Source organism: Sminthopsis crassicaudata, chromosome 4 (genome assembly GCF_048593235.1).
Source record: "Sminthopsis crassicaudata isolate SCR6 chromosome 4, ASM4859323v1, whole genome shotgun sequence".
Taxonomy (NCBI): domain Eukaryota; kingdom Metazoa; phylum Chordata; class Mammalia; order Dasyuromorphia; family Dasyuridae; genus Sminthopsis; species Sminthopsis crassicaudata.
The window spans coordinates 57,723,877-57,795,965 of record NC_133620.1 but is presented as its reverse complement, the minus strand read 5'-3'; the positions used below and the strand labels follow the sequence as shown (position 1 = coordinate 57,795,965).

General features: G+C 35.7%; 2 protein-coding genes across 7 annotated transcripts; both read left to right on the top strand.

The window, feature by feature from the left end:
- Positions 1 to 20,107: 20,107 nt before the first annotated feature.
- Positions 20,108 to 32,568, top strand: SELE (selectin E). Of its 3 annotated transcripts, none has more exons than XR_012489000.1 (15): positions 20,108 to 20,218; positions 20,812 to 20,898; positions 21,309 to 21,695; positions 22,570 to 22,677; positions 22,819 to 22,998; positions 23,776 to 23,961; positions 24,076 to 24,264; positions 24,672 to 24,860; positions 24,992 to 25,180; positions 25,815 to 26,003; positions 26,502 to 26,684; positions 27,538 to 27,648; positions 29,147 to 29,183; positions 29,253 to 29,359; positions 30,012 to 32,568. XR_012489000.1 is itself a non-coding variant. In XM_074308312.1 (15 exons), exons 2-14 carry the CDS (start codon positions 20,847 to 20,849, stop codon positions 29,342 to 29,344), a joined length of 2,043 nt encoding a protein of 680 aa, XP_074164413.1. In that variant the 5' UTR covers positions 20,108 to 20,218; positions 20,812 to 20,846; the 3' UTR covers positions 29,345 to 29,359; positions 30,012 to 32,568. The 3 variants fall into 3 exon arrangements, 2 of the variants coding, with proteins under 2 accessions (XP_074164413.1, XP_074164412.1); XM_074308312.1 differs by having other exon boundaries at positions 29,147 to 29,168; positions 29,287 to 29,359; XM_074308311.1 differs by lacking the exon at positions 29,147 to 29,183 and having other exon boundaries at positions 27,538 to 27,673; positions 29,287 to 29,359.
- A 2,333-nt stretch (positions 32,569 to 34,901) lies between these two features.
- Positions 34,902 to 69,574, top strand: SELL (selectin L). 4 transcript variants are annotated; one of them, XM_074308308.1, is made up of 10 exons: positions 34,902 to 35,024; positions 36,485 to 36,566; positions 42,006 to 42,392; positions 43,524 to 43,631; positions 44,825 to 45,010; positions 46,056 to 46,241; positions 51,473 to 51,658; positions 54,813 to 54,941; positions 65,637 to 65,655; positions 69,237 to 69,574. In XM_074308308.1, the coding sequence occupies exons 1-10, from the start codon at positions 35,022 to 35,024 to the stop codon at positions 69,250 to 69,252; spliced, it is 1,302 nt and encodes a 433-aa protein (XP_074164409.1). In that variant the 5' UTR covers positions 34,902 to 35,021; the 3' UTR covers positions 69,253 to 69,574. The 4 variants fall into 4 exon arrangements, with proteins under 4 accessions (XP_074164409.1, XP_074164408.1, XP_074164411.1 ...); XM_074308307.1 differs by lacking the exon at positions 65,637 to 65,655 and having other exon boundaries at positions 34,903 to 35,024; XM_074308310.1 differs by lacking the exon at positions 36,485 to 36,566 and having other exon boundaries at positions 34,912 to 35,024.
- Positions 69,575 to 72,089: the final 2,515 nt, after the last annotated feature.

Below are 72,089 nucleotides of genomic sequence, written 5' to 3'. Positions count from 1 at the left end.
CTGTTCCACAATTGCCCAGCAGATGGTAGTAGTTGCTAGCTCTCAGCAGGGGGTCTTGCAGCAACTTCCTAGAATTACATTGTGGCAAAGACTATTTCTACCCTGTTGAAACTTTTGGAGCTTCTGTTTAGTCATTTTCCAGTTGCCTTTGTGATCCAATTTGGGGTTTTCTTGGCAAAGATATTGGAGTGGTTTATTATTATTATTTTTATAACAGAGGAGAAACTGAGGCAAACAAAGTTAAGTGACTTGCCCAGGTTCTTGTGGCTAATAAATGTCTCAGGCTAGATTTGAACTCAGGAAGATGAGTTCTCCTGACTCCAGGTCTGGCACTCTGTCCACTGCACTACCCAGCTGTCTCTGGTGTTTGCAGATCAAGCAACTCTGCCCACAGAATAGCAAAGAATTTCATAGGTCACTTGCTCCAGCCTCTTCTTTTTATAGATGAGGAACCTCTGAGCTCCGTCAGATCAGCTATCATATAGTTTTTATTTTTTATAGTTTTTATTTACCAGATATTTGCATGGGTAATTTTACAGCATTGACAATTGCCAAACCTTTTGTTCTAATTTTTCCCCTCCTTCCCTCCCCCCCACCCCCGCAAGATGGCAGGTTGACCAATACATGTTAAATATGTTAAAGTATAAATTAAATACAATATATATATAATACATATCCGAACAGTTATCATATTTTTAATATTTCCCCCATTACATGTAAAACAATTCTTAACATTTGTTTTTAAAACTTTGAGTTCCAAATTGTCTCCCTTCTTCCCTCCCCATCCTCCTCATTGAGAAAGATGCACGTGAAGTTATGCAAAACATTTCCATAAAAGTCATGTTGTAAAAGAAAACATACATTCCCCTCCCAAAAAAAAACCTCAAGAAAAAGTTTAAAAAGTAAGCTATTATATTTTTCAAAGAACATCTGGATTTCAAGGAATATTCAAGGTGAAATTATACAAAGGCACTGAATGTTTGTGAACATGCACTAAGAACAAATGAAAAAGGGGCTTTTGTCCTCGTTTCCAAAAATACTCTCATCAGATGAAATAATTTTGCAGAATACTCTAAAAGTGAAATGGTATGCTGATCTTTGCAAAAATTCTGCCAACTTTATTAACAAAGTATCCATAATTTTGCAAAACAAACAAAAAAGGGGAACTAAGAGTATAATGTTTGCTTTGAACTTTTGATCAGTTATGTGAAAAAAATCAGTCAAAGTCAGCATCTAATGTACCAGGACAGATTGAACAGAATAATAGGAAACATCTGAAAACTGGACTGAGAATCAACAGATTTGGGTTCATATTCTTGATCTGCTACATCCTAGGCATGATATTGAGCAAATCACTTGGCCTTTCAAGGCCTCAGTTTTCTCATCTACAAAATGAGACAGTAAAAGTAGATCAATAGTTTTCAATGTTTCTTGTTCTATGAAGTCCTTTAAACAATAACATAAAAGATATATTGTGAATCTCCAACTATAATTACTCATAACATTATTTTAAATTTATTCATCAAGTTGCTATAACTATAATGATAACTTTTATTGAAAAAATCTCCCAATTAAAATTCACATTATGTAATTATATAAAATTTTATTCTACCTTTAATTATTAAAACTGACTATATACATTTATAAAAACATGACAAAGTAATTTTGAATATTTTATTATTTGCTTATATTTTACACTTATTATTTATTATTTACTAATATTTTATTGAATATGGGATATTCTGTAAGAATTAAAAATAATCCAAGACATCATATGCTTACTATTATTTATAAGTCATTTTAAACATCTTTATTTTATAAAATTTGTTGAATATAAACATTTTTAATGAAATAAGTTACAACTTAGAAGATGTTTTAATATAAAATAATAATTATATATAAACAACTTTTTAAAAAATCTCATTCACAGGCAGCTAGGTGGCACAGTAGATAGACCACCAGCCCTAAATTCAGGAGAACCGGAGTTCAAATCTGGTCTCAGATACTTAATAACTTCCTAGCTGTGTGATCCTGGGTAAGTCACTTAACCCCAAATGTCTTAGCAAAAAAAAAAAAAATCTCATTCATGCCTCAAACTTTGAAATCTTTCTTCCAACCTCGCCACTCAATTTGAGCAGATCTATCCAAAATTACCAATTATTTTAAATTGCTAAATATGATGGCATTTTCTCAGCCTCTCCTTGAAATCCCTACTGCATTTGACACCACTAACCACTCTCTCCTCCTGGATGATCTCTTTTAGCTGTATTCTCATGATATTCCTCTCTCCTAGCTTTGCTCCTATCTGTCTGGCCACTTTTTTATAGCATTATTTGCTGGCTTATCATTTCATCACACCCTCTAATTGTGGATAGGTGATCCCTAAGTCTCTGTCCTGGATATTTTTCTCTTTTCCCATAATATGCCCTTCCTCCTCTTCTTCTTCTCCCCCTTCTCCTCCTCCCCTTTTTCCTCCTTCCCCCTTCTCATCAGTTCCCATCAATTTAATTCTCATCATTTTAATTCTTATGCTTTTACAGATCCATGTATCTTTTTTTGAGTTTCAGTCTTGTGTCACCAACTGTTTATTAGATATTTTTAAACTAGATGTTCCAGACACCTAACTCAATATCTATCAATAGCACCCTTCATCTTTCCATCCCAAACCTCCTCTTCTTCCAAACTTCCTATTTCCTATTTATGTCAAAGACACAACTATTCTTCCAGTCTCCTAGGTTATTACCTCAATATTAACCTTGACTCAATTCTCTCGTCCCACATGTCCCATTGCTTGTCAAATCTTGCTATTTCTAGTTCGGCATCTCTTGTACTCAACACTACCTCATATCAAGATCTCATCATTGCTTGCCATTATTATAATGATCTCTTAACTTCTTTTCCTCAAGTCTCTTCCCTCTCCAATTAATTCTATGTAATTGAATTAATTACCAAAGTAATTTTCCTTAAGAGCTGATCTGATCATGTCACTCTGTTTTAACTTCTAGAAGTATATAAACTCATCTGTTTACCTTTGAAAGATCTTTGTAACTTGGTCTAAACCCATCTTTCTACATTTCCTAAACTCTACAATCCAGCCAAATTGTCATCTCTCTGCTCTTCAAAGATAGCCTGGAGCCATCTCTAGTCATCCTTATCTCTATCTGGCCACTGGACACAAATGGCTCTGGAGGGGAAAATGAGGCAGGTGACCTTGCACAGCCCTCTCTCAATTTAATCCAATTCACTTGCATGTCATGGTCCTCCTGATGTCATGGTCCTCTTGGAGAATGAAGGACAAACAACAACAATAGATAGCACTCTATTATCCCTGTGGTTTTTGCATTGATGTCCTCCTTCCCTTTCCTCCTCAATCCCATTTCCCTTTCTCTATCTTCACCTCTGCCTTCTAGAATTCCTTACTTCTTTCAAGAAACAGCACAAGAACAACCTCCTAAGAAGCCTTTCCTGATCATCTTAGTACTTGTTCTCCCTCCCTAACTGCCCTATATTTGTTTGTAACTATTCTTACTTTAGTGATTCTTTTCCCACCTGTATGTACTTGTGTCCTTTCTCATTAGCTTATGAATTCCTTTAGAATAGAAAATTTTCATTTCTTAGATTTGTATCCCCCAAATCTAAGTGGTATTAAGTGCTTGTTGATTGATTTGGTGCCCCATGATACAATGCTTCCTTGTCTGTAATATCAAAAGTAGGAAGTCAACTGAATGTGGCTGAGATCTTTCTTCTCTCTAAGATACCTGGTCCTCTTTTTTGCACATCTGAGTGACCCTATAGGACAGGACCCAGTAACAACTTTACTAATGTGAAGGTCAGTGAAGGAAGCCTGGCAGATACAGGTGCCATCTTTCCCTAGACCATTTTAGTCAATAAACATTTATTAAGTGGCTATTGTATTCCTGGCTTAAACCCTATAGATCCTAAGAAAGGCAAAAGATATGAGACCTCACATCTAGTGAGGGAAACAAAATGCGAACAACTATGTACAAACTATACAGAACAAATGGGAAATAATTAACCAAAGTAAGATACCAGAATTAAAAGGGGTTGAGGAACCCTTCTTGTGGAAGGTGGGATTTTAGCTGGGAGCTGATGAAAACCAGAAGGCAGGGATGAGGATGGGGACCATTCTAGGCACAGAGGACAATGAAAGTGCTCTTCTCTTGCTTTCTCTCTACAATTACTTAAAGACCAACTCTCTTATGGCCCAGGTCCTGCCCATTCTAGCCTCTTATGAAGTTATGGTTTAAATTATTTATGTCTTCCTCCCATACAATCCCCATTTTACTCCTCATGTTCTTGCTTATCTCAAGTTGTGTTATTGGCCTTGTCTTATAAATTAAAATACATTCACAATAAAAACCAATGCTGTTACAATTCATCCCTGCCCCAATTCTTCTGCGAAGATCCTTCAGTTCATTGGATCAGAAAAGGGTCTCATTTGACTCTCTTTTAGAACCTCTTCTAAATTCTCTTAGCTCCTTTGTCACAGTATAGTCTAAACAGTAACCTAGAAAATTAGTCTTTTTTTTTAGCAAATTTATAAGAGCCAACTAAGATTCTGAATATGGGAAAGACTGGTATGCTCATTAAGGCTATCTGGGTCAGCTGCTATCTTCCTCTACCACAGAACTGCCTTGTTTTCTTAATTATAGTCAGCATTACATCCATTTAAATACCTATTCTGGAAGGAGAAAAGATTTCAAACCAATAGGGAACCAACTAATGTCATATTGGGATGGTTTTGGTCCATTTATTTGTCTTATAGTCATTGAGGCTACATAATATGTAAATGATTCTCTATTAAATATTCTCTGCTTTAAGTCTTCTTCCTAATCAATCTTTGAAAGACAGACCTGTAACTGAGATGAGACACCTGGAGCTTTGCCCCAAAGCACCAAAGTTAGATGGTGCCAAACCTAGAGGATATCTTTCAGCAACATGGAGACAACAGATCTTGACATCAAGTCAGCAACTCTTTAAAGTAGGCTTCTGCCAAATAACAGGATAAGATGATTTCCATAATATATATATATATATATATATATATATATATATTTATATATGTAGTGTGTGTGTGTGTGTGTGTGTGTGTGTGTGTGTGTGTGTGTGAAGACAGGAGTATTTTTGCCCCTCCTTTTTTTTTTTTTTTGATCCTTAGAATTTAGCAGTACTTGAAACAAAGAATTTAATAATACTTGTTGACTACTTTTTCACTGAATTATTCCCTATCAGTCAGATCAGAAAAATGGGTTCCTGTTATTTCTGTCCTCCCATCAAGGTTCTCCCTTCAGATGTTACAATTTGTTTTTATTGCCTTCCTTTCTCTTGAATGTCCTACCTCATCTCACCCTGGGCTTTGAGTCTTCCTGTCTTATATTTAACTGAAGTCTCATTTCAGTTAAGGTTCCCTGAATTTCAGGTTTCAAGATGTGGCTAGGTAAGAAAGCAAGAGAAGGGCATTTTCATTGTCATCCTGTGGCTAATTGGTTCTTTAATTTCTTGTTCAAATTTTAAAAATAATTCTACCAGAATCAACTGTTTCCAGCTCCAATTGCGTTAGTTCAGATGGTAGAATGTATTTATGCTAATCATGAAAGAGCATAATCTCCTTAAAATGGGGCTATCCCCAAATGGCCAGGAATGCTTCCTATAATTGTTGATTAGCAAATGGTTGCTCTATTGCATCAGAAGAGCTGTCCAATGCAGGGAACCTTTTTGATGCCAGTCTCTCTCCAATTGATGGTCATCCTTGGAAGTTTTGTTCAGAAACCTTTTGTCTGCTCTTAAAGCCTTCTCACAGTGACTTAGAAAGGCCAGTGTCTATTCTGTTGATGCCATTATTAAAATCACCTGGATGTGATATTCTTTTTAACTATTAACCACTCTGCAGTTCCTATAGCTGTTGACCCAGCCTACATATCAATCCTAGCAGACCCTCTGTCTAGCGTTACAGTGAATTTATCTCTTTTTTAAAATTACAATTGAATTATAATTGGCTTCTATTGTAATCCTATTTAGTTTATTTTATGCATTTAAAAAACCTTCCCGAGAAGTGGTCATGTGTGTTTTAATTAGCCTGCTAAAGAAATCTATGACAATAAAAGGTGAAGAATCTCTGGCAAAGTCCACTGTATAGGGCTTTCATCAAGCATACACCAGTACAAAACCTTCTCCCACTTTCCCCTCCCTCTCTCCCACAATGGGACGTATAATAACCAGATTTTTCAATACTTCATAGCATTACTGTCGTAAAGCACATTCATCTGACTTTCTTATTTTTTCTTCTCAACATAAATCAATTCCTCAGATACAATATGATGAGCCAACTGAAAGTCAGAATCCCAGTTTTTCCCTGTTTTGATGATTTGCTATCTCTCAGCAGTGGGAAAGAGGTGGTTGCCCTAGAAGCATAGTTATTGCTTGTAGACTTCATGTACTGTCTATATTTCCTGATTATGATAGCAGTTATTAAACACTGGTTTACTCCCCCTGAAAGATCAGGTACAGAGCAAAAGGAAGTTTACATCAAGAAAAATAATTTACTGGTGTCTACCACAGCCAAAATGGAGCAGTGAGAGAATATCTGGATAATTTAAATCAGAACCTTTTCTTTTGAGTTATCTGGATATTTCAAGGGAGAAAGTGATATATTTGGCCTGAATTATTTAGATATTTGCTTCAGTTCTCCCTTTTAACATATGTATAGGAGTGGTCTCAGATTAGAGAAAGCATTTCTTTTTTCATGATTTAACCTGAGATCACTTAAATGATTAAAAAAAAAAAAAGTATTCCAGACAGTGGAACCAGAGATAAAAGATAGCCTGAGCTTTCTCATCTAGACAGACTGACTGGAGCTTCTCTCTATGTTTAGAGATAAACTCTGGGTTTTTTTTAAAAGGTATTATTCACCTCTTCCTTTCTCTTTATCTAATATAATAAGTGATGAGACTCCACTCATTTTATAACAATTCTCCCAGTATTCCTGTAATATTCACTGGGGAAACTTGTAAGATTTTAAAACTGGGCTCTCACTCAAAAATAACGTTCTTTAATAGCTGAGGGAATCACTAAAGGTCAAATGTTAAGCCAACACCCATAAAGCAAGGAAATTCTATCTTGAAATGAGAGTTGGAAATTTCCTTCCGCTATCCATTGTCCAACACACACACACACACACACACACACACACACGCACAAACACACACACACACACACATAAAGTATACTCAAAATTTTGAGAGCTAAACAGTACCTTTAAAGTGATTCATTCCTTATTTTTACAGATGAGGAAATGTAGACATAGAGTCTTGTATAAAATCACAGTTCTACTCAGGGGACCAAATCCTGCAAGGACAGTATTTATAGTTATTTGGGAGTACTAATACTTCATGGAAGTCTATAGATCTGAGAGTTTCAGGGATAAAGTTTTGTTGGTGTTGAAAAAGGGGAGGAAAAGAGACAAGGCATAGAAATAATCAAGAAAAGATGCAGCTCTTTTTATAGCTGTCTGAAATTGTTAATTACCTTTCCAAAGCTGTCAAAATGTTCTTTTGATGCTCATGATATCATATGGAATGATAATAACCCCTCAGTGGATTTGTGAGAGAGTCATATTGGCTTCATTGAGGAAAGAATGAGAGAGCAAATAGAAAAGGGGGCAAAAGAGAGATCAGGACAAGGAGAACGAGGAAAGAAAGGGAAGACTGAAAAGGGTAATGAAATTGTAGAAGATCTAAGTTAATAAAAAGGACACTTATTTATCCATAGCAGAAGAATATTCAACAAGAATATTCAGTGAGGAAATCACATTGATTCAACTAAGCACAGTTTACCAGTGCTGGTCATGATGTTGGTCCCTGCCCAAAGTCTCAGGACTATATCTTCTCAGGGCCTTTCGTATGAAGGTAATTGAAAACCACATAAATAACCCAAGCATCATTTTCATGATCTAATCAAATTTCAAGACCATTTTCAAAACTTTTTAAGGAAAAGAATTATACTTATCTGCATAGTCTAGGTTGTCAGGAAAAGCTATCTCAGACTATGTAGTAAGACTTTAGGAAATTTTGTCCTCATTATACTGTCTAAATGCACCCCCCCAACTTCTCTATTGCTATAGAGGGTGTCACCACGTTATCACACAAGTTCAAAGATTCAACCAGCCTCAACCCAACTAATATAATTATGGGCTCAACTGGATGAATCATCTAGGACAACATGTACATTGGGTATGAGTAAGACCTGAAATCATTTTGAGAGGATTATTCTTGTAACTAGCTTAGAAGATTGTCGCACTTCTTGTTGTATAAATTACAAACTCACATTAAACAAACAGTTTAATGGAAGAACAGTTGCACTTAGAGGATTCCATTTGGAAAGTTGGAATCAAATCATTAAGAGGTAATTGCCCTTGTAATGAAAGAAAAATATTATACAAAAACACAGACAGAGAGACAGACAAAGACAGGAGACAGAGAGGGAGAGAGAGAGACATAGAGACACAGACAGAAACAGAGAGGAAGTGAGTGACAGAAACAGATACATACACATACACAGAGACAGACAGAAAAATAGAGAGACAGATGTGTGTGTATTTATCAGAGTATGCGCTGGACATTTGAGGAGAATGTTGTTGTGCTCTTCCTATACCACATTAGCAAAGATATTTTTGCTAAAAAGCTGTTTGGCAGATTGTTAGTTGGAGGCACACTGGTAGGACTCACAGTACTAGAAATCCAACCCTTCAATATTGCCCTTAAAACACTGATAGTATTAGTCAGCTGCTCCTTAGCCAGCCTACCATTGAAAGTGGAAGATCGGGAAATATTCATGGAGGAGGTATCATACTTGGCTTTCCCTCTCTATCACTGTTCTCTTCCCCACTATTCAGCCAATTGCCAGCTCCTATTATTTTTGTCTTCACATCTTTCACATTCATTCTCTTATCTCCTTCCACATGCCTATCATCCTAATTCAGTCACCTATGATCTCTAATCTATAATAACTTCCTAATAGAAATGTCTATCTCCATTGTTTTCCTTCCCTTATTCTTAGTCCACTAATTGCCAAAATAAACCTCCCAATATACAGGTCTGATAAGACCAATACTCTGCTCAAAAAGCTTTAGTGGTTTTTCATTCCTTCCAAGATAAAATATATATTTAGCGTAGCATTCAAAGATGCAATTTATCTCTTTTGCTTTATTTCATATTACTCCACCTCATATAAGTTATGTTTCAACTAAACTGTAAGGTTTGGTCCCTCCATTAATTATTTAATTTCTACCTTCATTCATTTGTGCCACCCTGAAATTCATTCTTTCATCTGCCTCTCAAGGATCAATCTTTCCTACAAATTCTTCTCTTATTCCCTGGTTGATAATATTCTTTCCTTCTTCAAATGACTTGCTATTATATATATCTATATATGTGTTGAATATGAACTTCTTTGAGCATTGATACCTTAAGTTTTTTTTAATGAACTAAATGCAAAGTAAGAAAAAACAGAATAGAAAAAGAAAGACAGAACAGAGAAAGAAAAACAAAACAAAAAAACCCCCTAAAATTAAAAAAACCCAAAAAAATTGTCATGTGCCCAGGAGACGATCAGGGAGGATTCAAAATCTATAACAATAAATTTCTATTTTAAGAAAGCAAATATAATAATAGAAGCAATTATATTCATGAGTGTCCATCTTTGCTTCATTGTAGGTTATTATTTTGTTCTCTGCTGTGTACTTTTTACTTTCTTCTCCTTCTTCTCCTCCTCCTCCTCCTCCTCCTCCTCCTCCTCCTCCTCTTCCTTCTTCTTCTTCTTCTTCTTCTTCTTCTTCTTCTTCTTCTTCTTCTTCTTCTTCTTCTTCTTCTTCTTCTTCTTCTTCTTCTTCTTCTTCTTCTTCTTCTTCTTCTTCTTCTTCTTCTTCTTCTTCTTCTTCTTCTTCTTTCTTTTTTTGAGAATGGGGCCTTTTTTGTTTTTGTTTGTAGGTCCCTAGCACCTAGCACCTTGTACATAGAAGGTATCCCCAAAAAGATTTGTTGAATGAAATTGAATTAATCTTTACAGTGAGATCAGAAGTTCTGATTTCTAGAGATTCATTTATTTTGAAAACCTTAATATATGTGTTAGATATAAGGAAGAGTTTTTCTTATCTATTAGGACTTGCTTAGCCTAGCTATCTCAATATAGTTTTCTTTTGGGATAGGGGATATGATCTTTGTATGTGGGGTGATTTAAGGCATCTTACCATATAGCTTATGCATTTCCTGTTCTCTCCCACTTTATTGTCTCCTTTACAACAGGAGGAATGGGAGAGTTGGTAATAATCAGATTTTGGTAGGAACAATCTGAGAATTGATCTAAGATGACCCCCAAGGGGCATCTCAGTGAAATCAGTTTATTCATTCATAATTCAGGAAATCTTAGATGACTCAGATGAGAGGAATCCTTTCCCTTAATTAGAATAGATTTTCCCCCATCACTTTTTCTGGTGGTTTGGATATTACTTTAAAATCTTATACACAGACAAGAGCCCCATAAAATTGAAAACCAAAGCACGTTTTTCCTATCTCATGTTCAGTTTAAAAGAGAGGAATTATATTTGCCTATCTATTCTCCTTGAAATCACTGAATGTCAAAGTCTTTAAGCCCATCTATTCTAATGCCTTTATTTTTATGAAAATGCATGAAAGGCTTAGAAAAGGTGAATGACCCACTCAATATCACACAAATCACACTTGGCTCCAAAGTGAAGTCCTTTCTCCTCTCTAGCCAATCTTTCCTTCAACACCCATAATTTTTGTCAAGAGAGTCAACAAAATTCAGTAGAAAGTGCATGAGTGTGTAGGAATCTGGTCCTGTTGTGCTAATAACTAAGCAAGTCACAGTCTTGGGGGCTTCTATTTATTCATCCAAATATAAATAAGAGACTTTGATCAAATAATATCTAAAAGTCCTTTTCAACTTTTTGATGGCATAGGTAGAAATGGCATCAATTTGGACTAACAGCAAAGGGAAATTAAATTTACATTTATTACTTTAAGACACTGTATACCCTAATAGGCATGGTAGGCAGCTGCCTCAGGGTGCTACACCAACAGTTCCTTATCAGGGCAAGAATGAGTCAAGTCAGGTCAACAAATATTTATTAATCATCTATCATGTATAAGGTACTATGTAAGTGCCGGGAATAGCCCAAAGAAGGAACAAAAGAAGCCCATTCTCTTAAATAGCTCGGTATAATGAGAGAGACAAAAATGGAAACAGCTACATAAAAACAAGAAATATATTGGATAAATTGGCATTAATCTCAGAACACTGAAGGAGAGTGGGAAAAGCTTTTTTATGTAAAGGGGGATTTTAGCAGAAACTTAAAGGAAGCCAGGGTAGACAGGACATAGAAAGGTAGATATTGAGGACAGCCAGTGAAAATGTACAGAGTCGGGAGATAGAGAGAGTGAGTGTCTTATATGAGAAATAGCAAGAAAGCTGTTATCACCAGATTGACAACTATGTGGAAGGGAGTAGGATTTAAGATTAGAAAGATGGTAGGATTCCAGATTGACAGAGAACTTTAAGTTTGTTCTTGATGATATTAAGAAGCCACCAAAGTGTATTGGATAAGGGGTTGACACAGATAGACCTGTTCTTTGGAAAGATCAATTTGGCAGTTGAATAGGGAAAAGACATTTAGGAAGAGCAAGCTATCATTCTCTCTTCCTCACCTCTTCAGTTAGTTTTTAGGTTTGGTTTTTCCTTTTGTGGCATCTGCAATGATTTAGATATGGGGTGCTAAGGTCCTACACAAGAGTAATGACATTGTTAGAGGACAAAAGGTGGACAAAAGGTGAGAGATGTTAAAAAGATAAAATCAATAGGATATGGATGGGTGAGGAGATGAGAGAGAGTGTGGAGTTGAAAACTACATCTAGATTTCTAGCCTGGGTGGCTGGGAGCATGAAAGAGAGGAGGGCTGGAAGTATGGAGAGGAGATAAGTTCAGTTTTGGACATAAACTCAGTGGTATCTACAGGATGTCTGTTTGAGATGTCCAATAGATAGATGGAGATGTGGGGCAGGAGATCAGGAAAGAATCTGTAAAATCTGTGATAGCTGATAAAATCACCAAGTGAAATAGTATAGAGGGAGAAGAGAAGAGGATCCAGAACAGAATCTTGGGGAAAAAAGACATCTGTAATTAGTTGACAGACATGAATTTAGTTCTAGTAAAGGAGACTAAAGAACAGGTGGAAGGAGATCAGGAGAAAGTAGTGTCCCAAAACCCTTGAGAGAAAAGGGAATTGTATGGGAAAAAATGATCAATGGTATTAAAGACTATAAAGAGAACAGGGATGGGGAACAAAAAAAAAGGGAACAAAGTTTTTTGGCTCAGATTCTCTAGTGGAAAATAGAAGATCAATATTCAAATGGAGGAAGGATTGGGCAATCTTTCCGGCTTTTTGAGGGCACTTTAATGCTTTCAACTCAGCTCTACTTTCAGGTTTATATGGACTAGGCTAACAAAGCATGTGGCCTCTTAGTTGTTCAGTCACGTTCAATTCTTTGTGACTCCATGGACCATGTACCAGGTCCTTCTCGTCTACAATCTAGAAGTCTATTCAAGTTCATGTTCATTGTTTCCATAACACTATGTATGTATCTCATCTTCTGCTGTATTTAGGGACTTTGATTGAAACAACATCTGAAAGGAAAAATAATCAACATTGCATATTTAATCTTCTCCTTCCTTTCCCAGACCCCAAAGGACTAATAATGGCTATATGAGCTAAAAACGCATGGGAATAATATTGAGAGAAGAAATACTGAGAGGATTGTTCCATCCCAAGAGATGGGAGCAGCCAGAGCAATGGTAGGAATTTTTGAAAAAGCATATTGCAGAAGTCAACACATGCTTAGCGTGAATAATATTACTGGTACTAGGGAAGGTTTCAGGAAATAGATATAGGACACTAATAGAAAAATCTCAAGGGAATCAGAGAATGGAGGAAAAGAATTCAATCTGAACTTTATGGTAGAATATAGGTAAACAAAGAAGAGAATAATGAACACATGGGTGAAGTCTTAAAGGGGAAAACTTTCAGAGGAGTGAGAAAAGAATACTAATAAACTTAACTTTTATATAGTACTTTTTATTTTGAAAAGTGCTTCTTCTTTTATTTATTTTTATTTTCTTTTATTTTTTTTAATACATTAGCCCATTTTATAATGATCCTCCTGACAATCTATGAACACATTACTACAGGTATTAAAGTGACTTTGACTGATTGGTTGTCCTTCATCAGAGAGGAGGAATCAGAAGTTTCTAGAGGTTAAAGACTGCATTTCTTGTCTACAAATGTAAGACTCTATTCACTATATCTTATTGCCTCATTATTCTGCCCATGCTAGAGATAAATGAATACTCCAAAGCTTTGTTAAGCCACTAAATCTCATAAGGGTTTCTCTATGTAATTTGTGTCTAGACATTTACTTGCAATGTAGTTATTATAAGTAGGGGTGTTGGGAGAGGGAGTATCCATTGTACAGGGTTGGGTCTTACTTTTAAAACCAGTGAAAACTCCTGGAAATAAGCTCTTGGTTAATATACTTAATTGCTTTACTAGAAAGAAAATGCACCAGTTAGGAGTGGTCAAGTGTTCAACCTAATAGCTTGTGACTCTAGGCAAATCACTTAATCTCTGTTTGCCCTAATTTCCACATCTATGAAATGTAGATAATGCACCTACATTGTAAGGTTGTTGAGTATCAAATAAAATAATAATTGTAAAATGTTTAGCACGATGCCTAATATATGGTAATTGCTATGTAAATACTAGCTATTATTATATATTTGCATAATTTTATATTTATTTATATATATTTATATTTATCAGAAGAGATGTGATATAGTTGATCCAACTTAAAAGGACAGTCATAGACTTGTAGAATGTTGGAGCTGAAAGGATTAGAGAGGGCATCAAATTCAACCAACTCATTTTATACAAATGAGTAAACTGAAACTCAGCAAGATGATGATATTTGCTTAAGATAACACAATAAATTTTCAGTGGAACAGTTCTGTTACACCATGCTGACCCTAACAAATAAGTGAGCTCAGACATTTGGGGATAAAACTTTCATTATTTTCATGACTAGGATCGTGATTCAATTCAACTATATACTCATTTCTTTTTTTCTTTTTCTTTTTTTGCTGAGGTAATTGGGGTTAAGTGACTTGCCCAGGGTCACACAGTTAGGAAGTGTTAAGTGTCCAAAGTCACATTTGAACTCAGGTCCTCCTGACTTCAGGGCTGGTGCTCTATCCACTGCACCACCTAGCTGCCCCTAAATGCTCATTTATTAATTGCCTACTATGTAACTGATTGGCATAGTGGAAAGAGTGTTGGGCTGAAGTGAAGAAACACTGAGTTTGAATCGTATTTCAGACAGTTCATAGTTGTGTGATCCAAGTAAGTCATTTCATATCAGCTTCAATTTCATGGAGATAATGACAGCACGTGCCTCACCGTGTTGTTGTGAGAATCAACATATAAAATGATACAACCCTTTGCAAGGCTTAAAGTGTTATATAATAGTTAGCTTTTATATAAATGATAGCTGTTCAAAGCACTGAAAGAGATACAAAGACAAAACGAAATAATTGTTGCCTTCAAGAAGTCAGCATCATTATTCTTTTGGAAGCCTGCATTCTACTGGAGAGATATAACATGGACCTGAATAAATGAAAATGAAGTCTAGAAAAAAACAATATAAAGTGTTTTCAAGAGGGAGAAAAAAACTGATAATACAGGAAAAGTTCTAGTAGGAGACAGCATCTGAGTTCTGTCTAAAAGGAAACTAAGATTTTTGGTAGGTACAGGTGATGAGAGCACATTCTGAAGCTGGAGGATCATTTGTGCAAAGGCATGGAAGTGGGAAATGGAATTGTGGGAACAACTCATAGAGTGGTTTGCCTGGAAGGGAGACTTATGTGAAGATGAGTGATATGAAATAAGTTTGGAAAGGAGGATGGGAGGGTTGTAGATGGTTTCAAATATTTTGCTGAGAAGTTTGTCTTTTATACTAGAGACAAAAGAGAATCAATGAAAAATGTTGAGGGCTGACATGGTTGATTTTGTATTTTAAGAGTATTAATTTGGCAAACTGTGGAGGATGGATTGGAGAAGGGAGAGAATAGAGGTATTGAAAAGTCGGGTGAGGAGTGTTGAAGTCCTGAATTAGAATAGAAGTTTATGGGATCAAAAAGAAGGAAATAGTCAAGATAACTATAATCATCATTATGATTTATATTAAGGCCTTCAGAAGTTGACTTCTGTAAGACCATTATCACTTATAGAATAGCTACCTTCTTTCTTTAGCAGATTCTTTAATTTACTTGTTTTCTTTGTGATTAATTAAAAACACAGTATGATTACAAGTAATTTAACAGGAAAGATTTTTTTTTTCTCATGCAATATCTAGAATGGAGACAATAGTAGACCAGGAGGAGACACACTCTGGCCTGGAAAACAAGCAGCAAAAACAGCCAAGAAAAACAAACAGAAGATTATATTCAGCCACTGGATTTTTTCCCCCTTCAAAGACGACAGTCTGGAAGCATGCAGGAAAAGCCCTGTAAATTCACCAGCTTTCTTTATATGGAAGCATCTTCCGTTACGGGAATTTGCTGGGGCAGCTCCTGTGCTATAGAGGTGTCCATCACTTTGTACACTCCAGTAGAGCCTCAAGGAAGAAGTCTCAAGATAAGAGCCTGCCAAGAAGAAAGAAGGGAAGATCATTAAAATTATGAGACTGAAAATTATAGGAAACTTAAAAAAAAAGATTATTGGAGGGAAATTCCAGAGTTTTACAGAGAAGAAATGAAGAGAGTTTACATGGCACATGCTAAACTCAGTTCAGATTTTTTGTGTTATTTTCTTAGTGATTTTCTTTCTTTATGAAGATTCAAAGTACTGACTTTCTCTAAAAGACAGTGAGCCATGCTTTCACCCACAGCAAGAGGTGATGAATACAAACTACCAATTTATCACCATTTGCAGAAATATGGTTAGAGAAGGTACCTAGCATTACCACATTCATTCATTCACTCACTCATTCATTTATTTATTTATTCATTCCTTTAATAATCAATCAACAGACATTTAAGCACCTACTGTGTGGCAAGCACTATATTAGATACTGGAGCTACAGAGTGAAAAATGAAGCAATCTATCATCACGGACTTTTATTCTATTAGAGGAAACAGCATGTACATGTTTGTAATAAGGGTCTGTATAATAGGAGCCCAATGCTTTGAGAATATGTTGTATGGTCTGTCTGGTATCAACCTACATAGGATAGAGGGCTGCATCCTTACTGAATAATCTTCCCTTTCAACACACACGTGTGTGTGCATGTGCACATACATGTATATGTATGTATTTACATATTTCACAGGAAGCTCATTGGCCCACTGGTTAAAATGCTGATCCTGGAGACATCATCATTGAGGACTGATCAAATTTACATATTTCACACATAAATAAAAAATTAGGTTGACATAATGTTCAGCACCTCAAAATCAAAAAGACCTGAATCCAAGTTCTACCTATGAAATATTCTGGCTGTAACATCCTAGGTAGGACATTTACCTTCTAGATACTTCAGGACTATATAGGTTGTGGAGAAGGTGCTGAACTGCATTGACAGAAGTTTTCTCAAGTGGGTGAATGAAATTGCAAGTCCAATTTTTACCTCTATGTAAACAAATATTTATAGTTTACCGCTTATATAAGGAAACTTTCTTCTCTTTCATTTCTTCTCTGAGCTAGAGACAAAATGAAAAACAGTTTTTGCCCTTGGGGAGTTTACATTGCACTGAGGAATAAAATATTTAAGTAGAAAAATAAATCTAAAACTTCTTCTAAGAAGTAACATGGGTTGAGGCTTGAAGAAAGCCAAATATCCCTATTAACAGAAAAGTGGGCTCATTTTCACCTTTTTCTCTCAAAGCAAAGAGTAGAAATCCCTAAACAATTGGGAGTTAAAGTTAAATTGAACCGTCAAAGGGAACTATTTGTTTTGTTGCAGATTTTCTACTAATTCAAGCTAGGCAACACATAGGTAATGTGTTGACCCAAGGTGACAGACTGGTTCCAGGAACTCTTCTGACCTTAGATTTTGGTTAAACTTAATGATCAAAGTTTTATTCTTGATTAAACATAAGCTTTGTTTCTCTTTTTTTAAAATAGTATTTTATTTTTCCAACTAGTTTTTGACATTCATCTTTGCAAAACCTTGAAACCTAAGCTTTGAATAAATGATTTTTGGGTTCAAGCAGCATCTACCATGGCAAATAGAGCAACAACATCTTATTAAACCCGTCTATATATGTTATCCCTGAATCATTCAAGATCTGTTTGTATAGAATATTCTATCCTCAAAATTCCCTTTTCTTTTAACTTCCTCCCTTCCCCCCCACCACAAAAGTTACTTTCTATCCCCTATAACCCATGCTATCCTATGGTACCCTCTGTTGTAGTCTAGTGGCTAATGCAGCTGATACCTTACATTCCCCTCTTCTACTTCTTTTTCTTCAACATGCTCAAGCATGAGCAGACTTTGTCCATCCAGAAAAAAATAAGATAAAGAGTTAAAGCACATCCCATATATTTTTCTTGGGGGAAAGAAGGGATAAGATAGGAATTTCATTGGAAGAGAAGTCAGAGGTTTAAGGGCAGGTATTTAAGATTGAATAATCCCAATTGTTTTTCAATACTAATTACACTTAGGAGAATATTTAGTCCACTTTTTCTACTTGCACAAAAAGAGTAGCAATTTTAGAATGAAAGAAAAATTTCTTTAGATGTCCTCAGAATTTTCCTTGTCTCTGAAAAAGACTAAATTAAAACAATTTTCTAATTTTGGTCTTCACTTCATTACAAGAAATTCCAAAGGATCTTTCATGGGTTTGCAGCTGGAAAAGAGCTCAAAGGCTAGCTGGTCTCATTTCCTGAGATTACAGATGAGAACAATAGGACTAGAGAAGCTAATGATTTCTTCAAGGTCACATAGGTTCATAGGATCATAGATTAAGGTCTACAAGAGACTACAGTGGGTATCTTGTTCAGCCCCTTTAGTTTTACAGATAAGGAAACTGAGGCTCAGAGATATTAAGTAATTTGCTAAAGGTTACATAGGTAGTCACTCCATATCCATTGCTTTTTTTTTTAGGGTCACCTAGACCAGAGATCAGGAAAGACACTTAAGATCTTGACAAACAATTCCTGATTTAATCAATGAGCTCTGAACATAACCCTCTCAGACTTCCCAACCCCTGTATTGTCTAGATTAGAGATTCCACAAAGGGAAAAGAATAGACATCTACCCATAAGAAAGATAGAAAATGTTTGTGGTGGGAAAGAACTGGAAATACAGGTATACTCCTCAATTGGGAAATGGTTGCACAAGTTAAATAAGAAATGGTAAATAATTGTGGGGGAATACTATAGTGCTATAAGACAATTTGAATGAAGAACAAAATAAGCAGAACCAAGAGAATGTTATATACAGTACCAGCAGCATTGTTTTAAGAAAAAGTTATTTTTTACTATAAATACCCCAAAGATCTACAAAATACATATGAAAAAAATACTCTGCATCTAGAGAAGAACTGATAAATAAAAATAGGTATAGAATAATTTTATACATGCATATGTGTATATGTGTTTGTGTGTCTATATATGTATATTTATATATGTATATTCCCATATATACACACATACATATATTTGTATTTAAGGGTAACCATCTCTATAGTGGAGGATGAGGAAAGAAATTTATATAACAATTTTGTTATGTATTTTGTTATGTGCATAGCAGATTTGAGGTTTCAAATATAATCATCTTTATTGTAATATGTTATGGAAGTGGTTTTTTTTATTCCATAAAATGAAAATAAAACTTAAAAAAAGGAAGATAAGTAGGATAGTAAAATTAACCTAGGACCTGGAACTAGTAGGGACCTGGATTTGAATCCCACTTCCAGTATTTATTTTTTATTTTGCATTTTATTTGTTTACATATTTTTATTTTTTTTTAAGAAAAAACAATAAAAAAAAAAGAAAAAGAAAAGGAAAAACAAAACAAATCATTGTCATCTTCTCAGAAGAACATCAGGGAGGATTCAAAATATAGAACAATACATTTCCATTTCAATAAAGCAAATATTATAATAGAAGAAATTGTATTCACAAGGATCCATCTTTTCTTACAAACATTTAGAAGTGTGTGATCATGAACAAGCCATCTCTCTCTCTCTCTCTCTCTCTAGCCTCAGTTTCCTTATCTGTAAGATAAGATAATAGCTGTGGTAACAACCTTACTGGGTTTCATGAGGATTCAGTGGAAGTTCTTTGTAAGCATAAAGAGTGGAGTAAATGCCACCTGTTACAATGTGTCAATATGTTGAAAACCAAGAGTCAGAAATGGAGAGTACCTATAGGTATGTTTAGATGTATAATACCTGTAAAAGTTTGTATCTTTTGATGTTCACTTTTGTTTCATATTTTTTGTACTTGACTTTATTATAAACATGTCATAAAAGAGAGTATTATTTTTAATTATCCACTTCAGAACTTGTCTGTGGATGTATCCACTAGACAGACATCTGTTAGAGTTCTCAGAAAGATACTGCTCCTTAAAAAACAATTGAATTGATGAGATAGACAAAAAAATTGGATTATGTTAGCAAAGTAGAGATAGAAGCTGATTTTAAAATTTCAACTGGTCAGTTCCAAACTGGTCAATATTAGCCTGTGTTGGAAAGAGTGGCTGTGTGTTATTTCTAATCCTAGAACTTACTTATTAGGCTTTAGGAAATCATAGAATATATAAGATATATCAAAGGGACAGTAGAATGATAGAGGGGTGGCAGACTTTGGGGAAAAGATTTATAACACTGTGGATATTCCCAGGAATCTTTCCTTCTCGGGAAATTCCCCACTTTCTAACTTGGCGACATCCTTCTATTATTCAGTCATTATGTCATCAAATTCCATAGGAAGTTCCCTCTTTAAAAGGACTCGTATACCCAGGGTTTGCTGCAGTTCTTGGCAGACACTACTACCAGAGTGTGAGAGAGCGCAGTACATCGAAACTGTAGTTGACGAAATCAGGAGAGCAGAATACCAGATTGTGGAACTGTAAGTACAATTGACTATTGATTGACTAAACCATGATCAGAATTCATTATAGAACTGAGATTCCAGACCTTGTGGAGAAGACATTCTGTCAATATTACCCAGGTGGATTTGTATAATTTTTAGACTGGCTAAAAGTCCAACTTTCTCTCTGATGCTAGACACAAATCCAGAATCTATCTTTTGCTAACTTGTTGGAGTCTTTAAGGCTTTGCTTTTGAAGAATATTTTACAATATAGTGTTTATCAAGCTTATGATTTAACATTTCTTTAAAGTCATCATCTTATAATATTTTCAAGAAGCATAATTATTTTATAATATTAAGGATAATGAGATAGATAGTGGATGGATTTCTGAGTTTGGAGTCGTGCTGAGTTTGAACACTGCTCAAGATATTTATCATCTGTATCTCTGGACAAGCCTCCAGGAACCTCAGTTTCCTCATCCATAAATACCTATGGGAATAAAATTTATCTTTAAAGCATTGCTGTGAAAAGCAAATGGGATTATATATGTAAATCACCTTAGATATCTTAAAGTTATTTTTGAATGTCAATTTCATTTTAAAAATAAATTCTGTCCTTTCCCCCCTCAGAAAACTATTTCAACACTAATACTGTGAGGAAAATAATGGTTTCCAAAATGATGACTGTCTTGTCATTTCTTCCTGGATTCATTTTTGGTAAGATCATATTTGTTTGAGAAAACTGGGATCACTAATTAATAGGGGATCAAAAAATTCCTTTTGCATAGGTATACCTTATATAATATTACTTGGTTATGGAAAAATGTGATTTTAAAGCAAATGATATTAAAACGGGAAGCTGAGAAAACTGCTTGGAATCAAAGCACTGAGCTTTGTGTGACCATAATGAGGGGTCTTTGTTAATCTCTTTCCAACTCCTAGAAGGGTGACAAAAATACAGCCCTTCTCAAGTTCCCCAGGAAAATTTCATATTGATTCTGAACTTGTCCAACTATATGGGTATTATTTCAAGGGCAAAACCTCCCAACAAATCCATAAAACTAGAACAAGGATATGTCAGAAGAACAGTTTACTTATGGCATAAAATTGTACTCTTCCTTTTCTAGCATTTCTTCTGTTTGAAAGGAGTGATGCTTGGTTATATGCATCTTCTGAAGTGAATATGACGTATGAACAGGCCAGGAACTATTGTCAGGAGAGGTACACAGACCTGGTTGCCATTCAAAACAAGAATGAAATCGAGTACCTAAATAGAACACTAAGATTCTCCCCAAGTTACTACTGGATTGGAATTAGAAAAATCAATGGTGTCTGGACCTGGGTAGGAACACAGAAGCCACTGACCAAAGAGGCCATGAACTGGGCTCCTAATGAACCCAACAATAAGCAAAATAATGAGGACTGTGTGGAGATCTATATCAAGCGGAAAAAAGATTCAGGCATGTGGAATGATGAGAGATGCACCAAAGAGAAGCTGGCCTTGTGTTATACAGGTATGGTACATGATGAATTAGTAGGAAGTGATGATGGTAGGATGGTGGAGAGTGATACTTGAATAATAGCTATCAAAAATAGATTTAAATTGCTTTAAATATTGCAAAGTGCTTTATATGTGTATATATATATATATATATCATTCTATTTGATTCTGAAGTACCTACCTTATAAGTTTCCAATGTTGAAAGAATGAGATATGTATGCAAATCTACTTGTGACTTTTAAGTCAATATAGTTAATTATTCATAGCCAGGTGGTGCATGGATGGAGTGCTGGACCTAGTATCAAGAAGACCTGAGTTCAAATATTGCTTCAGGCATTTCTTTGTTATGTAACTCTAGACAAGTCACTTCTCTCATCTTTCATTTCTTCATCTGAAAAATGGGGATGATAATAGTACCTACAATAATAGCATCTTTTGGGTTTGGAAAAATGAGATGAGATTTAATCTTTGCAAACCTTAAAGTACTATATGAAAGCAAGCCATTGCTTATAATCATAACTGTTATTGCAATTATTATTACAATCAAAATGAATGTGTATGTGTATGTGTTTGTAGTTACAAGTCACTAAGGCTGAGATGTGTGTATGTTTGGAGTGTTGGGTACCAATGTTCAGAGACAATGAGGAAATATGGTCCCCACAGTTTGCAAAATAGTCCTATGATTATAAAAGTAAATACCACCTGATATGATTTCAGTCTGAAATATATTAAAAATGATATTTGAAAAAGATGAATCTGAAAAATATAGGCCTGTCCTTTTGACAGGCCCTTAAGCTGAAGTCAGACCCATAAAGTCCTTTAGCAAGCATCTTATGATTCATGTGAAGGTGTAATAGCAGCATCAGTGACAGTCCTTTTGGTTTCAGCCTCCTGTACCAGCAACTCCTGCAATGGCCATGGGGAGTGTGTGGAGACCATCAACAATTTTACTTGCCAGTGCTATCCAGGGTTCACTGGTTCCCAGTGTGAGCACGGTAAGATCTATTCTGCCTAATCCACTTGCTCTATTATTTTAACCTCACCTCATCCTCTTCCATGTCTTTGGAGTGGAGTCTTCATCAAACCACTTTCCCTCATACATTAGTGAGTAAGGCTGTTTTTGTTTTCTATCATAGTTGTGACCTGTGAATCTCAGGCCAATCCTGAGCATGGTGTCCTGATGTGCAGCCATCCAGTGGGGTATTTCAATTCTTCTTGCTCTGTCAGTTGTGAGGAAGGCTACATCCCAACCAGTGCTAACGCAGTGCAATGTACTTCTTCTGGAAAATGGAGTGGACCGAGCCCTACCTGTAAAGGTATTTTACTTTTCTACAAGATAGAAAGTTTTGGAACTCATCCCAGAATGTTTGTTTTATCCCTTTTATAGTAAGTTATTTTAGAACATGATTGATTCTGTCTTCCAATATCTATAGTCAACTCAAGAACTGAACTAATAGACAGAAACAACTATGAGGATAATTCAAAATGGCAGCCATTCAAAACATGATAGATCTTTGGCTTTGAAGACTGTATTTTATTCTGTTTGAATAGGAATGATCCCTGTTATGAGTACTTAGAATACTTGAGACCACAACATAAATTAAACAATGCTTCTTTTTTAGTCATCTCCTTTCTTTCCTATCCATCTTATTCCTCCATACTGGGAATAGACTATTTCACCTTTATTTAAACTGACATAAAACTTTAGCTTAAAAGCAAAGCCAGTATTTCCACCCATTTGTTGGTTTGTACCAGGGAGAATTTTAATTTAAATTATAATATGATATATTATAATTATATTATATCATTATAATTAATTAGTTTAATTAATTTCCTTTTCTTATAGTTTCTTTTGGGCTTGATAAAATCAAGATTCACTTAATGTTAGCAAAGTACAGAAATTTTTAATAGATAATTCTCAATGTAGGTAATCAAAAGTTGCTTTTCTCTGTTAAACTGGAAGTCACATATGAAAGGTTTAATGTACACTCCTCAAGTGTCTTAATTTTAGGGACTTGTAGGACAGTCTCAGTCCTATACAGAAGAACTATGCTGTTGTCTGTCAAATTCATGGTCCCATTTCTAATTTCTAGTGGTAGAGTGTGATGCACTAACAAGTCCTGCTCATGGATCCACAAATTGCTCCCAAAGCCTTGGAATCTTTCCATGGAATACAACCTGTGTGTTTGACTGCGACTCTGGATTTGAGCTCACAGGTTCCAAGAGGCTTCATTGTAACTCATCTGGGAAGTGGGACATGGAGAAACCAATGTGTCAAGGTAGGATGTTTTAATATCAAGAGACAATTTAAAAGGGAGTTTTCTTGTAATGTATTAGTAAAGGAGTCAAACAGATGGCTAACAGGAATGTGTATGCTTTTCTGTGTACTTCAGCCATGAAATGTAATGCTCCCAGCCAGCTCCCCAATGGCTCTGTGAAGTGTGCCCATTCCCCCACTGGAGACTTCACCTACCAGTCCATCTGTAGTTTCAGTTGTGAGGAAGGCTTTAAGCTTCAAGGATCACCCCAGCTTGAGTGCACAGCTCAGGGGCAGTGGACACAGCAATTCCCAACCTGTGAAGGTAAGACCAAATGTTTATCTTTTAACATTATAACATAATAGGCTCAGCAGCTTTCTCTTCCCTGAATGGAGATGCCATTTCTTAAAAATCATGTTTTGAAATGAAGCCAGGTGCCTTCTTGGACTTTTGAGATCAGATTCAGGGGGCAATATGGACCCCATTCATATGTTTAAAGCATTTAATTGCCTCTAGTTGTAAGGCTGATCTAGCCAATTTCCCCTCAAGTAGGCAAAGAGTATTGAATATTGAATTAGACTGGGCTATCTCCTAAGTGATTCACGACCTAGAATTAGCTGCTTCTTCACTTTTGTCATTCACAAAATGGATCTCAGTTCACGCATCAAACTGCAAGTGCTTCCATATTGTTCTGCAATCTTGACACTGAGTTTTTCATTTGTGTTCATTAGCTATACAGTGTAAAGTACCTTCCAGACCAGAGAGAGGCTACATGGATTGCCTTTCTAGTCTTTCTGGAAGTTTTCAAAGTGGCTCCAGTTGTGAGTTCTCTTGTGAGGAAGGATTTATGTTGAAAGGACCCAAGAGACTCCAGTGTGACTTAACAGGACAATGGGACAAGGAGGAGCCCATGTGTGAAGGTAGTTTTATTTGTAAATCCAAACTTTTTTTTGACATATGGCTTTATTTCTTGAGCAGTCAGTCTATCACTGAATTAATCAAGCAAACTGCTAATGATAATGGTGTTTTTGTGCACTTGTTTGTATTACAGTCATGAAATGTGATGCTGTGAGACAGCCCCAGAATGGCTTTATGAAATGTGCGCATTCCTCTACTGGAGACTTCACTTTCCAGTCAGTCTGTAGCTTCAGCTGTGAGGAAGGTTTTGAATTGCAAGGATCACCCCAACTTGAGTGCTCAGCTCAGGGGCAGTGGACACAACAAATGCCAACCTGTATAGGTAGGACGAAATTTCATTCCTTTCACATGCAGATGGCTCAGTTTGTTGGGAGATGCTAAAAGCTTAAAACTCATGGCATGAAAAGAGATGGCCATTTGAACTAATGAGTCAAATTTGATGTGCTACATGAAAACCTGTATTTGAATCCTTCATCATACACTAATAATCTGTATAAGTAGCAGTGTCAAGAGTGAGAGACTTGGAGTTAGAAAGTTCTGAGTTCAAATCCAGACTTACCAATTCTGTGATCAACTCAAATAACATGTTTGCTTTAGTTTCCTCAGCTATAAAATGGGGATAATAAAAGTTCGTACTTCACATGATCTTTGTGAATATAGAAGAGATAGTATTTGTGAAGTGCTTAGGTCAGTGCCTACCACATAGTAGTGCCTTATTCCTCCTGTGAAATCCTGAACAAGAAACTTAGCTTCTTCTTATTCTTCTATTAGTGAGAATTTGGGTTCAAATATTCCCTGTGCTACTTATTATATGTGTCAATTTGGACAAATCATTAGGCAAGTGAGTTGGATGGGTGAAACAATATCTGCCTCATCTTCCATCTTTAGCTCTTATGATGTTACCCAGAAAAAATGCTGATATAAAAAGATCATGTATCTATTTGTGTTTGTTACAGCCATGAAATGTGATGCTATGAGCCAGCCCCAGAATGGCTTTATGAAATGTGCTCATTCTCCTACTGGAGACTACACTTACCAGTCAATCTGTAGCTTCAGCTGTGAGGAAGGTTTTGCATTGCAAGGATCACCCCAACTTGAGTGTACAGCCCAGGGGCAATGGACACAACAAATGCCAACCTGTGAAGGTAGGACTGAGCTTAGGTTTTGTTTTTTTCAAAAATATTTCTTTTTATTTGTGAAAGTGAAATTGAGATAATTTATTTCAAAGAAATAAAAATGTATAACTTTGATGACTAAAACATAAACCAAACTTTTAATTAAAAATTAACTTAGGTTCTTAGGTGGGCCAATCAGCTCTTGGGGGCCATTTAACACCTAGGTAATTAAAACCTCAATCTTGATTCTTTTATGCTGAAAACATCAATTTAAATGTTTTTGGCCTTTAATTCAAACCAGGTAAATTTTAAGATTAGAGGGATCACTCATAATCATATACTACCTTTCATATTATAGGTTACTTTACTCAGATGATTTGTGAATAATCTTAGAGAAATATGACAGCTAGCCTAGAAACAGAGAAATTTTGGAGGGAAATTCATGTGCACATATTTTAACTAGCCTGAATATTTCCCGATAGACTTTCCTTAACCTCATGCATCTCTTTCTTTGAATGTCATTTCTAGTGGTACAATGCCCTATCCTGAAAGCCCCTAAGGAGATCAACATGACCTGTCATGGAGATGGGAATTTCCTCTATGGCACAAGATGTGTTTTTGAATGCCCTGAGGGATGGAAACTCAATGGCTCAGATTCCTTGGCTTGCAAAGCCACAGGAAGTTGGTCTGGGATGCTACCTTCCTGTGAAGGTAAGGAAGCAGGGTCAGTTCACTAAGAGAGTGTGGGTTAAAGTATAAAATCTGGCGATCTGGCTGTTTGGGGAAAGTTATAAGGGACTACAATTGTCCATCTTTCTCATGCATTTATTCATTTACCTAATAAGTTATTAAGGGTCTGTCAAAAAAAAAAAAGGAATGCTACTGGGCACAGAAGATTAAAAAGAGTCTTTGATATCAAAGATGTTACATTCTTTATCCAGAGAGATTGTATAAATTAACAAACTCCATGGGGATAGAGAAAAATAGGACAAAATATATTTTTTATTTAGAGGATGGGTCAGCAAACCATGGCCAAATCTGGCCCTTGACTTATTTTGGTATGGCTGTGAGTTAAGAATTGTTTTAAACCCCAGCTGTACAGAAACAGATGGTGGAGCAGATTAGGCCTGCTGAGAGTTCAGGAATTTTGTTAAGAAGATTAAATCTATTTTGAATAACTTTTAACTAAAATTTAGCATAGCCCTTAATTATGGAAAAATATTCTGAGAAAGGGCTTCTAGATTTCATCAGTCATAGCTTCTGCTCTGGAAATGGGACACTCTTTCCTCACTTAACAAACCTCTTACTCAGGGATACTATCCATCTAAGCAGTAGCATTTGAACAACACCTTTCAATAGTAACCTTTGAACAAAATCCATTGTTTGTCAAGTCTTTAATGAATGACTTCTTCCCCTTACATTACTTGAAACAAAAATGCCAAGTGTAGTAAATCATCTCATTAACAGGAGAAAAGACCAAGAAGAGGGGACTTTAAATCTGCTTACAAGAATCTTTTTTCATTTGAATATCAATTATTAAGTCTTTTCCTTCTCATTCCCATAGCTCCTGAGGAGTCAAACACTTCCATGGTCGTTGGTCTGGCTACCAGTGGAACCTTCCTCTTGACGACATCATCATTTCTTCTCTGGCTTATAAAACGTCTTCGAAACAAAGGTGAGTACACTTTCTGCATCTCTTTGTAAATACTCTCCAAATAAACTTGTGGAAATAATTTTCACAAAAGAATAGGTGAATGAAGGAAGAGACCATAATACCTTTTATAAAGGGTTTTGATAACTAAAGGAAGTTCTAACAGGATGGATGATACAGGACTTTTCCAGCCAGTGGGAATGTCAAGATGGGAACACCTTGGGGAATAATAGTCCAACTTAACAGTAACAGATTCAGTGTTAAGAGGCAGTGTTAAGAGGCAATATGGCAGAAGGGTCGCCCTTCAAATTACCAACCCTAGGATTCAGGTCCTAGCCCAGTAAAAACTAGCTGCATAAACCTGAGCAAATAATCTCTTTTGGTGATACAGAAGTGTTCCCAAAAAGTTTCTGAGATGTATCACTGGAGAAAATTTCCATACCAAGTTTTTTTTTTTTTTTTTTTTTTTTTACTACAATGAAAATTACAGATGTATATCAAAAGAAGTTAACATTACAGAAAAGAAGGGTCAAAAATAATGCTTCCAAAGTATATTTCTTGAAAGTCCCAGGTTTAAATGTGATCTGAGGAAATTATAGGATAATAGATTCAGAACTTGATGTAATTCAGAATCATTTTAGTCTCACTTCCTCCCTTTACAAGGAAACTGTCTTTACTAAGGTTGTATAGTTACTAAGTGGCAAAAATGAAATTCAAACTTAGGATTTCTATTTTCAAATCCAGTGTTTTTTTCCTTTTGCTGAGGCAATTGGGGTTAAGTTACTTGCCCGGCGTCACACAGATAGGAAGTATTAAGTGTCTGAGGCCACATTTGAACTCAGATCCTCCTGACTTTAGGACTGGTGGTCTATCCATTGTACCATCTAGCTGACCCTCAAGACTTTTTTTTTTTTTTAAATGGGAAAAGCATTCTGCTAGTGAATTATTTGGTCTGCATTTGAGAGAGGAGGAATGAATACCTGACTCATGAAGTTGTGAAAAAAAGTGTTGTTAACCTTAAAACACTGGACAAATGTGAATTATTATTATTAATTGTTATTTTATCAAGAGGCAATATGGTGGATAGAGAGTTGACTTTGAAGTCAGGGAGACCTAGGTGAAAGCCCCACCTTTGACATGTACTGATCATGTGATCACAAGCAATTCACTTAATCTCTCAGTGCTCCAGGTAGCTTCCTAAAATACAAAGAAGATGCTGACCTGTTTGCTTAGATGATGACTTTGCACTTCTTATTTGCATTCCTTATACTAGTAAAATCGTAGGTCCAGTACCTATCTCTATTATTAGTATTATTACCTAAAACAAGGTAATTCAAATCTTACCAATAACTGATCTTTCAAAACAATATAAAATTTATAAGAGTCAAACAAAATTAAATTTATTAAAAGGGCTGGGAGCTCAATTGTCAGAAAGGATAAATGAATAACTAGGGAAAAAGGCAAATAATTAAAAATGAGTTTATTTCATGACACTAATGATTTTTTTTTCTTTCCCTTGCAGCAAAGAAATTTAATCCTGCTAGGTAAGTTTTATTCTTGTAAATATATAAAATATATCAGCTAATATTTTACACAAATATTTTCCTCCCTTTTCTATTGGAGAACAGTGGTTTACCTTGTCTTGTCTTGTGTGTTTTGCAGTAGCTGCCAAACTCTTGATTTAGATGGAGTATACCAAGCATCTTCTGAGTTAGTTTAAGTCCAACAGGATCAGGTAAGGTATCTACCTTTATTAAAAATCCATTTGGTATTAGTGTTATCATCCTTTATTTATATGGCATTAGTTCTATTGAAGCAGAATTTCCTTAGATTTTGAGGATAATTGTCATACCTTATTTGTAATAAACAAATAGAATCATAGAAAGGGAGCCAGTACTACAGCAACCTAATAAACCATTTAATTCTTTTATTCATTCAACAGAAATTTAATGTTTAACATCTATGTTTAACAGGACATTACAAACACTTTGGACAAGGCAACTTAGCTATTGGTGCCCAAATACTCCCTTTTCAATGAGAATAGGTATAGGGATATTCTAAAGATTTGGTGAATTGGATTTACCAATGCACAATTTTATTCCAATTCAGTTAATATCCCACTGTGTACAAAAAGCCTTGTATTGGGTATGGGGGAGATATAAACTTTACTAAGACATGGTCCCCTTCTTCACTGCTCTTTACCATCAAAGCATTTTGTGTTCACAAATGGTTGCACCTATAGATATTTTATTAGAAAGCATTTGGTTTGGCTGGGTGGGGAAAAATGCACATGTAAATTATGACGTTGGTGGTTAGAACCAGATATTAAGAACAGAAAAATTCAGAACTTGTTCATGTTCTGAATGGATTTACTTTTGTCTTTGCAGAAACTGAAAATGCTTCTACCGATATGTCATAGGAAACTAGGCTTCTCAGCCATGTGCCTAGCCAGTGGACACTTCTCAAGAAGAAAATCTTCCTTGGATCACTGGTTTTTCCAAGTCTAAAATCATTACCCTGGCATCCATAAGGATTCTCTATTGACCAGGTCTAGGTGACTAGGGCTATCTCCTGTCTTTCTAGTGGGAAGAGTCAGCTTCCATTTAGTATATGCTAATATACCTTTCAAAATAAGAAGATGGGTGGTCTTATAATAGATTGACCAACCCCTGAGCCATTGATAAGCCCTTATAAAAAACAGGACCTGTTGCATTGGAATTACATTCCTAGCCATCTCCATGCATGAGCTCAGTGGAGACCCAACTTTGAAGTTCTTTGGTTCTTCACAAATGGTGTATGCCCTAATAGTTTCTAACACTTGCAGACTATAGGTGAACAGGTGAGGTAATGATATTTAAATTGTAAGGTATCATGTAAATAGGAATAAGTGTTATACCTTGTCAAATGTTTGGAAGACCTTTCCCATCCCATAGAGAGAAATTCTGATAATTAAATAGTGAAAATAAATTTTGTAATTTCAAATGCTCCAAGTGAGACAACCTTGACATGAGCTTTAAAAAGTGAGAACCATATTCATTCCAATTGACTAGTCTGTATTGGGATGGAGGTTCCTTATCTGAGACAATTTTATTACTTAGCAAAATATGCTTAGAGATTTTTGGGTGGTTTTTTTTTAATATTTGAGATCAACTATATGGAATGTTCTGTGATTCACAGAACATTAAAACAATCTCAATAGTGCTTTTTTGGGACAGCTAGGTAGCACAGTGGATAGAGTGCCAGATAGGAAGTCAGGAATTATACTAAATTAAAATCTGGCCTCACATACTTATAATTGTCACTTAATCCTGTTTGCTTCAGTTTTTTCATCTGTAAAATGAGCTGGAGAAATGACAAGTCGCTCCTCAAGTATCTTTCCAAAAAAACCAAACCAAAACAGCAAAAAACCCAAAAGGAGTTATGAAGTTGGACATGACTTAAATGATTGAACAACAACAATAATTCTGCTTACAAAACAACCCCCCCAAATAAGTTTTAAAAATCTGCATAGCACTCCCAGCAAGGTGATGAGTGATATAACTTATCTTCCTGGTATTAGCTATATCCCTACAGAACTTTCAGTCCTTGTTTTTCCCCAGCAGAAGTCTAAGCTAGTGCCATCTATGAACTTTTCATTTCTCCAGAATGTTGATGAAGGGTACCTTCTATAATTGTGCTCTCTTTTCATATTCTTTCCAATATGAAGAATCAAAACAGCTCTCACTGTATACATGGTATATATGATTTTGTATCTCTTTTTTCCCCCAGAAACTTGTATATCTTTTGCTTTGTTATTTCTTCAGAGATGTTAAGTAATAAGCAGTTTTAGCATTTTCATGTAGGGAAAAAATACGGTTCCAGGATGTTGAATGTTTGACATTGAAAAACAAATAGAGGTACAATTTTAAGGATAATTAAATGATAATTTTGGGTGTGTTCTATTTTATGTCAAAGATGAATGTGATTTGCAATTGCCTTTTTTAATAGGATCTTTGTAATTGAATTGTATTTTATGTGCAAAAGGCTATCAATGTCTAATATATATTGCAATAGAATATACAGCAAAGTGAAACTGCCTTATGAAAGATGCTCATTCCTCAACTTTCTGTTTTGTAAATTGGGAATCTGTCCACGGACATATGAAAATGTTTGTCATATGCAGAGAAAATTTCCCAATTGCTGATTCCCTATTGATGGCCAGAAAACCTGAAACAGAGACCACTACCTTAGTTTCTGTAATGATTGCCTTAGAACTTCTTTGTGAGAGATGAGGTTTTCTGTGTTTCTAAACTTTCACCATAATATTGTGGATATTGGAGCATAATATGCTAGGGAAATGGGGCAATTTGCAAGTAGTTGGGCCAAAAGTCAATTTGGTATGAAGTTGGGAGTCTGCAGAACAAAGTAAAAGCACACAGAAGGTTGTTCCAACCAATATAATTTTATGATAACATCTTATGAACAAGCGTCACTGTAAAGCTGTAAAACTTGCCTTTAACAATAGTGTTTTGTAAACATTAAAGTGTTATATAAATACTAACTATTTTTATTAGTAACAGCCTTTGGCTGACTGACCATATCATTCCTATGGAATGAATTGTCATTGGTAATGTAATTGTCTAACATGGAGTTTTTGTAGAATCCATTCATGGTATTAGGTAGATTATGCCTAAACCTTTTTTTTGGTAGATAGGAGAAGGAGAATTTATAGTGTTCATGTTGTAGTATGAATGATTATGTCTCTTAACATTTTAAAATTTTATTCATAAATAATATAAGTATGTATGTGTGCAAAATACTTGTATTGAATAATGTGTATGAGCTTTTTGGATTTTGTGGAGATTTTGTAATATGACTTTTAACAATAAATGTTTTAAATATTTATTTATATATGTATCTATTTTATACTGCAAGTCAGTTGAATAATAAAGAGTTTTATAACAATCTTTGTGTATGGGTTTTACATTTGTACAGAACACAAGTATTCTGGGTGAAGTCTCATGTGCAGGGAAGAAGAGAGCGTTAGGGGGTCTATATAAGGCAAGGCTTGAGAGAAAAGACTTGAAAATAGGCAGAAATAGACATCCCTAGCTTCTTTTCTTCCCATCATTTTCCAAGGGAAAATTTCATTCCTGCCAGGAGGGGAAATAGGAAATTGGTGCTGGAGACCACTCTGCTCTCCTCAGAAAAAAGGAGATACCAGATTAGAGACATTATTTATTATTTCCTTAAAATTATTTTTTTAAGGGAACATAACAAGATTCCATATAACTTCTGATCATATGTAGAACTTTAATTTCTATCCTGACCCCTGATCTGGAATCACAACAAATGCCTACTGGACATTTCAAATTTAACATGTCCAAAACAGAAGTCATCTTTTCCTCCAAACTCACCTCTTCTTAGAGCTTCCCTATTACTTTTAAGGGTATCATTATCTTCCCAGTTATCCAGGTTTGCAAATGATGTAATTCTTAACTACTATTCACCCCACATATTCCATCAATGGCCAAATCTTGCCATTTCTGCCTCTATAAAAGCTTTTTTAATGTCTTCTTTCCTCAAAGCCCCTACCATGGTTCAACTCCTTATTACTTTTCCCTGGGACTATTCCAATAGCCTCCTAATCGATGTCCCTGCCTCAGCTCTCTTTATTCTTATTCTCACTCTTGACCATCATCCCAGAGTTGTTAAAGTGATTTTCCTAAAGCATGTCATTTCTCTACTCAATAAACTTCAAAAGAGAAGGAACACTTTATTTATCTATCTATCTATCTATCTATCTATCTATCTATCTATCTATCTATTTATTTATTTATTTATTTGAGGCTGGGATTAAGTGACTTGCCCAGGGTCACACAGCTAGGAAGTGTTAAGTGTCTGAGACCAGATTTTTGAACTCAGGTCCTCTTGAATTTAAAGCTGCTGCTCTATCCACTTCGCCACCTAGCTGCCCCAACACTTTATTTTTTGACAAATCACTTCATTTTTGAGGTTTATTTTTACTAAAGTTTGAAAGTTTTTATTATGGGTATGTATACTCTAAAAAGTATAAAGACTGATATTATTAGCAAGAAATATTTAATATATTTTTGTTAATTTAAATAACCTAAATCTGTGGTTTTCTATTTATGTAGCCTTCAAATTATTTGGCCATAAGAAAAAACCAAAAAAATCAAAAAGCTTATCATCCTAAATTACTTAATGTGATTAAATTATGCATGTTCTATTTTATTGATTATGTATTGTATTGATTAATGTGATAAATGAATAATAATTTGTAGTTTTATTGTGATAAAAAGTTTAGAAAATGCTTTCCTTATATCAGCTCTGTGAGGCATTTTTTTTTTCTTAATGGCATCAAAACTATTTTATTCTATGATATATATGTATGGAAATATACATTTATATATTTGTAATATATATATGTGTGTGTATGTATATATATATATATATATATATAGAGAGAGAGAGAGAGAGAGAGAGAGAGAGAGAGAGAGAGAGAGAGAGACAGAGACAGAGACAGAGACAGAGAGAGAGAGAGAGAGAGACAGAGAGACAGAGACAGAGACAGAGACAGAGAGAAGAAGAGAGGAAGAGAGGTAGAGGAAAGGAGGAAGGAAGAGGAGGAGGGAGGGAGGGAGAAAGGGAGAAGAGGAGAGTGAAGGAGAGAGAAGGAAGAGGAAGAGATGAAGGGAGAAAGAGAGGAGAGGGAAACAGAGAGAGGGAGACAGACAGAGAGAGAGTGAGAGAGATAGAGGAGAGAGAGAGGGGAAGGAAGGAAAGGAGGGAAAGAGAGAAAGAGGGAAAAAGAGAGGGAAGGAGGGAAGGGGGGAGAGAGAGGGAGAACCATCTATGTTACAATGTTACCTAGGACCAGTACTGACTTTCTCTTGTTCATCCCACCTTTTGGCCATGTCACCATAGAATATATCCACTAGAGGGTGACTAAGGGAAGAGAAAGAAGAGAACATTCTAAATACTCAACCTACCTTTCCATTGTTTTTTTTTTTTTTTTTTCCTGTAAGATTTGGTGAGGCACAAAGGAGATTATGACATTTGTCTAAAATACATTTTTTTATACTGTGTGTATTTTTACTATCTAGTATTTTCTGTTCCCTTACTATTATAGATAGTAAAGTGATGTGTCCTGTCAAAAAAAAATAATCAAGCTGCTCATCTCTCCTGTGGGGAGGCTTTCAAGGACAGATGGAAGACAGGATGTGGGGTAGGGTTGGGCTGCCACAATAAGGGAACTAAGTGTCTTGTGAGGCACTCGGTGCACTCTTGGGGCATCAGAACAGCACTCGGATGAGGGACAGAAGCCTGGGTGATTGACACTGAGCTTGAAGGCTGAGCTGCCACAGAGGGAACTAGAGAAGAGCTAAGAAATCACCATGGTGAGCTTCTTCATAGTCATATCAGGAGATGGATGCCAAGGTGGAAGGGGTTGGTAAATGGACAAAGAACCATTCATGCAGATTTCCTCTTGAGATGAAAATATGGGTGTTGAATAAGACATAGTTAGGACAAGGTATAGAGGTTGAAAGAAATGACAATAGGCTTTTAATCATCTTTCTAAGTGCCCTTGGACAGGAACCTTGGTTGGAAAGAGAGGCTATCACAACTAAAAATCATTAAGAAATAAGTATTTTAACAATAAATATTATGACCAAGTAATGTAAAATGACTGAGATAATACAAAAAGTATTGGAGTTTGATTTCTCTTGAAACTATGAGCTTATTATATGAGTAAAAATTATTTTCCTGTGGCTGAACTTTACAATTGGATTTCTCTTATTTCTAGCAATTGGCCCATCCCCATTTTCTAGAGATGGCAGCATTGTGAGAGCCTAACCTGACATTTTAGTGCATATATATACTGGAAACCCTTAAATCACAGCACAGGACAGTGGAAAGAGCATTAGTTCAGGAACACCTGAGTTCAAAGCCTTTCTCTGTCATTTACTAATTGCATGACCTTGGGACACTTATCTCTGTGTGCCCTAGCTCCCTCATCTATAAAATGAGGGAGGTTGGACTAAATGGATTCCGAGTACCCTTCCAATTTTAGATGCTGTGATTTTTTTTAATGATAGCCTTACTTTGAATTATAAGATCTTGTAGCTAGATTGGCAAGGCCATGTAATTCATCACACTGCCATTTTACAGATGTGGAAACTGAGGCTCATGTATTTTAAATGGTCTGTTGAAGTCCATAAGAAGCACTGTATGTGTGTGTGTGTGTATGTGTGTGTGTGTGTAAAAATCTAAACTTCTTACCTCAATAATGCAAGGATCTGTAATTTTTTTGGTGTGAGAACTCTCTTTATTGACTCAGTTTGAAGTCCTTCTGGATGGGCAAGTGGTTCCTGAGAGTTGCCATTAATAAAATCATCTTTAGCTTACAGACTACTACTAAATTAGGATGGTACTTGAAAATAAATATATGGCCCAGTCTCTTGAGCCATACTTTCTAAGTCTATTCATTTTAAGAAATTTGGTCAGAACCTGCGTTCTACTGGACCACCATTCAGGATCCAAGGGTCATCCAAAGCTGAGGCATTGCAGAGGGCTTCACAGAGAGAGGAGAATGAAGGGTCTAAGATCATGTCATTTGAAATAACTAGCACAGAAACACTATAACAACATTGCAAAATGTACCAAATCAACAGAGATAGTAATTAGAGAATAAAGCACATGCACAGATTTCTTTTTGGGGGAAGACATCAGCTTTGGAGAACTCATCTTATCTCTGAAAACACCTCTGAGAACCTGCCTGTGCTTTTGTCCAGGAAATCCCTCCATACCAGTGTCTAATAAGTGATACAAACCTGTCTTTATTCTTATTATTTTGCAGAAACTTTTCTGGAAATATCAGACCTGCCTTAGGGGCTGGAGGAGAGTTCTCAAGCTGTGTGTTCTAATAGTGCTTTATTATGGTAAGATAGATAATCAGTTTGCTTTGCAATTTTTTTTTTTTTTTTTTGGTTCTGACTAATCTTTTAGCTTTATCCACCTCTGGTATGTGTCTTTTTCTACTCTTTTGGTTTTACACTTTGCTTGCTCCTTCTTCCTCTTCTCTTTCTCTGTAGATAATTTTCCTGTCTGACTCTTGCTAAAATGATAGCTGATAAAGTTTGAAAAGAGGCATTATGGGGTGGTGGAAAGAATGTTGGATCTGGAGTAAGAGGATCTGGATTTAAACAGTGCTTCTGCTATCTACTAGAGCAATTATGTGGTGCCATCATGCACAGAGGACCAAGCCTGGAGTTCAAATCTGGCCTAATAATTACTAGCTATATGACCTTGGGCAAGTCACTTATCCTGTTTGCTTCAGTTTCCCTAACTATAAAATGAGCTGGAGAAGGAAATGATAAACTACTATAGCATTTTTGCCAAGAAAATCCCAAATGGGGTTATGAAGAGCCATACTTGACTGAAAAAGATTGGATAACCACAAATCTATCATTTAATATTTGTATGGCCTTAAGTAAGTCACGATATCTTTCATTTGTCATTTCCTCTGTAAAATGAGGAAGTCAGATTCTAAAATCTTAAAGACTTATTCATTTAGTTTCAAATTTGCCAAATTAGTCTCAGAACTATATTTTAATATTGCTCTTTTCAAGATTTAAAAAATCATTGCTGCTCAAAAGATGAAACTATTATATAACTTCTAATATAAATTTCATAACTGATAAATTTTATATAAGATATTATCTGATGTGTAATAGATAAAACACAATGTAGTTCTTGGAATCAGAAAGGTCTGAGTTCAAATCTTTTTGTTGCTGTTCAGAAGTTAAGTGACTTACCCAGGATCATACAATTGGTATCTGAGGTCAGATTTGAACTCATGAAAATGAATTATACTAACTCTAGGTCCAGTGCTCTATGTACTATGGTACCCCCTAGCTGCTCTTGGGTTCAAGTTCTACTTCTCTCTATATACTAGCTATAAATACATACATATATATATATATACATATATATATATACCCACGCAATACATATACATATACATATACATATACATGTACATATACATATACATATACATATACATATACATATACATATACATATACATATACATATACATATATATATATATACCCACACACACTACTTATATATTATACTATGGGCAAGTCGTCTTTCATTTTCTCAGTTTATCCCCTAACACTATAAATGGTAGATGTCTTGCTGATTTATATAGCAAGGAGGATTTTCCACACTGGGAGTTCCATATATTGATGAAATTGCTGGTCAGCTCCTTCCTACCCTCTCCCTTGCTCTCCCTCAGCATACTAGTCAAGTCATGTCAATGAACATTTATTAAATGCCTACTATATTCCAGGCACTGTGCAAAGAACTAAGGATAGATTCTCAAGGAACTCACAATTAGGACACAATATGCCAAAAACTATGTACCTACGAGATTTATGTTGGAAATAATCTGGATATAATCAATAGAGGGAAGACATTAACATGAAGGGGGACAGAGAAAGTTTCTTATAGAAATTGGGATTTTAGCTGGGACTTTACAGAAGCTAAGGAATCTCAGTAGCAGAAATGGAGAGGGAAAACTTCTAGGCATGGGGACAACAGGTGAAAATGCAGAGTTGGGAGAGAGAGTATTGTTTTGGATTTTTGTTGTTGTTTTGGGAGGTGATTGGGGCTAAGTGATTTCCCCCAGGGTCACACAGCTAAGTAAGTGTGTGAGAGTAGATTTGAACTCAGATCTTTCTGCTTTATCCATTTCACCACATAGCCCTCCCTATTTTTATTTTTCTGTGAGAAACAGCAAGGAAGAAGGTATCCCTGAATATTAAAGCATGAGGAGGAAAGTAAGTTGAAGAGGATTAGAAAAATAAGAAAAATCCAGATTTTGAAGGGCTTTAGATGCCAAACATATTTGTGATGTTAGAGGTAATAGGGAGCCCCTTCTACCTGTCGACATCTTATCTGGAAAGAGCTAATACGATGTAGCAACTAGAGAGACATCTTTTGGGGGTAGAAAGATCCCAATCTGGCACCTACTGACCAGGGCTTTGTGACTTTGGATAACACATTTAATCTTTAAGTACTTTAGACCAACTACTAATCCATACATAAGGAACCCTCTTGGCCACACATTCGTTTACAAAACCACATGTTAACATTATCTATACCCTATTGGGGTTTTTTCCTGTGGGGAAGCAGCTAGGTGGATAAAATGCAGGGTCTGAAGTCAGAAAAACTCATCCTTCTGAGTTCAGATCTGGCCTGAGACACTTCCTAGCTGTGTGATCCTGGTCAAGTCACTCAACTCTGCCTCAATTTCATCATTTAGTGAAATGGCTGGAGAAGAAGACAGTCAATCATTCCATTGTCTTTGCCAAGAAAACTCCAAACGGGGTCACAAATGTCATACAAATCTAAACAATGACCAAAAAACTTGCATTTTTATTTATTTTGTTAATATTTCCTGGATTGTTTGACTCATGTGCTAGGCAAGCCTCTGAGGCTAGTTAAAGAGAGGGGATTGACTTATATTGGTGGAAGGAGTTTCCTCCTCAGAAAACTTTTTATGTCAGTAAAATCAGAAGTCATCACCTCATAAAGCCTACTTAGGTACCATTTCCTTCCACAGCATCTTCTTTCCTTCTAATCATCTGACTATATGTTGAACAATTCTACTTAGCTGTAATAGCTATAATAGCTTACATTTCTATAATGCTTTGATCTTCACAACAATTATGGGAGGTGGGTGCTATTATGGTCCTCTTTTTATAGATCAGGAAACTCAAAGATTAATTAACACAGCTAGTAAGGGTTTGAGGTCAGATTTGAATTCAGATCTTCCTCAAGAACCTTGCCTCTAGATTCAGAACTCTATTCACTGTTCCACCTAGCTGCCTCTGCATTTAATTTGAATTTGCTCACTATTTTTTCTTTGTCCATATTGCTTTAGTCAATCAAGCAATAAATTTTTTTTCATTAAGCACCAGTAGGTACTAGGTATTGTGCTAGGTACTGGGAGTACAAACACAAAGAATGAAACAATTTCTATTCGTAAAAAGTTCATCTTATTTGTGTGTACTAATAAAGTTAATACTTTACACATACGTATTTGTTTCTTCTAGTTGGTTGCAAACTCTACAAAGTTAGGTGCCATATTAACTATTTAGTTGAGTCTGATATTGTCTAGTGCTACTTTATATACTCTGAGAATTGAATGAACCTTGATTATGCTGATTTGGCAACATTATTATATAGCTACAAATGTTCAACATGGATCACAAGCAGAGAGCTAATATGTATCATTGTGTATAATTGTATAGTCATTATAATTTCCATTTGTTACTGATTCTTCTAAAGACTCCCATTTAAAGGACATCACTAGCCTTCTCTGACTCATTTCACCACCATAGTGCATAGAGTGCTGGGCTTGGAATTAGGAAGACTTGAATTAAAATTCAGCTTTAGATACTTAGTAATTGTGCAACTTTAGGCTTCTGTTACCTTCTATTTGCCTCTCTTTTCTCATGTGCATAATGGGGATAATAATAGTACTCACCTTTCAGAGTTGTGAAGATCAATTTAGATTACAATCATAAAGCATTTAACACAGTGTGTCTAATCATTTGCAATTCTGTCTGAGTCTTCATGACTTTCTTTCTTTCTTTTTTTTTTTCTTTTTTTCCCTGAGGCTGGGGTTAAGTGACTTGCCCAGGATCACACAGCTAGGAAGTGTTAAGTGTCTGAGGCTAGATTTGAACTCAGGTCCTCCTGATTTCAGTGCTGGTTCTCTATCCACAGCACCACTAGCTGCCCCTATTTGGGGTTTTCATGGCAAAGAAACTGAAAAGGTTTATAAATTCCTTCTCCAGATGATCTTATAGATGAGGAAACCGAGGCAACAGGGTTACACAGTAAGTAACTGAAGCCAAACTTGAACACAAGAAGATGAGTTTTCCTTAGTGCTATCCACTGCCTGACCTAGCTGCTCATTTTAGCATAGAATCTGGCATATTTTAAACATTCCATAAATTCTAATTTTAATTATTATTATAGTTACATCATTATCAGACATTTAATGAGCATTGGCAGTCTGTATGACATAATTTAAACAATCATTTAAGGCAAAAGCATTTGGAAAATGGCTAGGTGCAATGGGTAGAAATTGCCAAAAGGCTGATTTAGGTATAGGGAACCATAAGGGCAATCCCAAAATGGAATGGAATGGAGATAGTGGGATTTCCTTTTACTGGACATTTGCAGACAAAGGCTGGACAACTACTTGGTGTGTTTGTCACAGGGAGGATGCTCATTCAGATATGAATTAGACTTCATGGTCACTTAAGGAGGCATTGTGATTTGCCAGAGCCACATCCTAATATCATGATACTCTCAGAAGAAATAAAGTTTCATTATCAAATGCAATCTTTCTAAAAAAGAAAGTTATTATCATTCATATTCCCATTCCACTTCTCCCTCAAGCAGACAATGTGATGGCTATAAAATTGTCTCTAAAAAAATGTTGGCTCTGAAATTACAATTACATTAGCATCATCAAATCTGTTTTGTCATCTATAAAACAGTGATAGTGATACCCACCTCATAGAATTACTCTCAGAAAAGTGTTTTGTAAAGCTGTTAGCACTATATTTGGTAGTGAATTATTATTATGTTTTGAGGCTGTCTTGTTAGTCCTGAAATCGCTAAACAAAGGCAAAAAGGGAACTTCCTGAAATTTATTGTGAAATTTCTTTTCATTCATTTGAAAACATTCTGAGAAGCAGTAACTAAATCTTTTTTTGTTTGTTTGTGTGTTTGTTTTATTTTGTTGTTAATGACAGGAACCAAGTCATAAATTAATCTCCTTGGACTGATCATTTGGATAAAGTACAGGTCTATTTAAATATGGAATTAAAATTGAGACAACATAAAGTAGTAGAAATAGTAGAAGGGCAAAAGAAAAAAGGCTAGATTCAAGTCCAGGTACTTCCATGATATAACATTGTGTTATATATAATTTTTCCCTCTGTGGTGATAATAAAGATGATTGAAACCAGTAGCTTAAAATCACTTTATATATATAACATTCTCTCTCAGCAGCTACTCCTTAAAATTATTACTATTTTAAAGGTTAGGAAATGGAAACAAAATGAGAGAAAGAGACTAAGTAATTTACCAGGATCACACAGCTAGCAAATATATGAGGCCATATTTGAATTCAGGTCCTCTTATTTATCGCACTAGCTAACTGTCTCTAAAATAATAGGGATGGACAAATAGATGATCTGTGATGACTTTCTAGCTTTAGCATAGATACTTGTTGAATTAAATCCTACTAGACTTTGGTTAATCTCACTCATATTGCTGTCTTCCAGATATCGTGGTGTTCCGTGGAAGTGATTGCTGGAGCTACCATTACTCTGGACGGCCCATGAACTGGGCCAAGGCAAGAAACTACTGTCAGACACATTACACAGATTTAGTAGCTATACAAAACAAGGAAGAAATTGCATATCTGAATGCTACCCTTCCTTTAAGTCGTACTTACTACTGGATTGGGATCCGGAAGGTAGAAGGCATATGGACTTGGGTGGGAACAAATAAACCACTCACTGAAGAAGCAGAAAACTGGGGCATAGGGGAGCCCAATAACAAAAAATCGAAGGAGGATTGTGTAGAGATCTACATCAAGAGGAAGCAAGATGCGGGCAAATGGAATGATGACTCTTGCTTGAAATCAAAAGTTGCACTGTGTTACCAAGGTGTGGAAGCTTTGTAGTCTCTTACTCAGTAGCTGCTAGGGTAGGAAGGGACTGAATTAAACGAGCTAAGGAAACTTTAAAGAATAGGGAGAGAATTCAGTACAAGTTATGCAGCTTTTGGCCAATTCCCTTCTAGATCCATTTGGGAATATTTGAACTGTATAGAGTAAAACCTGAATTTACACTGATGGATATTTCTGATCTTGGAGAATATGTGCACACAAGCACAAACTTTGTCTCTAAGAAGCCAAGAAAAAGATCTAAAAAAGAATTGCAGCAAAATGTGAAGGAGGTTGGGGGACAACTAGGAGAAAGGTTACTTCTCTAATTATAGGACCTGGGAACTGAAACTTAAAAACAGAGTGAGCAAGTTACTAGTTTAATCTAAAAATTAGAAAATCTTCCATATCACCCTTAATGGACCACCTTAGTAAACAATTATTTTCCCAAACCAATTGGATATAATCAGAATTTCCCAAATAGTTATACCGAAGAATAACTAATCTGTACCAGTTCTAACTAGGGTGGGGTAACTGAGAGTTTATCCCAAGGTGCTGAAATTTAGAGGGCACCAAAAGCACAACTCTAGGGGATGCTTCCTTCCCACAGAGAGCCGCATTCCAAATGAGCTAATTCCAGGTACAAAAAATTTCTGGTTGTGGCTATGGTATGGACTCTGGATAGTATCAGTTTGGAATGGGTTATAATTGTAGGCAGGTTGGGCTGAAAGTTATCTTTGCATTATCTATGAAGAAACACATTGCTAAATAATTGAGCAACAAACGCAAGACTATGTAGGAGCATTTTTAAATCTGTATAATCTTTTAAACCTAAAAATGTAAAAACTGTATTAAGACTTCAGTCCATTGCATGCAAATGAATGGTGATAATTATAAATGAGCCTGTCTAGGAAAGTAGGGTCTAATAGAGATTTATATAATGTTATTAATAGGTCCTTGAGCAATCTATCTTACTTCTCTAGGTTTGAGTTTTTTAATTCCTAAAATAAGTGGGCTGAACTCTGATGCCCCCAAGGTCCTCTCTATCATGACATTACAGGATTCTGCTTAATCTTGATGGTTATATGGACTCGAAAATATTTAAATTTATTTTTCTGACTTGTTTCTAAAGCTTCCTGTCAGCCTTTATCCTGTAGTGGCCATGGAGAATGTATAGAAACCATTAATAATTATACCTGCAAATGTGACTTGGGATATTATGGCCCTCAATGCGAGAATGGTAAGATGCTATCCTTTCCTTTCTTTGGCTTTGTCCAGTCTGGGAGTAAAGTTATGAGGGGAGTTGTAATTGTTTGTCAGAGATGGTTGGCACAGTCACAAAAGGGATTCAGGAAGTTTCAGTAAGAAGATTGCCTCTTTTGCAATACTTTTATTTTTCTGTAAAGATTTTTTTTTTCTGTAAAGATTTCATAAGTGACCACGAAGTTTCAACTGGTCAGGAAACTATCATACCACCATTGAGAGACACACCCAATCAGAGAAAACAATCACCTTGTTAACCTTACTTTTTTATACATTTTCAAAGGGAAAGCCAAGAAAATAACGGGGGAAATTCATGTAGGTTCTCAAGGAAAAAGCTATAGGTTTCTATGACTTCAGTGATATTCTTCCCAGAGATGTCCTATAAAGGGCTATATTGGACAATAAGTTCAATAACCTCATATCATGAGATATCAAACATAAGGATCCTCTTTGGGAATCTCTTTCTTAAATTGGATTTGGAGCTGGATTAAATTAATGCTAAAATTTCTTCTAGTTTTATCCTAGATCCCATGACCTTAAACCATAAAAACCTTGCTAGATATCAGTTTTATTTTCTGTAAGATGAGGGAGTTGAACAAGATGATTTTGGAGAGTTTTTTCCTGACTCTGATATTCTATGGTTATATAATTCTTCACATGAGGACACAGTAGAGCAAGAATGCACTGGCTATTCATCTCTTTCTATTTAATCTATGTTGTAATTTACCCTTCACTCATTATGTTTCTAATGATAGAAGAAGCCCCTTATTTCATTATTTGGGATATAAAGTGATACTGAGAGGCAGTGTTGCCTGGTGAGTAGATAGCCAATTTTGGAGTCAAGGTTTAAGTCATCTCTCTGTCATATGCTGGCTATGTAATCCTGGAGACACCTCTCAGTGCCCCAGCACCTCTCTAAGACTATAAATTGAAGATTAGATAATGATCTGCATTGACAGGTGGACTTTCCGCACTGGGAGTTCCCTTTAACCAATGGGCTCACAAGTCTGATTCTCATCTCTCCCTTTCTCTCCTTTCCCCTTCAAAAGCACATATTATTAGATGAACCTGTTAGCAAATTGTTTCTGGGGCCACTTCCAAGAAAACACATCTGGGCCTAGAAAAGTTCTCCAAAGTCAGATAATGTCTATGTTTCTTTCTTCATTGAAGTGATTCAGTGTGAGCCTCTAAGGCCACCAGATCAAGGAAGGATAAACTGCACTCATCCATTAGAGGACTTCAGCTTCAGTTCTAAATGTACATTTAGCTGCTTAGAAGGAAGATACTTAGTAGGTGCTGAGGACACAACCTGTGAGGAATCTGGGAACTGGTCATCTCTCCAGCCAGTATGTCAAGGTAGGCCATTTTGCCTGATGCACTTTGAACTTCCATGATCTCTTTGATCTTTGCAACTGCTTTGCAAATCTCATTAAACAAACTAACACTCCTGAATTCCCTATGAATATCTCACTGTGGGAGTCTTGTGTTTCCTTTAGAAGTCAGGATATTAAGTATTAAAACCTGTTTCTTTCAGCAATGGCTTGACTCTGGCCAATTACTTTCTTTTTCTTAGGTTTGCTTTTTTAATCAATAAAATGAGAGCATTAATCCAAATGATCTTTTTAAAGTCCTTTACAACTCTAATATTCTATGATACTGAAATTTTCAAGATCACAAAGAGCTTGATGTGAATCAGACTCCGTGCTCTGTTTTACAATAAAGTCCTCATTGTCGAGGAAAACTATTATCAATCTGTTCACTTCTAAAAGAAATAACAATCTTTTGCTCAAAGTTGGGCTGTACTTCAAAACAACTTCTTAAAAACTTGGTACCCATGAGATAAACTTTTCACAAGAAATGAAATAATGGTTGGAAAAATTTCACAGAGAAAGAATGATGAAACTCATTTGTAAAACCAACCAATAGGAATAAGAAATAGAAAGACTCCTGTAGCACAAAATAGTCACTAATATTTACATAGGACTTTTAAGATGTACAAAACACTTTACAAGTATTGTCTCATCCTCACAATAAGTCTGGGAAGAGGGCAAAATCTGTAAAATAAGACAATGGGAATATTAATATTGATAGGAATATTATCACATTTTATTGATGAGAGAATTGAGGCAGACAGAGGGTAAGTTACCTGTTCAGGATCACACAGCTTTTAAGGGTCTGGGACCACATTTGAACTCAAGAAAAACTCCTCAATCAGAGGAGGCACTAGGGTGGAGGTATTAACACCATGGGAAGACCACTGGGGGTGGAGTTATTCAGGAAGTCATGGGCTGGGCCAGGTTTGAAGAAGAGGTAGATTGAAGGGGGGAAATACCAACGATGATAAATTTAGCAAAACAAAGCTAATTCTAAAAATGGTGCCCACATTTCCTTCTTTTTGAAGTGACTCAATGTGAGCCTTTGGTGGCTCCAGAATATGGAACAATGGAATGCATTCACCCCCTGGGAGAATTCAGCTTTACCTCCAAGTGTAAATTCAACTGCTTAGAACGAATGGTATTAACAGGTACTGAGGAAACTACATGTGAAGCATCTGGAACTTGGTCATCTCCAAAGCCAACATGTCAAGGTGGGTAACATTTTAGGATGAATGGCTTCATTAATCCAAGTACCATGTCTGAGCAAAGGGAAAAGCACTATGAACTAGCTAGGACTGTACCTGTTCTCAAATGGAAAATTACATGCAGAAGATCCACTTTTAGATTACTTGAAAGAGTTTTCAGTGAGGAAAATACTTAAAAAAAAGACTTTGGTACCTCTAGGAGGATTCATTGTAATAGACACCAAGAGCAGTTATATTATATGGTACATTTGCACTTGTATTATAATCTTTCCAGTGGTATATCATGTGAACTTTAATTGGTCAATTAGGCAACAGACATTTATTAAGGCCTTGCTGTTAACCAGGTATTGTGCTAAATACTGAGAATACTAGGAAAAATGAAAAGTCTTCCCCTTCTAGGAATTCATTTTCAAATGGGAGAAATAGCACGTAAATGGCTAATGGCATATAAGAATATGAGATAATCTGACAGGAGAATAGTAATAATAACTAGTATTGTAATAATAAGTTGTAATTGTAATAATAAATAGCATTGTAAGTCTTACAAATTGCTTTATAAATATTATCTCATATTAATCTCACACCAACCCTGGGAGGAAAGTATTATCATTATCACTATTATACAGATTAGGAAATTAAGGAAGACTTGACTAGGGTTACACAATCATTGTCTGAGGCTACATTTGAATTTAGGTCTTCCAGATTCCCAAATTCAGCATTTTATCTATTGTGCCATCTAGCTGCCTAGATAAGGAAGGCAATAGCAGTTAAAAGGAACAAGCAAGGCTTCCTGTGAAAGGGAAGATTTGAGCTGAGTATTTTACTGAGCCATTTGGTAGGCGTCTTAGGCAGACAGGTGATGCAGTAGATAGTGTGTTGGACCTGGAATCAGAAAGACCTGAACTCAAATATGACCTCAGGTACTCATTCATTGTATAACTCTGGAAAACTCATTTAGCCTTCAGTTTTCATTGAACTGTAAAATGAACTAGAAGTTAATGGCAAACCCTCCAGTATCTTTGACAAGAAAATCCTAAAAAAATGCAACATCAGTTATCACTGAAGCCTAGACAGAATTGGAAAAGGCTTCAGAAGAAATTTAAGCCTAATTTAGTAATTTAATATAAAAGATGAATCAGCTTTATAACATCTCTTGCAAGTGCTCATCTAGTCTTTGCTTGAATTTAGGGAAGCTCCCTATCTCCTAAAGTAGCTCATTCTCATTTTGGATAGCTCTAAAGGTTATGAAATTTTTTTCAGGATTAATTTTCAATCTTTATTTTTAAAAATTCAAATATATGTAAAGATAGATTTCACCATTCATTGTTTGTAAAACTGTGTTCCATTTTTTTCTTCCTTTCTCCCTTCCCCAAGGCAGCAAGTAATCTGATATAGGTTAAATATATGCAATTGTTTTAAACATATTTCCATATTTGTCATGTTGTACAAGAAAAATAAGATAAAAAGCAAAAAAAATGAGAAAGAAAAACAAACAAAAAAGGTGAAAATACTATGCTTTGAACCATATTCCGTCTCCATATTTCTCTCTCTGGATGTGGATGGCACTTTCTATCCCAAGACTATTTGAATTACCTTGAATCACCACATTGTTGAAAAGAGCCAAGTCAGTCTCTGTTGCTTAACACATAATCTTGTTGCTAATGTGTATGATGTTCTTTTGATTTGGCTTGCTTTACTCAGCATCAGTTCATGTAAGTAATGAAATTTTTTTCTCATACTGAGCCAGAATATTTTGTTATTTCCTCTCTGTTATTTCCACCTACTGCATCTAGTTCTGACAAGTATAACAATTTATTTCCTCGTCTACACATTGGCCTTTAAAATAATTGAAGATAGTTATTGTGTCATCCATAAATCTTCCCTTCTATAGACTAAACATCTCCAGTTCTTTCAACAATCCACAAATGGAATTGTTTTCAATCATTTATGATCTTGATTGCCCTCCCATCACTCCAATTTATCCATTTCCTCTCTAAAATGTGGTACCCAAAACTGAACACAATATTGTTGTGTTCAGAAAATTCTGAGGTACTACTATCATTTGTTTCAGAGACCTCCAAACTTGGATGGATCTGGGTTTTCATTGAATAAATCATCTCTATTGGTGCTGATAAAGCTCTGTTTATGTCATTTGAATCTGTGTGATTTTCACTGTTATGGTCCTAGACCCCTTTCATACTAACCTCATGTCCTCTTTCAATTCTGGATCTGATGTTATATCTGTGAAAATTCTCTTATTACATCTTTAATTTATAATATATTTTAAGTCACTCATCTCAGTGCATCTCAGATAGCAAGTCTGCCCCGATTTTATTGGCTTCATGGGTCAATGCTGAGATTTTCCCAGGGGATTAGGATGGTAGGATTCTTTCATTTACTCTTTGGCAGCACCAGACACTGGAAGTGCCATTCAGGGGCAGTCTAGACCCACTTCCCAACATAGAGTCAGCCACAAAGATCACAAAATGAAACATAGACACTATTACATGCTTAAAACTAGGTCATAATGTATAGTCCCAATTTCTGCTTGAGCTTGATACCCCTGATGTAGGATATAATAAGAGAACTAAGACATTCTATGCCTCCAGAGGAGGCTGACATAGCTTCTGATTGAGTGCATAAAACTTCATTAGAAAATATTAAGGCAAAAAAAGGGTATCAGATGATATTGTAGGCATAGAGAAGAGAGATATGGCAAAATGCAGGAATTATTTGAGCAATGAAAAATATGTTTCAGTTGAAGCATAGTACAAATAATGGAAAAGAGGATGTGGTTGGTAAATCCTCAAAATTGGATTAAGATTGTGGAGAGAATTAAATTCCTAGGGAATCTGGATTTTAAAAATTTAGCAACCATGGTAATAAATCTTTTTTTTTGAGTAGGGAGAGGATATGATTAGGACTATACACTAAAGGAAAGTTAATCTGCCTATATGGTTGTGAAAGCAAGATATTTAAAAAATATGAAGTTGCTAAGAAATTGTGACAACAGCCTTGAAAGAGCTCTAGCCGGTTTAGTAACAGAGTGACTTAAGAGAATTACTGGTGAAGTATGCCTTCTACCTCTCAGCAAAGAGATAGTGAACAAATAGCCCACATTACTAGAAACTCCCAATGTGGTCGCCCTCTTCAAGAATCCAGACAACCAAATTGCCAGGGCATGGCCTTGGCAAGCCGAGATAAGAGGAATGACTCATATGGTGTCATTAGGATGTAGATGTCACTAATATTATGGTATAAATTCATCTTCACTCAAACCGTTTGGTGTCTCAGCAACCCAGAACCATGTAATGACAGAGTTGGAAGAGACTGTGGTGGCTACATGTCGACAGCCCCAATCTTTATCGGGTCATATAAATTTTCTTTGAAGACATACAGGAAGAGGGAAGTGTCTACTTCCTTGGGCAGCCTGTTCCCCCTTCTGATAATTCTAATCAATAGGATGTTTTTCCTTACCTCCAGTCTGAATCTAATTCTTTGAGATTTCTTCCTATTGGTCTTAGTATTACCCTGGGGTCCCAAGAGTACAACTATGCTCCCTATTGGGTCCAAACAGAACCCAATAGTTCAAGTAGAACAAATTTATGCCCATTTCAGGTAGCAATCCTATAAATATTTGAAAAGAGTTTTCCCCCCAATCTTTTTCTTTTCAGGATAAACTTTTTCAATTTCTTCAATTAATCTTCACATTGCATGATCTCAAGGTCTCCTTTCTACTAACTTAGTTTTCTTTCTTTAGACACTCAACAGTATATCATTGTCTTTCCTAAAATATTATGTCCAGACCCAAAATAATGATACCAATGTAACCTGAACAAGGTAGAGCAAGCAGGTTGATGGATAGCAAAGAATTAAAAAGGAGAACAAGGTTCATCAATGGTGATACCATTAATATCAATGTAGAAGTAAAAAGAAACAGGATTATTTTTATCTAGGGTGGGAAGAGGAAACACCAAAGGGGAGTTCAAATGTGTTGAGTTTGAGCTGTTGACATTTCATTTATGTTTTAATTTTCCAGTATTTGAGAGATTCCTGATTTTGTTGGTGTGAGTACTCCCTCCAATCAATCAATAAATATTTATTAAGTGCTTACTAAGTGTTTTGCAATATGTTAAGAAACAGGGATACAGAGTTTAAAAAGCAAAGATAGTTCTTTCCTTCAGAGAGTTTACATTTTAAGGGAGATGATGCCATATACATAAATTAGTATATACAAGACACAGAGTAGATGGTCTTAGGAGAAAATCCATTAAAAAATAAGAGACAAGGAGGGTGGGGAAGAAAAAAATCAAAATGGGCAATCTAAGAGTGTGAGATTAGGAGTGAGCTCATTCCCTCCATTGATTCAGATGACCAACCTCAATGTTAGCAGATCCTTTTTTGAGAGTTGAGATTTCATTGTCTTACAATTTGATGATAATGTCTACAATTCAGATAGGCTGGTCCTCGAACAACATATACATAGTCTATCCTGGGTTCCTATTAAAAGCTTTTTTTTTGGTTATGGAATGGCTTACCAGAGGTAGCATTTCACTAGTATAACTTTCAACATGTTGAGGAATCACAGTAGGGCTTTAGTGGAGGAGATATCCAATAAGTAATTAGGAATGTTAAGATCAAAACTTACAAGATTGTTTACAGGTAGGCATAAACACTCTAAATGGAGTGATCCATATGGAGATGATTATTAAAGTTGTAAGAGTGAGTAAGATCATCAGGGGAGAGGTTGCAGTGAGAAGTAAAGATGACCAAGAGTAGAGCTTTGGGGAATGGCTATATGGACAGGGTGGGATGAAGTGAAGGTGGAGTTATTGAAGAAAGCAGAGAAAAAAAGGTAACAAGAAAAATAAATGAGTTTAGTGTATGGAAGCCAATGAAAAAATTAACACCAGCAAGTCAGCAATGTCAAATGTTTCCAAAATATGAAGAAGGATGAAGATAGAGAAAGGGCCACTGAACTGGGTAAAGATGAGTTTGAAATATGGTTTGTAGGTGTTCATGAGACAGAGATTTTCTAGGAAAAAAAATTAGAGGGTTAGATTTTGACCAAGAAGGCAAAGATATACACTAGAGTAGGAGGCCATCTCTATACTTTATAGATAAAGAAACTGAGGTTATGTAAATTTCCTATTTGTTTTGGGCAATTCTATATTGAAATTCAAGAATCATAGAAAGTCCTTGCCAGATGAAATGTGTCCTTTCTTTTTCTGCTACAGGAACTTACTGCGAGCCTTTGATGACACCAGAACTGGGAAGTATGAACTGCACTCATCCCCTGGGATATTTCAATTTTAGTTCCAAGTGTACTTTCCGCTGCTTAGAGGGGATATCCTTAACAGGTGCTGTGGAAACTACATGTGAGACATCTGGAAACTGGTCATCTCCAAAGCCAGTATGTGAAGGTAGGTCTCTGCTTAGATGTAGTGACTACAAGGGGGAGAGTCGACAGTAAGGAACATGTATTTTTTAATAACCCTGGTTGGTCAACCCTGCCTGACCTCTTACCTTTAGCATCTGCAGGGCTTTATAATGGATGCTTTTTTAGATGCATTCTATGTTTAGTCAAATTGCACAGTATACATCTTTGACCTTGGCATTCCATGACCTGTCTCTGTGCTTCTTCAGGGTTGGAATGTGTTTTCTCTCTTGAAACTCCTCATTTCCTTCCATGTGAAACTCATGAACTATCTACAATGGAGAGGGTATTTTTTTTCTTGTCTGATTTCCTGATATGCTAGTTTCTCCTCAGATAAGCCAGTTTCCATTTACCAGTTTACACGCTGTAATTTCTTAGAAGAATGTAAATTCCCATAGAAGAATAGATTATCTCATTTTTACATTTGTATCATTAGTGCTTAGCATGGTTTTTTGACATACATAATATATACTTAATATTTGGGGAGGTAAGCTTGAGTTATTTGACCATATGGTGATAATTTCATCTTTTTTATTTATTAGCAGTTCCAGATATCTTTCTCTGACTATTTTCTTTAGTCAAGCCTGCATTTATCCTCTCCTTACTATTTCTGGAATTTTATAATTGCTTAGGAATTTTTAAAAAAGAATACCATTTATTACTTTGCCATCAGGAAACTGTCCTCTGTGGTATGTCAAAAGAAATCTGCTGAGTGTTGCCTTCTCTTGTCATCTTTGTGATCATCAACATCTCCTCCTTATTGGTCTCTTTCTTTTCTTTTCTTCTTCCTTCTCCTCCTCTTTCTCATCATCTTCCTCATCCTCCTTCTCCTCATCCTCCTCATCCTCTTTGTCCTCCTAATCCTCCTCCTCATCCTCTAGTCCTCCTCATCCTCTTCCTTCTTGTCCTCCTCTTCATCCTCCTCCTCCTCCTCTTTCTCTTTCTCCTTCTCATCTTCTTCCTTATCTTCTTTCTGTTTTTCTGTGTCTTTATCATGTCAAAGAAAGTAAAAAAAATATTGTGTTCTATTTCAGCCTTTTTTCTTCTAACTTGATTAGTATCTAACTAAATTCTGTGTTGGCTGGTACAGGAAAATGGTTAGAACACTTGTGAGAAATCATTGTTAGTGTGGTTCATTTCAATGTGTTTTAAAGTAAAATTGTAACAAGGCATGGACCTTTGCCCTCTACCTCATAGAATTGTGCACAAAAATTTGAGGTTAGAGATGCTTAGAGCAGCTTATTTATTAGGTGATCATTCTGTGTAATGTATATGTATGGACCTTCACCCTTTAAAGGGATGGACCTGAGTATAAGTTACATGATTACAAGTGCTTGAAGAACAAGATTAAGTTTAGAAAAACATTTGACAGAAATGAGGTATTTTTCCTTTATGAGAACAAGTCCTGTTATGTAAAGAGAGTATTTAAATAATAACCATCCTGACTAGTAGTATAGATGAAACGATCAGTCTTCTCTCTTCTTGCTGCAAAATTTCCTTTTCCATGTTCATCCCAGATTCTAAGGTGATAAAAGGATGTATTTTGGTACTTCCCTACTTGTTATTAGAATTATATATACCTAATTAATCAATTGATCCTGATAAGTTCAAATTAAATATATTGTATTTGATATGAGAATTATTTAAGTTATTATGATTTATTATGTATATTGTTAAATATTCATTATTACATAATTTAATATGCCATAAGAAATTTCTTTTCCATAAACTTTTGCTTATCTTTCCTCCCTTCTCCCACCTTGTTCCTCTTCTTCTTCTCCTTCTTCTTCTTGTCTTTGTCTCTCTCTCTGAATCTGTTTCTCTGTCTTTCTATTGAAGTCCAAGACATTTGTCTGTTCACTTGAGAGAGGGAGAGGAGTTGTTCCCCTCGGGGTGGAGAGTTTGCAGATAAACACTTAAATTTTCTTTTCTCAGCACTCTCAGTCCCAGCCTTGTCATCCTCCCCTTACTATGTCTCTCAGTTCCAGGCCACTTTTTATTCCTGAGTGACTAAAGCAAGCATTTGAATATCAGAACATTTACCTAAAAGTGTTTATAGAGGCAAATGGTTAGAGAGAGCACATTCTTCTCCCAGAAATTCTTAACTCTTCCCCTAATAGTTTCTGAAAGATGGAGTTTTTCTTTTGCTACCTTTAAGTGACAAGGACAGATAGAGAAGAGATTGTCATTTAGTATGCTCAGGGGAATTTAGAGCTTCTGCTCATTGTAGCAATAGCTAACATTTACATAGCCCTTTGAGATTTGTAAGATGCTTTACATATAATATCTCATCAGATCCTTACAAAGATTAGGAAGAGCAATTGATATTATAATCTCCAGGTTACACATGAGCATAGAGCCAAGTAGTGATTTGCCCAGGATGACAGAGCCAGTGAGTATCAAAAGTAGGAAGCCAACTCAAGTCCTTTCGACCCATGTCTACTTGCCAATGTACTCTCTATGGAAGTTTCAAATGATGGAAATCAAAAGGCTAAAAGTGATGGGAAGTTGATGAAATATCTCTTGACTGGTTGTCCGACTTTTTTTAGACCCAACTTAATTTCTTTCCCCTGATCACACCGGCATGCTAACTTAAATGGCTTATATTATAATATAATTTCTCATTTTCTTCGGAAATTTAATTGCATGGTTTAGATCAGTGGCATTTCTGAAGCCATGTATGTTGCCCCATTGCTATTCATGTCCCTTGCTCCCAGTTCTGATACGATGGCATTTGGAATCCACTAAGCATCCTTGAGTGGAAATGCTGAGAAAGTATTTTTCTTCCTGAAATCCCTAGAAAAGAACTTTCTTGGAAAGGCTAGTGTTTCATGGGTCAAAAACCCACCGATCTAGGAATTGGTGTGTCTCATACCTGTACTTGTTTCTACCTTTCCTTGCTAGTTTCTTCTTCTATCATATAGAGACAAGGTAGAAAATACATAGCTACTTATCCAATGAATTCTGCATAAAGTATTAGAAGTCTCCAGAATAGGAACAAGGGAAACAAAATGTACTATAGAGGAAAGTGGATTTAGAAATGAAGAGACTTTAGAGGTCATTTACACATGAATATTCATAACACCAAAGGATAAAATATGATTGCTGTGTCATGCATGTCTTGCTGTTTTCTTTTTTAGGGTTAAGAAATATTCTATCACCCATCAAAGAGGGTAATTACAATCCTATCTTCATTCCTCTGGGGATTGTAGTCACTTCTCTTTGTGGGCTGGCCTTTATCATCTGGCTGGCAAGGAAGCTAAAGAAAGGTATGAGAATTTAATCTTCTATACGGAAATCAGAAAGAATTACAGAAAGGAAGTGAAAATATAAAAATTAATATTACTTCTAGTTTCTTCTGTATTAATTCTGCAATGTAATTGATTTATATAAATTTTATAATTGTTCCTGCATATCTTAAGACACCTTGCTCTGAGTTACTTTAAAGGTATAATTAGCAGAGAAACTGTTATCTATCATATCTTATCTTGATTTTTTTTTATTCATTTTTCCAAATTATCCCCTCCCTCCCTCCACTCTCTCCCCCCGATGGCAGGTAATCCCATACATTTTACATGTGTTACAATATAACCTAGATACAATATATGTGTGTAAATACCATTTTCTTGTTGCACATTAATTATTAGCTTCCGAAGGTATAAGTAACCTGGGTAGATAGACAGTAGTGCTAACAATTTACATTCGCTTCCCAGTGTTCCTTCTCTGGGTGTAGTTATTTCTGTCCATCATTGATCAACTGGAAGTGAGTTGGATCTTCTTTATGTTGAAGATTTCCACTTCCATCAGAATACATCCTCATACAGTATTGTTGTTGAAGTGTACAGCGATCTTCTGGTTCTGCTCATTTCACTCAGCAACAGTTGATGTCTCTCCAAGCCTCTCTGTATTCCTCCTGCTGGTCATTTCTTACAGAGCAATAATATTCCATAACCTTCATATACCACAATTTACCCAACCATTCTCCAATTGATGGACATCCATTCAACTTCCAGTTTCTAGCTACAACAAAAAGAGCTGCCACAAACATTTTGGCACATACAGGTCCCTTTCCACTCTTTAGTATTTCTTTGGCATATAAGCCCAATAACAGCAATGCTGGGTCAAAGGGTATGCACAGTTTGACAACTTTTTGGGCATAGTTCCAAATTGCTCTCCAGAATGGCTGGATTCTTTCACAACTCCACCAACAATGTATCAGTGTCCCAGTTTTCCCACATCCCCTCAAACATTCATCATTATTTGTTCCTGTTATCTTAGCCAATCTGACAGGTGTGTAGTGGTATCTCAGAGTTGTCTTAATTTGCATTTCTCTGATCAGTAATGATTTGGAACACTCTTTCATATGAGTGGAAATAGTTTCAATTTCATCATCTGAGAATTGTCTGTTCATATCCCTTGACCATTTATCAATTGGAGAATGGTTTGGTTTCCTATAAATCAGGGTCAGTTCTCTATATATTTTGGAAATGAGACCTTTGTCAGAACCTTTATTTTTAAAAATATTTTCCCAATTTGTTACGTCCCTTCTAATCTTGTTTGCATTAGTATTGTTTGTACAGAAACTTTTTAGTTTGATGTAATCGAAATCTTCTATTTTGTGATCAATAATGATCTCTAATTCTCCTCTGGTCATAAATTCCTTCCTCCTCCACAGGTCTGATAGGTAGACTATTCTCTGTTCCTCTAATCTATTTATGATCTCATTCTTTATGCCTAAATCATGGACCCATTTTGATCTTATCTTGGTATATGGTGTTAAGTGTGGGTCCATATCTAATTTCTGCCATACTAATTTCCAGTTTTCCCAACAGTTTCTTCCGAATAATGAATTTTTGTCCCTAATGTTGGTATCTTTGGGTTTGTCAAAGATTAGATTGCTATAGATGTACCCTTTTTTATCATATCTTATCTTTAAAGCCCTACACAAATCTACTATGTTTTTTATAAGAAATACTGTTCATCCTTGCTTGTACTTGTATAATTAAGGAGGGTCTTATCTTCCAAACAAACCATAGGCTCTAGGGAGTCTGCTAACAAGGTCTGTCAGATCTGGATAGGTCCCATATCACAATTAACATTCTTTTATTGTCAAACAATACTAGCTCTACATGAATGCTAGCTCATTTTCTTTAAAATTACTCATCATGTCTCCACTCCCAAGATTTTTTTTTTCTTGTAACCAATTACAGTGTTTTCCCCCTCTACCCAACTTGTACTTCTTCAAATTATATTAAGGCTGGTGAGCCCTACTACTTCAGGATCTTTGGTCACAGAGACAGAAAATTGACCCAATTTATTGGTTATTGCTATCCTAATAGCTCAGACCATTTACCTTAATTTTTTAAAGTGAAAAAATCACAAAAAATTAATATGTACGTGATGTAAATTATGGATGGAAAATAAGTAATCTTAGTTCTTGTTTTTCTGCCTTTTCATTCTGAAAATTCACTGAGATAGGATTCAACTCAAGAAACATTAATTAGGAGCCTACAATAGGAAAACTTTAGGTGAGATTTTAGGAGATACCAAGATAAAACAAGAAACAATCTTTTATTTCATAGAGATTGTTGGCCGATAGAACAATTTCAAATATCACAAAAATGCAAGTCATAGAATGATAAATAGATTTCACTTTGACACAGGAAATTCCTTTCGTCAATGCAAGCAGCAAATTCTTTGTCTAAAGCATTAAACTGTGATTTACTCTGGGTCACACAGCCAATCTTGCTAAAAATGAGACTTGCACCTGGATTTTTTTGGTTTTGAAGCCAACTTTCCAACACTTATAATAGTCATCAAATATAAGACCAGTTGGCTGCATGTGGTCCACAATACTCCTGAGTCTGGGCCAAACCATTTTAAAATGTAATTGGGAAATATTTAGCAAAAGGAATAAAAATAAAAATAAAACATAAATAGTATCACATTTTAAAACTAAGTCATTAGATGGTCCACAGTGATCTTTATGTATGGATTACAGTACACATTTCTATCACTGCCCCATTCCATGTTACTTTTCTAAACACATAGGAAAAATCTAAATCAAAATGCTTTAACAAATTCTAAAGGTATTGCTTCATCATGATATGGTAACCCTAACCCTATTTTTTTTTTTTTTTTTTTTTTGCTATTTACTAATAATGTGACCTTGGGCAATCAATCAATTTAAAAAAACATATTTTGGCCAGATACCCTGAAGGTCTTCCCCTCTGAATTGATTTTTTTTAGATTAGGTAGGAGAGGGCATTCTTTGTCTTATTTTTTACCTAGCACTGAATAGGTGTTACCTTAGCCAAACTGAGACCTAGGAAAGTCTTTGACTTAAAAAGGCCAAGGTCTCCCACTGCATCCAGAGCCATTTCCAATAGGCGTGGTCTGTCTCTTACCACTGGTCCCAGACAGCTCCCAAGAAGAAAGTGTTGAAGATGATCTTGCACAGCCTTCCCTCACTTAAATTCATTTCACCTGCAAGTCATGGCATCACCTTTCTAATGTCTTGTCCCTCTTCAAGAGGTTTCAGGCAGTAGATATGCAAAAAACAAAAGTGAAACAGTCTCTGTACTCAAAGAGTTTGCATTTTACTGGGGGAGAAATTGTGTAAAAAATTAGATAAAAGGTGATTTTTTAAAAGGAGGATGACACTAGCAGCAGGGAGAGTTAGGAAATGTCTTTTGGAGACAATAGTTCTTGAACTGAGTCTTTTTTTTTATTATAGCTTTTTATTTATTTTTTTTAATTTAATGCCTAGTTTGGTGTGGGAGTGGAGATTGGAGAGAGACTGGGGTGAATGTACTTATATGGGAATCATCTATGTAACTAAATACATGGGTGCTGGTAAAGTCACCTAGTAAAAGCTTGGAGGGAGATAAGATAAGGGGGAATAAGACAGAGCCTTCACAGTAAATCCGAGGTAAGGATAGGAATATTATACAATGATGGAATAAAGGAATGATCCATTACATAAGAGAGGACCCAAGAAAGAGCAATTTTCCAAAATCCCAGTGAAGGATTTCACTCAAAAGTGTCAAATACTGCAGAGGTCAATAAGTAGAAGATTAAGAGTTGTCAATGAAGAGATCTTTGGTAAGAATTGAGTAATAGAATTAGAAAACAGAGCTTGCTAGGTGATTGAGTGGTGATAGGGAGGAAAGGAAGTAGAAGCAATAATTGTATATTAGATGGCTTCTTTTAGGAGTTTTGGAAAGAGAGAAGATGCAGAACTGTGGCTAGAGGTTTTGGTGGAAATTTTTTTTCTCTTTTTTCGAATAAGTGAAACTTGGGCATGTTTAAAAACAACAGGGAAGGAAATAGCAGATAGGGAGAGATTAAAGATTGGAGAGAGGTGATGATTGTGGGGAAAATCTGTGGGAGAAGACAGAAGGGATGGGGGTCGAGGATACGTATATGCTGCTAGATCTAGCCTAATAGCATAAAAATTCTAGTTCAGAAAGTTGGCAATGGTGTATTTTTTTAAGTAATAGCTTTTCATTTAGAAAGTATATGCAAAGAGTTTTCACCATTCACCCTTGCAAAACCTTGCATTCTAAAATTTTCTCCTTCCCTTTCCCCCACTCCTCTCCTAGATAGCAAATAATCCAATATAGGTCAAATATGTGTAATTCTTTTAAACATATTTCTACATTTATCATGCTACACAAGAAAAATAGATCAAAAAGAAAAAATGAGAAAAAAGCAAACTACAAAAAGGTGAAAATACTATGTTGTGATCCACATTCAGTACCCATAGTCTTCTCTCTGGATGCAGATGGCTCTCTACATCACAAGTCTATTGGAATTGGCCTGAATCACCTCATTGTTGAAAAGAGCCATGCCCAACACAGTTGATCATCACATGATCTTGCTGTTGTGTGTACAATGTTCTCTTGGTTCTACTCTTTTCATTCAGCATCAGCGCATGTAAGTCTCTCTAGGCCTTTCTGAAATCATCCTGTGGATCATTTCTTATAGAACAGTAATATTCCATTACATTCATTTATCTTAACTTATTCAGCCATTCCCCAACTTATGGGCATCCACTCAATTTCCAGCTCTTTGCCACTACAAAAAGGGCTGTAACAAACATTTTTGCACATGTGGGTTCTTTTCCTTTTTTTAATGATCTCTTTGGGAAGCAAACCCAGTAAAATCATAGATTATGCACAGTTTGATAGCCCTTTGGGCAGACTTCCAAATTGCTTTCCAGAATGGTTGGATGAGTTCACAACTCCACCAACAATGTATTAGGGTAATGGTGTACTTTGACAGCACCTTCTAAGCATTTCCTTATTGTTTCAGCATATGGCAGCCTATTATTATTATTAACATAATTTTTGGCTTAATCTGGAGTTTATTAAGGACATATTTATATAAGAAAATTCTTTAATATCTGATTTATACTTTATGAATATATTCAGGCCTCAGTAAGAGAGGACCAATTTGAGATTTGCAACACATCCAATCATCTGATATCCCTGGAATATATTCCTTGGGCAGTGGAAGCAAATTCCAGATTTTTTTTGCCAAACCCTGAATTAAAAGAAGTCTGGGTTAGTGGATGAAAAGTTACTGATTTCAGTGAATTTGTAATATTACACTTTACTGTAACCTAGGTTCTCTGAGAGAGGAAAAGGATGGGAAGAGATAGGAAAAGGAAAAGATGACAGAAGAACACAGAAGGGTGGGGACAGATGAACCAAAGTAGTTTATACCTGTTCAGAGAGGGTAAAGCAGAATCAAAAGCCACCAAAATAGAAAAAAATCTGAGTACCACTCCCAAACCTCTGACTCACCTCATCTTTTAAGTATCATAACTTGACAGTTAATCTGAAGTGTTAGTTAAACCTGCTATTCTGAAATCACACTTTTCAAAGTAATTTCTATTTTAAAATGAATCATCTTTGATGTTTTTGTCATCACATTTAACAACAGACCACCTAACCTGGTTAGCAGAAAAGAAAATACAAGACAGTGAAATTAAGTTGTTCATTTAAAAGAAAGGCATTAAAGCCTTCACATGGTTCATTGGTGAGTGCAGATCACCCTCTGCCCTTTATTTTGGCAAATGCTGCCTTCACACTGAGTTGCTATTTGAAATTCCTCAATAACTAATTCATTAATCAGTTCTGTTCATAAAATGCTTCCTATTAAAAGTGATTTTCAATCAGTGGGTTCCCAGGAAGACTGTTTAAGTCAGCCAGGTCACTCCTACAATGGTCCAAACAAGCATAAGCTATTCTGGGCAAATTTTTCAATCAGGATGAGAGGGAAGTTGAGTGGTACTCTGGATAAAGGTTTTACAAATCTACTAAATTTATCTAAGGCACCCAGATTAATGTGGCCACTGTTATCAGCTTTGATCAGGATTTTCACTCTGAACCAGACTGAGAGAGTATATGCCCTCAGGTATTTGTTAAGGGAGGCTAGAGGAAGGAAGATTGTTATGAAATTCTTCACCAGAGGAGATTGCATCCACCAGCTCCCACTATTGCCCATTTATGACCACCTAACATGAGGCAGAATGGCTAATTTCAATAGATGTTAGCCCTGGAATTGGAATCATGATTCAAAATCATCCCTAATTCAAATCCAGACTCTGACAATGTTACTGATTTTGTGACTTTGGGGCATTCACTTTACTATTTGAAGCATCTGTGAATTGGGACTAGGGAGATTAGATTAGCTGATCTTTAAGGACCTTTCCAGGTCTAAATTTATGATCCAGTTTGAAAAGGATGAGGTTATAGTAGATAATCTTCAAAGGTTCTTCCAATCTTAAATCTATGATTACATGATCTTAATATCTCATGCAACTAAAATAACAAGATTAAGGAGTGGGAAGCTTCCATGTTTTATGTCTGGGAGGATCTATTTTTTCTCCTGGCAACAGGTTGTCCACTAAAAACAACCACTGACATAATTATTTGCCTAAATAGTCTTTAAAGACTTTTTAATGAGGAGATAATTTGCTTCTACATTTCAATCATCTTATTTCCATCCATTTCCATCATTTCAATCTCACATGAACAATCTGAGCTTGTGTTATCCAATAAGAGGTTTGGCTACAATTGAAAGTGGCAGAATGAGAAAGGTGGTAGGTTGTTTATTCAGTTTTCTCCCCCAGAGTCATTTCTGTACAAGATCTCAGACGGATAGTGCAATGATTGACGTGCCACCGCTGTGGGAATTTCAAAGTGGGGGCAAACAGGAAACAGACAACAGCTAGACTGGTTACAGTTATGCCAATGAAAAGAAAAGACGCCCAGAAAGATCACAGAATTCTTAAGTAGTTAGGACTGTCATAAAATCACATTTAAAAAGCTCAAATTTAGGGGAGAAATGTTCCCTACCAGATTGTAATCTCTATAAGGACAAGGATCATGATTTACTCATTCTCCTTCCTTCTCACAGAACTTAATAAAGTGCATTGCACAAAGTAGTGCCAAGAAATATTTGTTGAGTTGAATTTTAACATAAGTAGGCTAGATTTTTCAAGGGTTTCTTTGTAAGCAAATTACTTGGAACTCAGAATAGATTTCTCCATAACAAGAGTGTTGCAAATGTTGGTTAGTAAATTGGATCTGAGGTGATTATTTAATAGAAATGTAATTGAAATATGATCCCCGTGCCACGAAAAACAGTGAGCTATTATGTTGCAAATAGATGATATTCAGTTATGATATAGGTTAGCCTGGGAACTTAACCAGTTTATAACGTTGCTTTTCTGTGAAGAAAAAAAACAAAACAAAACACCATCCTGTGGTATAGGAAGTAAGGAAATTATGGAAGTTATTCTAGAATCTGTTTTTCTCCTCTTCCTTTTGCAGAAAGTTAGGAGGAAAAGGAGTTTGAATCAGAGAAAAGGATGTTGTAGAACAGAGAAAGTGGCTAAAAGGTTTGAGGAAATCTGGGAGGAAAAGTGAAAAACTGAAGGGAGGGAGATACAAGAATGGAAATTATAGTTTGATTGAAACTCTTCAAAGCTCCACTTAGCACCCTTAACTAGGGTGAAACCCTTGGGATCTAGCCTGGGACTATTTTCTTTTCTCTACCTCTCTTAATGCACAGGATGGAGCATAATAATGTCAGTAATATTTCCCTTTTTGATCCCCAGTCCATTATGAGAACATAGTCAGGTACCAGAAGTATGTCTTTCTTCTTACCCTTTGTTTAGCTGCCTTCCTTTTGCATAATAAGAGGGGGATATCATGGATTGAAGAACACTTTTCATTCACTTGTATCACAAGGTTTGACTGAGCATACTCATAAATCAGAACTTCTCATACTTTCTATCATCAGTCAGTAAGTGCCAGAGAAGGAAATTGAGGCAGAAGGGCTTTAGGGACAAATTTTTTTGGCTGATTAGTAACAGAACTAAAATAAAAACTCATATCCCCATCCAGATGTAGTCTGAATCCACCACTGGCATTCATTCAAACTAATGCAATGTTGTGAACCAATGCACAGGTTGAGAATAGTGCTTGAAACTAAACACATACCCACTCAGTTCCCTTTTCTCTAAAAATAAGCTCTCTTTATAGGGCTGAGCTTTTATTGACATACAGGTGTAGCTTTCTCTCTCTTTTTTTCATTTGAAAGAAAAGTACATGAAAACAAGCAACATAAAATTTGTAATGAATGAATATAAAAACAATTGTTCAATGCTTGTTAAGTATAAAGCAGCACAAATACAAACTTGAGGAGCTCACATTCTATTAGAGGAGATAGCATGCATCAGAGGCCAGCTGTAAATCAGACACAGTATAGCAGAAGAACATGTTATACACTTTTGTTAATGCTTTTTTCCAGTGATAAAATCACAAGGTTTGATCTTTGTCTGTCACTTAGGGTTTTGAGGGCAGAAACCTTTGTTTTTGTCTATTTATCCTTAATAGCCAACAGTAGTTAGATTAGTTACAGTTATGGCAATGAAGAGAAGTTCAGAGAGATTATGGAGTTCATAGGTACATTGGGCTACCATAAAACAGTAGACAGAATTAGGTTGTACTATAGTGAATAGAGTGCTGGGCTTGAAGAACGGAAGACATTTTCCTAAGTGAAAATCTGGCCTCAGACTTAGTAGCTCCATGACCTTGGCAATTCATTCACTTTATTTTCCTCAATCCCTCATTTGTAAAATGAACTGGAGAAGGAAATGGCAATCCATTCCAATAACTTTGCCAAGAAAACCCCAAATGGGGACACAAAGAATTGGACATGACTGAACTGACTGAAAAACAACAAAAACAAAATAGTAGTTGCTTAATAGATGCTTTTTGAATGAGTGTATTATTTGCATTTGAGCCACATTATCAACAAAATGCATATTGGAAGAATTTTTTTCCAAGAGCTTTTGCTCTAGTTTTCCCAAAAGTAGTTCTTTTTTTAAACTTGTTTTAAAAAGATTTTTAGAAATGCCATGTGTTCTTGTTTTCTTTTATTCTGGTTATGCATGTACATTATTTTTTTAAATGCACATTTTTTATGAAATATGTTGGGAAGGAAAATCAGAACAAAAAACTATGAGAGGGAAAAAAAACAAAAAAAGGGAAAAAATGAACATAGCATGTGTTGATTTACACTCAGTCTCTGTAGTTCTCTTTTTGGATGCAGATGGTGTTTTCTACCCAAAGTTTGTTGGGATTGCCTTGGATCACTGAATTGCTGAGAAGAACCAAGTCTTTCATAGTTGATCTTGACCAATCTTGCTGTTACTGTATACAATGTATTCCTGGTTCTGCTTATTTCATGTAGCAGCAGCTCATTAAATCTTTCCAGGCCTTTCTAAAATCAGCTTTTTCATAATCTCTTAGAGAACAATAATATTCCATTACTTTCACATACCACAATGTATTCAGCCATTCCCCAATTAATGGGAACTCATTTTCCAATTCTTTGCTACCACAAAAGAAGCTGCTACATTTTTGCACATGGGGGTCTATTTTCCTCCTTCATGATTTCCTTGGGATATAGATCCAGTAGTAGCACTGCTGGATCAAAGGGTATGCACAGTTTTATAGGCCTTTGGACATAGTAGAATTAGAATTCTTAAGCTAAGTTTCATGGATCCCTAATGGGTCTGTGGATAGATATCAGGGGATTCATTGGCCTACATAGGAAAAAACAAATCTTTATTCAATATAGTTTTTCTTTTGTAATCCTCTTGATTTTTTATGCATTTAAAAGCATGATTCTGAGAAAGGTACATAATTTTTGCCAGACTGCCAAAGGTTTCCATGATACTAACAAAATTTAAAAAGCTCTGTCCTAGAGCAAGAGTTAGTTCCAAAAGATGAGAATTTCTCTCATCTAAATTCTCTCATTTTATATATGAGGAATCTAACATTTAGACAGATTAAGCGAGAAGATAATGTGTTCAAACAAGGTTATTCAGGAGCAGGGAGCAAAGTCAGAACTCTAACTCCAAACCCAGGGGTCTTGCATTATGTAACAACTTCTAGAAGGGCTCAAACATTTTTATTCTGAGTCATACCCATAAGTCCCATTCATCCTAGTATTCCCAGTCACTCTGAATATTTAGAACTTAGTCCTTCAATGAGTCCCAAGTTTTCATTTTACAGATGAGTTCTAGAGTGATTGGGTGATGGTTCAATTGCCAATGGCCTCAACCCAAGTCTTCTGACTGCAAACGTTCCCTGTCACTCATCATTATCTGTAGTCAAATTCTTACAATGGTACCAATGATTAGATCTCATTTGTTAGGTCTCTTAGAATTAATATCTCTACTCAGTGAGCTTCAAAATGAAAATATTACAGGTACTGTTTATATAGTAGAAACTTAGTAAAGGTTAAATTGAGTTGGATTTTTAAAAATGGTTGGAGATGGAAAGGGAAAGCTCTCCTTAATAAAAAGTATGATGCAACTTAGTATAATTTTCTGATCTATTTTATTAATGACATTTGTTTCTTTATTCTCCCATTAACAGGCAAGAAGTCCACCAAAAGGTAAGTCTCTTTCTTCAAGGAATATTCTCTATTGATTGGTCCTTGCCATCTCTGATTGGTCCTTGCTTTGCTAAGGATGTTTTCTTAACTATAGCTGAGCTGATCATTCGTGCTTATCACAAAAGGTACAGTTTTCTGGCCCAATTGAAGGTAGCAGGTGGAATTGACAAGCATATCATTGGTGTCTATGGAACATACATCATATATATTTATGGACCAAGATACAATAAACAAAATCTCTAAAACTCATCTGTTTACAGCAAGGATATAATTGTATGATGTATCCTGTTTAAATCTGGAGACCTTTTCTAGACTGTCCAAGATTTCCCTTGGAAGAAGACAGTTCTAGGGAGTTATTTTTGCCCGCCTTAAAGAAAGATGAATGCCCAAATTTAGGATCCATGTAAATATTAACTTTAATTTAACATTCAAAATTCATTCACAAGAAGGATTGCTAAATTGCCTTTCTTTAGGTTTCAGGGTAGTGGATAAAATCTTTTGTTTTTTTTGAGATTTTTAGGAAGAAACATATTAGGCAAAAAGAATTGTTGAGATGAGAATTCAGAAGCATCCTAACTGGTCACATAAAGAGATCTCTGGGAAATCTAGGACTGAGGCTAGACCACAAAAGGGCAAGTTTTGTCTCAATGGGTTTAGTAAATACAGCTTGTTTGTGTGGATGGTTTCTCTCCCCTCCCCCTTTCCCCACCTTATTTCCCTCCCACCATCTTTGTGGGTCATGTGGGAATGGCAGGGTTTGAAATTGATAACATCTACAGATTTGTTTCCTGGCCACACCCAATGCCTGGTATCAGGGGGCAAACTGCCACCTGCAAAAACCCCAGTTACTGAAATTGCTTCTAAATGAAAACAATTCAATTAATTAAGATTTTTCATTTCCCTTGAAGAAAAAATGGGCATGCAGTCAGGAAATGAAAATGTATCACTATTCAAACAAAATAAAAATGTGATAGAATTGTAAAATCCAGAAAGCAAACTAATCTTGACACTATGATTCTGGGGTTACCATAGTAAAGTTATGGCAGGTAGCACGGTTGGTATTAGAACCTTGATCTTGAAATCAGGAAGAACCAAGTTTAAATCCTACCTCTAGCACTAATGTCAACTGTAGGATTTCAATCTATCAACCAAAAGTACTTATTTATTAAGGCCCTACTATCTGCCAGGAACTCTGCTTAGAATACAAAATGGAGGTACAAAAAGAGGCAAAAATAGTTCCTGCCCCCAATTTCTCTAAGCTTCCCCCAATTCCCTAATAGTTGATTGAGGTTTTGATGGAGTTGTCTGTGGGAGCTAGACTTCACACTTAGGAAATTGTGGACTCCTAAAAAATTATTTTGTATTAGATTCTGTGCATTTTGTAACTACTAATTTGAATTAATGTTGTGCCCTCATCCCCTAGAAAAAGGTCAACTTTTAAAATTTGCCAATGGAAAACCAATTAGTAACTCTTCGAGGAGTGAAGAAAAAAATTTTTTTTCAGCTTGGAATGGATAAAAGCCGGGATAGCTGATTAAGGGAGAGAACTAGAAACCACACCAAAATTGCACAGACTCCAAGTAGGCTTGATGACCTACCTACAGGGACTTCTTGGGCTCTTCTTAGAGGAAGAGGGAAAATCAAGAGGAAGAAGAAATCAGTGAGAGTCAAAACCAACAGTGGCGGTTTTGGTCTCAAAAAGCTACTTTGACTTGGATTTGTAGTGGAATTGATTTGAGATGGTGATAGATTTAGTTTCATAAAATAGATAACAGGTTTTTTTTGAAGTAAAATTGTACTACATTCCTGGAAAGGTCAAAGGGAAACCAATGTAGCAAGTCTTGAGACCACAGTCAAACCAGGACCCAGGTTCCCAGACCCTGCATTCATTATGAACTTGAGCTGTTCAAGGGCAGCTGCAAACATGCTTGCCAGCTAAAGATCAAAGCTCTCAGGGAAGAAAAAAAACATAAAACCCCAAGTTTCAGCAACACCCTCATCTGATGTTGGGCATTGTGTCTTCCTGTGTATCTTGTCTTTCGGGTTATCATTTGCCTGGGTAGTATAGAGAAACCCAACTGGAAACCCAGCAAGGTGGTAAATAGAACTTGTTCACATACGAGTCAAAATAGACCAAGGGTAAAACCACAAATGCCCAGGAAGTCAAAGAGTTTGAATAGACATCATCCAGCCAATAGAGGTGAAAGGAAGCTTGGTGACATTCACCTCACAACCCTTGATATTATCAGAAATTAATTAAGTTCATGTGGAACTAGGAGTGAAGTTTTTTGAATATGGCTGAGTAGCATTATTTTAGCATTTGCTTCTTCTCTTATTTCCTCCACCCAACCTTTTTTCTGGAGCATTGAACAATCATTTCATTTTTGGGGGGGGAAAATAAAGTTTTTGAGTTCAGAGGTCACAATAAAGTTCAGCAGTCATGTAAGAGAAATTATAGAAAGAACACAGAACTGGTAATCTTGAGGACCTCAGTTTGAGTCTTAGCTCTACTTCTCAGTAACAGTGTGACCTTATAAAATACAATGAACCTTTTAAGCCTCGCTTGCTTTGCCTAAGACTTCCCCACTCAGCTTATGCCTTCCTGCCTGGAATGGCCTCCCACTGCTTCTCCATCTATTAAAAAACCTACCCAGTTTATATCCCTCCACCCTTTTTATGAACTCTTCCTTCAACATTTCTGCCCAAAGTTCTTTTAATTTCCATGATACTTTGTATTTGTCCTACTCATTTGTCACTTTTGCATTTCTTTAGCATTATTATTATTTTTCTTGCATAGACATTTAGTTCCCCAACCTGATGGATGGTAAGCTCTTTGAAGAGAGGGACAAGTCTTATACTTCTTTATATTTTCCACCACACCTATCACAATGCCTTGCATTGTCAGTACTCGAGATAATAACTAATGGACTGGAAAGCTAATCAGCAAGCATTGATTAAAGAACACTGACTACATAGCTTAAACATATCTATTTCAGTTCACTTCAATAAACACATATTATAAATTTGTTCTATTCCAGATGCTAGAGATATAAAAACCAAAATAGTCCCATAAAATTTTTATATATCCTGTATCTATGAAATTACAAGTTCCTTCCTCTTATCCCTAGCTCAGTCCTTATTCTTATCCTTAATATTTCCCTTTCAGGGTTGTTGTGAATCTCAAAAGAGAAAATGTGTGTAAAGAAAGGAATCTGCAAACTTTAAAACATTTATATTCAACACAAATGTCAACATAAATGAAGTAGCTTGCTCTAGGACATAGAAAGATTTGAGAGCCAGAAAGAGCTGAGCAGTAGTTCTTTCACTGACATATATTGGCTAAGAGACAAGAGCAAGCTGTTCAATGACTTCCCTTGACTCTACAAGAGTATAAGTTGCAGAGAACTTGCTGATCTGCTTTGGCAGAGGGAGTTTCCACACTGGGAATTCCATATCCCAACCCAAACACAGATCCAGTCCAAAATAGAAAGTCTCTCTAGTATTTTCTATAGGATTTGTATGAAAGATCCTAGGGATGTTTAATCTCATATTTAATTCACAATCTCCTTTTTCTTTGGCAGGCCTGATGTATACTAAATTGTTACTTACTAGAGAAAAAATTGAACTATCAGACCCTTTAACCAACTTTGTGAAAAAGGACTAGAAGTTTTGGTTTGAATCGTCTGCACTGCAAGATGATATTGGTGGTGTTTTTCTCCATATCAATGAATCATCTCCATTGTGTTTCGATTTGGTTTATTATTATTATTTTTTTTTGGTTACTATGTTCAGCCAAGACTCAAAGGTTTGTTACCTTGTATGTTTTTACGTCTATGCATTTATCAAAAAATCATTTTGGATTTCAAGAAGAAGAGATTATTTTGGAAAATAAAGGCATGCAACTATGGTCCAATGTCAATTTTGTTTTGCAAATTTAATAAAATTCTGTTCTAATAGCAGGTCTCATTTGATCATAGATTTGATACATGATAGTGGAGAGACCACTGGGTAAAGATTCCAAAGAGTTCTGGTTCCATTTCAGAAACTTGCTTTAAGCAAGTCACCTAGTATTGTTTAATCTCAATTTACTCATCTCTGAAACTGATATGATTACATTTATAATGAGAGGCAAAATCATGTGATGGTTAGGAGGCAAGCTTTGGAATAAAAAAGACCCGATTCTGCCATATTCAGGCTGTGTGACAATGGATAAACCATTTATCTCTTCAGTATCCAGGGCTTCTTCCTAAGAGGATAGTTTGCAGAAGAGTTGGAGGGAATTCCCACATTAGGAGTTTCCCATGTTGATAACTAAACCTAAATATATTGAGTGTCGAGTTCTTCCAGTGGAAAAATTTCCTCAAGAAAGGACATTAGTAACTCTTTTGCTTTTTAAAGTCTTACAAAGTTGCTCAAGACACTGAAGTGACTTGTAAATCACAAAGGGTAATGTAAGAAAAATGCCTATAGTTCTCAAAAGTATTATAAATGAGTTATAATTATTTGGTCTTATCTACAAGTCATGTTCTTCATACACACCATGTTTTATGATTTCTTTCTCACAAACTGGTATGTATATATTAGCTTTATCCTATAATACTAATGATGTAGTGGATTTTAACTGAAATTCATAAACACCCTTGGTCGTAGAAATGTGACTTAACATAAAATTTACATTGTTTTCTGCCTCCCCATTTACTAATGCTACTTGCTCCCATTTCTTTGTAATTCCCTTTATGAATAAACTAACCACAGCAAAATGATGCCCACTAAAATCAATATAACAAGAAGAGTTTTTTCTCTTGGAGCTTCTGTTATTCTATAAGATCTGGTTTGATTTAAATCCTTGGGCATGTGGACCAGTGTTGAATTTCATGACTAGATTATCTTATTAATTAAAAAAACAATTTATCACCAATAAGTCTTTAGAATAGGAGGGTGATAGATATATTGGGAAAGGAAGGTAACATTTTTAACAATGCACAATAACAATTTAAATGGAAAAACAATAAAAATTTAAAGTAAAAAATTACTAGAAGTTTTAGGGGGAACTAAGCCCCTTTTGATTATCATTAGAAATACTTAAAGTAATGTAAAGAAATAATTTGGGGTATGTTATTTTCTCTATTTGGAAAGTCCTCCCTATTTTTTTTCCGGTTCATGGTCCATCTCAAGACCCCCATCTCATCTAAATAAATTTCCCTGGCTATTTTTAAGCTCTTTCTGACCTCTAACAGCAATACAGTCTCTGACACACAAATTGTGCTGTTAAAATTGTTATAGTTGTTTCACATATGGAAGTCTTGTCTCCCTAAATAGCTTGTTGAGGATAGGGACCATTTCTTATCCTCTCTTCCCACCCCCCAGCTCTAGTGATTAGGCATTAAGTAAAAACTTGTTCAATTGGAGAATAGAGAGGAGCATGGAGACATATAATTTACATTATATGTAAATATACAGGAGACATATAATTTACACTAATTTTTTTAAATTACAGAACAAAATTAACACAATTAGAATGAGAGGAAATAGTTTCATGGGAGTAAATCTTGGTAGCAATTTATCTGATATTCAAGACATAGGGGAATTGAAAAATTTACATACACCTATATTATAAATTTCTAATATATCTTGAATATCAGAGAATATATGTATAAATTATATACATATGTGTGTTTGTGTGTCTATATAGCACTTATTCCTCAAAAGATCAAAGAACAAAGAAGACAGTTCTCAAAATAAGGAAAATATACTATTAATAACAACATGGAAAATGTTCTGAATTACTACTAATAAAAATAAATGCAAATTAAAGCAACTCTAAGGTCCTGTCTCACATCTATCAAATTAATAAAGATAAAAAAAAAGAAAATTACAATTGTTGAGAGTGTTGGGAGGAAGACACTTTATTGAATTGTGAGTGAAAAAGTGAAGTAGTTTAACCAATCTGGAAAGTAGTTGAATTTCACCACAAAAGTTATTAAATTGTACATCGGCAATACTATCACCATTAGGCTTACATCCTAAAGAGATCAGCGATAGAGGGAAAGATATCATATGTACAAAAATATAACAGCCTTCTCTGTTGTGTCAAAGACCTGCAAATAAAACAGGTGCCCATCAATTGGTGAATGGCTAAACAAATTATGGTATAGACAGGTGACAGCCAGATGGTGCAGTAGATAAAATGCTGTACTTACAGGCTAGGAGACCTGAGTTCAAATTTTATATCATTCATTAGCTGGGTAATCTTGACACTTTACTTCTCTCAACCTCGGTAGACCTCTTTCTAAAATGGAGGTTTTCCTAACAACTACTTTAAAGATTTGTTGTGAGGATCAAATACAATAATGTATTTAAAGAACTTTGAAGTCCTGAAAGCATTTATGCATACATATATATGAATACATAAATATATAAATATATATGTATAT

Bases quoted from the DNA above. Each gene is read 5' to 3' on its own strand.
- SELL (XM_074308307.1), top strand. The intron at 42,393-43,523 runs GTGTGGAAGCTT...TTGTTTCTAAAG, and splicing joins AGTTGCACTGTGTTACCAAG to CTTCCTGTCAGCCTTTATCC. The intron at 51,659-54,812 runs GTAGGTCTCTGC...TTTCTTTTTTAG, and splicing joins TCCAAAGCCAGTATGTGAAG to GGTTAAGAAATATTCTATCA.
- SELE (XM_074308311.1), top strand. From the start codon at position 20,847: ATGGTTTCCAAAATGATGACTGTCTTGTCATTTCTTCCTGGATTCATT. The intron at 22,678-22,818 runs GTAAGATCTATT...TTTCTATCATAG, and splicing joins TGGTTCCCAGTGTGAGCACG to TTGTGACCTGTGAATCTCAG. The intron at 26,685-27,537 runs GTAAGGAAGCAG...TCATTCCCATAG, and splicing joins GATGCTACCTTCCTGTGAAG to CTCCTGAGGAGTCAAACACT.